We start from the raw sequence: 72089 nt of genomic DNA, 5'->3' as shown, positions 1-72089 counted from the left end.
GGCTTTTAATTCAAGATTTATTGATTGAGTTTAAATTCCACCAGCTGCTGTGGCGAGATTTGAATTCATGTTCCCGGAGCATTAGCCTAGGTTTCCAGATTACTAGTCCAGTGGCAACAACAATTATTTATGTTTACATAGTGTCTTTAACATAATAAAATGTCCCAAGGTGCTTCGCAGGAGCATTATAAAACAAAATGTGACAATGAAGCATAAGAGATATCAAGTCAGATGACAACTTGGTCCAAGGTGTAGGTCTTAAGGAGTGTCTTAATAAAGGAAAGTGAGGGAGAAAGGCAGGGAGGTGTGGGTTGGGGGTGGGAGGGGGTGCATTGCAGGATTTAGGGCCTAGGCAGACGAAGGTGTGGCCTTGAATGGTGGAACAATTGGAAATTGGGGATCTTTAAAAAACCAAAATTAGAGGAGCACAGATATTTCAGAGGGTTGTGGGTCTGGAGAAGATTACAGAGATAGGGAGGGGTGAGGCCATGGAAGGATTGGAAAACAAAGATGAATGTTAAATTTAAGACACTTGCTTGACTGAATGCCAGTGTGGGTCAGCAAGCACAGGAGCAATAGCGGAATGGGACTTTGTGTAAGTCAGAAACAGCAGAGTTTAGGATGATCTCAAACATACGCAGGGTAGAATATGGGGGACCATCCAGGAGTGCATTGGAATAGCCAAGCCTAGAGGTTACAAAGATGTGAATGAGGGTTTCAGCAGTAGTTGAGCTGAGACAGAAGTGAGGTTGGGCAATATTGGGAGGTGATGGGCAGACTTAGTGATGGCGTGAATATGAAGTTGGAAGAATCATTGTGGGGTCAAATGTGACACCAAGGTTGTGAACTGACCAGCTTAATCTCAGACTGTTGCAAGGGAAACTCAGTAGCTAAGAAATGGAGTTTGGAGCAGAGACCCAAATGATGGCTTCAGTCTCCCCTGTGCTTAATTGGAGGAAATTTCTGTTCATCTAGTACTGATGTCAGTGTAATAATTTAGTAACAGTGGACATGTTGAGAGCTAAAAGCAAAATACTGCTGGAAATCTGAAACAAAAACAGAAAATGCTTGAAAAACTCAGCAGGTCTAACAGAATCTGTGGAGAGAAAAACAGAGTTAACATTTCGAGTCCATGTGACTCTTCTTCAGAGCTCTGAACCTTCAGAATCTTGCATGTTTCAACGATATCACCCCTCATTCTTCTAAAATCCAGCGAGTATAAGCCCAATTGATGCAGCTTCTCGGTACAAAAATCCATCATTCCAGGAACAATTCTAGCAAACTTTCACCATTCCACCTCCAAGGTAAATATATCCTTCCTCCCACTATGGATATGATTTGTACTCCACAGTTCCATTGTTGCTCCCCAGGGACAGTACCTCAGCAATCTAGCAGCTTGCTGGAGGACAGATCGCTGTACTGCAGTACATCCTGCAAGACTCTTTGAGCGCTGGTGTAGGCAACTGTGATGGCAGCAAGCTGAACTTGTATGTGAGCGACCTAAGCTTCTACTGCAGTGCCCAGACGTTGGGTGACTTGTACTACAAGGGAAGCTGAGGCATCAGTCATCAGCCCCTGCGTCATGATTGGGTTACGGGATGGATGAGGTTTCCAACATCAAATAAAAATAACATAAAAACTTCTTAAAGTTTATTTAATAACATGTACCTGTTCATGCGACAGAGTTGCATGAGGGGACATTTTTAATAACATTTTTAACACCTTTATTTTTTATTTTGTAGATTGTTCATCTCCCTGAGGCAGCTCTGTTCCTCAGGGAGATTTTCTAGCCCGCACCTGGGCACATGCGCTAGATTCGCACTTGCCCTCCTCCACCACCTCCCCACACAGGCGGTGCTGAGCGCTGAAGCTCGCGTTTCACACTGGGTGGGCCTTAACTGGCCTGCCAGTGTGAAACCGTGGTCCAGCCCCAATCGCAGGCGGCAGTCGGCTTCCCAAACACCCCCACTCGCCCCCGCTGAGCCCACCCAACAAGAGCAAAGTCCTGCCCCAGGTTGCAGTTTCTGAAAGGAGAAAGGCACTTGGGTAACGCTGTGTAGAGGAGAGGGAGAAAACAAGAAGTCAATGCTTATAGTACTTGCTGCCAGTAAATTAGAAGAGATTATGGGATAAGGGGAAAGTGGGAAGTGAGAAGGACTGACAGCCTACAATGGAGGTGGAAGCAGAGACGATGAATGATTTCAAAAGAAAAATGGGTGAGCAGTTTTGGTAAATAAACTTGCAGGCCTACAGGGATAGAGTGCAGACACAAGACTGATCGTGTTGCTGTACAGAGGGCTGACATTGACTTGGTGGGCCAGATAGCCACCTTCTGTGCCACAATGACTCTATGACTCTATAAGAATTAGGTTAAGAGCATATATCATCTTAATGGTTTCAGCCCAACCACTGACCACAGCCTCCTTCATGCTAAACTCCAATACTGCACTGATGAGCACAGTATCCTCCACTGGGGTAAGGACATGTAGCTGTGTCTGTTGCTTACCTTCCTCCCCATTTGTGAACCACTTTGTACTGCAAGAGAGAGGGAACTGTGTCAGTCAGTGTGATGTAAGGCCTTTGGGGAATTTGGCTGTCAAGGTTGAATAGCTAGCAATGCAAGCTATGCGATTGAGTATGAGGCGTGCAGCAGTACTAAATGTGTGAGGATGGGGTGAAGTTATGAATGTTAGGCATGAGTCCTTGTTGAAAGGGTTTGTTAGTAGGTCAGTGATGAGAGTGCAGCATATTAAGCAATGTTTGAGTCTAATAGTGTAGTTGACGGGATATGACATTCGAGACGCATCTACCGACCTTGGCCTCTTGTGGGAGATCATTGATTTCTTATGACACTACATCCAGGTCTTTGGGGCTCCTGAAATTGATTGACAAAGCTCATTATCAGGTCCCACCACCAACTGCGTAGTTTGGAGGACCTCCTGTGGATAGATGACACCTGTCCTCCACTCTTCCTCCTGCAGTGCAGTGCAGCATCGGAAAACCTTGGAATCTCTTTTCTGTTATGTTGCGCCATTCTTGTGTTTTTACAATGTCATAGTCACTTCTGGAATGACTTCCTCTCTCTCCTTCAGTCTCTCCCCATTTAAGAGATGTGAGTTTGCTTTAAATGGCACAGTAGCTGGAACCCAGGATAGCCTCTCATATCACACTCCCTGTTCAAGCATACAGCCATTCAACAGTTCACTTAGGGCTGTCCGTAACCTATAATCGTTTAGATGAGCAGACATGCATTCTATCTGCATTGGAAGCAACGGATGTGCATTAATCATGCATCACAATCCAGGCATTGTTTTCATGCGCAATCGAATTTTGCAGCAGGGTATCTAACTTAGAAATGTCTGTATTTCTTGATACCAGGCTGTGCATTTACCTACAAAAGGCTGTGTATGTCTATTAAGTGCGGAAGAGCTTACGCCCCCATACCTTTGAGTGCATTTTACACAAAGGGAGGAAATTAAGTATATTTGTATTAAATGCAGAAAATGCCCTATTCAAATATATCCTGTTGTCATCATATCTGGACAATGGTATCAACAGGTTGATGTGTTTGTTACCTAAGGAAAAACAGGTCTGAGTCACAAGGTGTTTACGTAAAATTCTGTGCAGTTTAGGTTTTTTTTGGATTGATGCATATTATATGTTGTGTTACAAAGAATCATAAACACTCTGCTATGAGTCATATGAGAATACATTCCTCAATATGCCTGTAAGTGATACCGGCAAAGAGACTTTTAAATACATGCTGTGTTCTGCACTCCTACAAAGTTATCAGTTGCCAGTGTCTTGCTGTTTGACACTAGTCTCAAACATTGATGAAACTAACGTTTTGCCCGCACCTGTAAAAAGCAAAGATTGAAGCAATTATCAAATTACCAGGCTCAAGGACCTTGAGGAAGCCAGAATTCAAATACTGGCCTCAGATTATGATCAGTATTTGGTTTCTCTGAATCCTTTATTATGTTCTTAAAGACAGCTCCAGGTGTTATCAGCTCTAACACCTGTCACCGCGGTTATCTGGAATGGGTGAAACCAATTGATCTGATCTGGACACAGTCAACATGAAATGGAATGTAATAGACCACAATTGAAACAGTTTGGATCTGAATATGGGTTTAAGATCCAACTTCACTCAATTCAAAATAATTTTGAGTCCCAAAAGTGAAACAAGGTGCTGCTTTATAGTGAGATGCAAATCAGAAAAAATACATCTGATTTTGATACTTTCAGCCAAGTGACTGGTGATTTTTGCATGGATTAACAAATAGGTAATAGCTCTCAGATGACTCAGTGATAAATGGACTGGTTCTGAGCCAGAGAGAGCACAAACTACTGGTTCATATGATTACTGCAAAATATCAGTAGCTAGTTCTACTACTGGCTACAAAATCCCCATCATGGAGGTGTGCCTTCAGAGCAAGGGGGAACAAATTTAACAAATATTACGTAAGGGTGCAACCTCTAAATGGTGATTCAAGTACCAAAACGTCATTCCTATAAGCAATGGCGGATGGACGGAATGTAAGCTAATAGTTATAATGACGGAGGGATGGAAAATAAAAGATGTGCAAACTGAAAAAAAAGGCGTTGATGCCATCAAATTTTGTCCCCTTAGCACTCCGACTCTCCCAGCTGTTGTAAGATGGTATGTTGTCTCATGAAGAGGTCTAGAGGCTTGTATGGTTGAATAATAGCTGTTTATTAATAACATGTAACTATATATATATATTACAGGATACAGTCCTGACTGGGTGCTATCTTCACGCCGACCTCTCCTAGGCTCACTACTACACTCTACTACTCCCTTGTGACTCTCTACATCATAATGTGGGCGGTACTGTTTCCCCGGTCCCATATTAACCCTTACAGTCCCGAACACCTTAATACTACACTCGCCAAGATCAGAAATGGATTTAGAATGTCTGTAATACTATTTTGCTCGACAGATTATTTTTCCTGTTTGACATTCTTTCCAATTTTTGTATTAAATTTGGCGTTACGCTTATTATAAATGTATTTTTTTATTCTTTCACAGGACGTGGATGTCGCTGGCTAGGCCAACATTTTTATTGCCCATCCCCAATTGCCCTTGGGAAGGTGGTGGTGAGCTGCCTCCTTGAACGGCTGCAGTCCACGTGGTGTAGGTACACCCACAGTGCTGTTAGGGAGGGAGTTCCAGGATTTTGACCCAGCGGCAGTGAAGGAACAATGATATATTTCCAAATCAGGGTGGCGTATGGCTTGGAGAGGAACTTGCAGATGGTGTTATTCCAATGTGCCTGCTGCCCTTGTCCTTCTAGGCAGTAGAGGTCACGGGTTTGAAAAGTGCTGTCGAAAGAATCTTTGTGAGTTGCTGCAGTGCAACTTGTGGATGGCACACACTGCTGCCACTGTGCATCAGTGGTGGAGGGAGTGGACGTTGGAGGTGGTGGATGGGGTGCCCATCAAGTGGGCTGCTTTGTCCTGGATGGTGTCAAGCTTCTTGAGTGTTGATGGAGCTGCACTCATCCAGGCAAGTGAAGAGTATTCCATCACACTCCTGACTTGTGCCCTGTATATGGTTGACAGGCTTTGGTGATTCAGTGATGGTAATGCCACTGAATGTCAAGGGGAGATGGTTAGTTTCTCTCTTGTTGGAGATCGTCATTGCCTGGCACTTGTGTGGCGTGAATGTTACTTGTCATTTATCAGCCCATGCTAAATGTTGTCCAGGTCTTTCTGCATATGGAGGTGGACTGCTTCAGTATCTGAGGAATCACAAATGGTGCTGAACATTGTGCAATCATTACCAAACATTCCCACTTCTGACCTTATGACGGAGGGAAGGTCATTGATGAAGCAGCTGAAGATGGTTGGGCCGAGGACACTACCCTGAGGAACTCCTGCAGTGATGTCCTGGAACTGAGATGATTGACCTCCAACAACCACAACCATCTTCCTTTGTGCTAGGCATGACTCCAACCAGTGGAGAGTTTTCCCCCTGATTCCTATTGATTCCAGTTTTGCTGGGGTTCCTTGATGTCACACTTGGTCAAATGATCCCTTAATGTCAAGGGCAGTCACTCTCACCTCTTGTGTTCAGCTCTTTTGTCCATGTTTGAGCTAGGGCTGTAATGAGGTCAGGAGCCGAGTGACTCTGGCGGAACCCAAACTGAGCGTTAGTGTGCAGGTCATTTATGAATAAGTGCAGCTTGATGGCATTGTCGATGACACCTTCCATCACTTTACTGATGATCGAGAGTAGACTGATGGGGCGGTAGTTGGCCAGGTTGTGTTTGTCCTGCTTCATGTGTACAGGACATACCTGGGCAGTTTTCTACATTGCTGTGTAGATGCCAGTGTTGTAGCTGTAGTGGAACAGCTGGGCTAAGGTACAGCTAGTTCTAGAGAACATGTCTTCAGTACTTTTTCTGGAATCTTGTCAAGCCCATGGCCTTTGAAGTATCCAGTGCGTTCAGCTGTTTCTTGATATCAAATGGAGTGAATTGAATTGGCTGAAGATCGGCAGCAATGATGCTGGGACCTCAGTAGGAGGTCGAGATAGATCATCCAGTCAGCACCTCTGGCAGAAGATTGTTGCAAATGCTTCAGCTTTATCTTAGTCTCCCCCATCATTGAGGATGGTGGTATTTGTGGAGCGTCCTCCTCCAGTGAGATGTTTAATTATCCACCACCATTCATGACAGGACTGCAGAGCTTAGATCTGATCTGTTGGTTATCTGATCAGTTAGCTCTATCTACCTTACATGCTGCTTTCGCTGTTTGACATGCAAGTAGTCCTGTGTTATAACTTCACCAGGTTGACACCTCATTTTTAGGTATGCCTGGTATTGCTCCTAACATGCCCTTCTGCACTCTTCATCGAAACAGGGTTGATCCCCCAGTTTGATGGTAATGGGACAGTGAGGGATATGCTGGGCCATGATGTTGAGACATTGTGGTTGAGACAATTCTGTTGCTGCTGATGGCCAACAGCGCCTCATGGATGCTTAGCTTTGAGTTGCTAGATCTGTTTGAAATCTATCCCATTGAACACAATGGCAGAGCCAGACAGCATGATGGAGGGTTTCCTCAATGTGTAGGTGGTACATCGTCTCCACAGGATTGTGCAGTGGTGATTCCAAACTATGCTGACATGGACAGATACACCTGTGACAGGTAGATTGGTGAGGATGAGGTCAAATAGGTTTTTCCTTTTTGTTGGTTCCCTCACCATGTGCTGTAGACCCAGTCTAGCAACTATGTTCTTTAGGTTTTCTGCTCCAAGGGGGTATGACTCACAATGAAGTAATATTCTAGGTTTATCTTATTTGTGTCCTTTAATATTTTACAGGGTTGATATGCCTCAGCTGTGAATTTACCATTGCATTCATCTGTCAAGAACAAAAGAATTAGTTGTCCCTGTAAGTCCATTAAGAACCAGATCAACTTTCCTCAATGCATATGAGGTATTATTAATACCCTCTTTTGGCAGTATACTTCGGGGCAAGGGGAAAGACAAACCAATGCTGCTGTGGAAGCTGAAAGAGGCAAAATAGTCATTTTTCCTGTATCGGTATAACTTAATGCCTGTAGAAGGAGATGGCCCTGTCAGTGACACCTCCAGCACTCCTGCAGAAGGGATACTCTATTTTGTAAGATGCGCCCTAGTGTGTCTAGGGCAGAAAAGATAATGGAAAGCAGTCATAGCAATTTGCTTTAATTAGTATATTTTCTGCTGTGTTTTATGCTTCGGAGATATGTAGAGATGACACACTCCAGGTTATATGTGTGCAACAGGAGGTTTATTCAATGTTTTTAAAATGTCTGCTTTCATGCTTACAGCTGCTTGCCTACAGCTTGGTTTCTTTTTTCGGTAACCACACCCTGGGTTAACTAATCGCATGCAAAGAACAGAGAACAGATACCAGACACATGTAATCAGACACTGAACAATTGAACACTACATCATTCAAATACAGCCATCTTTCCCACACTGCTTTTTACATCATCTGCGACTTCCCACTTACATGTAGCAAGCACAATGCCCATCACATTCTCCATACAAATATTCCTTTACGTGCCACTGAACACTGAGGTGAGCCACAAAAGATTCATCTCATTGGTATTTCATCACTAGCACTTGTTTTCATACTTTTTTAAGCAATGCCTTCTGAAACTTGGATTGCATTCCATATGATGGCATGCAGAGTCCCTTCACTCTCTCGACTGACTTTTTAAGTTGAAAGCGAATTTCCTGCCACTAAAGGAGAAATAAGAGACTAGGATTGAAGGAGCACACAATAGTAGCAAAGAGAGGCACAGTGGTGATAAACAGTCAGAAGATTGTTACATACTTGTAGAGCATTCAACTAGATTACTAAAACTGGAAGATGGAAAAGCTGGACAGTTTACAAAAACAGCAACAGCAACTTACATAGCACCTTTAACATCATAAAACACCCCAAGGTGCTTCACAGGAGCATGATAAAACAAAGTACGACACCGAGCCACATAAGAAGATATAGGTTCAGATGACCGAAGGCTTGGTCAGATAGCTAACTAGGTTTCAGGAGAGTTTTAAAGGAGGATAGAGAGATAGAGAGGCAGAATGGCTTAGGGAAGGTATCCCAGAGCTTAGGGCCTAGGCAACCAATAGTGGAGCACTTAAAATTGGGGACACTCAAGAGGCGAGAATTAGAGGACTGCAGAGATCTTGGACGGTTGTGGGGCTACAGAGATAGAGTTGGGCAAGGCATGGAAGGAATTGAAAATAAGGATGAAACTGTTAAAATCAAGATGTTGTTTGACCAGGAGCCAATGTAGGTCAGTGAGCACAGGGGTAAGAGGGGAACAGGACTTGATGCAAGTTAAGGCACAGGCAGCAGAGTTTTGTATGGATGGTAGAATGAAGCAGACCAGCCAGGACTGCATTGGAATAGTCAAGTCTAGGGTCAGGATTTTATGGCCCCTCCCACCAGGCGGGATATTACCGCCTCGCCGAACTGAATGGAGATTTAAATGGATTTTTTAAATGGCCGGGAGAGACACACCGCAGCAGGGCTGTCAAACGCTGGCCTCCATTTTCTGTTCTAGTGAATCCAGCTCTCTGACATAAATTTGGCTGGATTAGCAGCTGGGGGAAAAAAGTGACAATTTAATGATGTTTCACGAATGAAGGTTTCAGTAGCTGATATGAGCTGAGACAGGGGTGAAGTCAGGCAATGTTATGAAGGTGGGAATAGACTGTCTTAGTGATGGAGCGAACATGTGGTTGGAAGTTCATCTTGGGGTCAAATGTGACAATGAGTTGTGAACAAACTGGTTTGATTTCAGCCTGATGCCAGGCAGAGGGAGGGGGCTTAGGAAAGAAGTTTTTAAAGAAAAAAATCCCAGACACGTTATCACAACGAAGCCATGAATAGTACAGGCACCTGTCCACGATATTTAAATAGCACAGACACCAAGACACTGACCAAAGTTGGAGCGCAGTCATGGAATGGGAGGACTACGTTATGCCCAACGGTCCTTGCCAGGAATTTAGGGAGATTATATTTTCTTTCAGTCAGATTATTGCATATTGCCTGGAGTGAGTTCATGTTATTAACAGTGACTGAGGCTAACTCATCAGGATGAGTGAATACATTTAAATCCATTTTCATTTTTGGGGATCCCACCAATGCTTTTTCACATTATTTCCCATTCAGTATGTTTTCCTGTGAAAATTGAAAACCAGTAGCTTTATCTGTATTACACAAAGATGCTGCTACCATCTATAATTATTGGTTTATGGTGACTGAAGGAATCAACATATATTTCAATTACCTGAGATTCTAGTTTTTTTGATCGATTTTTTGGGATCACTCTCCCCAATTCTGTTTGCTTTTCCGAGATAATAGGGGAATGCAAACAGGAGTTATACCACTGCAAACTTCTAGCCCCACTGCCGACACCAAAAAAGAGACAATGAGAGTTGTTAACCTCATCTTCCGACTAGGCACTTTACAGCCTTCCGGACTGAATATTGAATTCAACAACTTTAGATCTTGAACTCCCTCCTCCATCCCCACCCCCTTTCTGTTCCTTCCCCCTCCCTTTTGGTTTTTCCAATAATTTATATAGATTTTTCTTTTCCCACCCATTTCCATTATTTTTAAATCTATACCTTTTATGCCCTGTTAGTCTTATTCCACCCCACCCCCACTAGAGCTGTACCTTGTGTGTCCTGCCATCCATTCTTAATTAGCACATTCGTTTAGATAATATCACCACCTTCAACACCTCTTTGTTCTTTTGTCTGTGACATCTTTTGATTATCTGCTCCTATCACTGCTTGCTTGTCCCTACAACCACACCATCCCCCCTCCACTTCTCTCCCCCCACCTTAAACCAGCTTATATTTCACCCCTCTCCTAATTTTACTCAGTTCTATGGAAGGGTCATGAGGACTCGAAACATCAACTTTTTTCTTCTCCCGCCGATGCTGCCAGACCTGCTGAGTTTTTCCAGGTAATTCTGTTTTTGTTTTGAGAGTTGTTAAACCCTTTTAGAAGCACCAAGAATGCCACAGGGGCTTTGGTCAACACTAACCTGGGAATGAAATGAAGTTTTACTCATCTCTTGATAGATTGAGGTCACTTGAGAGCCCAGATAAAGAATTGTGTCCCATCTCTGGGACATTTCGGAAACTTTGGGTCTGAAAATAGCACAGGAAGAGTGAGGAAGATGTGCATCAAACTTAAATGAAGGAAGCTCCCCAAAGTTACACTTTGTTAAGTTAGTTTTTGCTGTACAACATGAGATAGGTTTGGCTTCCATTTTCTGTTCCAGTGAATCCAGCTCTCTGACATAAATTTGGCTGGATTAGCAGCTGGGGGAAAAAAGTGACAATTTAACGTTCTTTAAAACAAAAATAGCAAAACTTGATAAAGCTTTTAAAGCTTAAGCCGTAAAATTTAAATGCCTCACTTGAGGCTGCTCTAGATCCCTCTTGACCTTCAACAATGGAGGACCACCGGAAGCATGCAGGCCCTGAGTACCTTATGCCCTGAGGCATCCTCTGTCACCGGTGGTAACCAAGGGAAATGTGGCCCTGCAATAAGCTCCACTCATGGTAAAGGTGTAGCGACACAAAATGTTTGCATCCAGTGGGGCCCAAGGAAACTTCACCAGTAAGTCTTAGGGGTGTCGACATGACAGTGGGACCACATGGCCCTCTCTGGTACTCATGGTTTAAATCCCTGAAAGGTAGATGCATTTGAGCTGGTGTCATAAGGATGTGAGTGGGTGATAATGTATACTGCAATATGTTGAGTATGTCCGGGGCACTAAGAATTGGCAAAGTTTCCTGGGAAAACTTCCACCTAAAGAAAGAGATGAAGTTGCGATATACCATCATGACAATCCATAACATATGGCTAATAGCAGAGTGACCCTCAGGCTACTGTGCTTCAGTGCATGTGCATACATCAGTGAGTGGAGTAGGGTGACAGGTAAGTTGTCAGAAAGGAAGTTACAAACCCAGTACCTTCTTGTCCAATGTAATTGCTGGGTCAAGATCCTGAAGTTAGGTCCCTTGTGCTGCTTGGGTTGATTCCCTCATGTCATCTACAAGGAAAGGAGCATTGATGAGGAGTTACAATTGTCAGGAAGATTATACAGCTCAGTCAACGCTATATAGTCATGTCAGAGTGGCACTGTGCAGCCAGTAGTGAATGTGATTATATGTGCATGCATCATGGTAGTGCATTGAGTTGGATGGATTTGGTTTTGAGTAGATCCTTTTAGTTACATAACTGACACATGTAGGCTGCTGGTGCAAAGTATACAATGCTCCATAAAGTCCATGCACAGTAATATTTCAAAGTACTATTAGATAGTGGGAAGGAGAGTGTAGTAATTATAGTTCTGATAAATATTAGGACTGTAGCTTTAAGAATAATCCTGTGTTCTAAGATCACATGATCTGTTTAAACCAATGAGTTAGCAGCGTGGGGAACCTCGACAATTGAGTTGTTCTTTAGTTATAGAGTTAGATGCACACATGTAGTTGCTGTTGCTGTCTTGTAAATAAAGTTCAATGTTTCCACCAAGAAAAGTTGCCTGGCAAATCAACTCTATAACAAACTGGTGATGAGAATAAATCCGATCTGCTACTGTCCCTCAGCCAGCGATTGTGAGTATCTAAGATAATTAAAAAGAAAGGAAGATATACTCATCTGAGATGCCACAGTTTGGCAGAATAGATCCCTTTGAACCAGTCACATACAACTGGTTTCAATATATAGAACATCTTGTATTCCACTTTTAAGCCAACAAAATCATGGGGGAGGAAAAGAGGAGAGCCTTTCTCCTGAGTATTTGTGAGAGCAAGACCTACAGTTTAATTCAAAGCTTGACAGTCCCCAGTAGCCCAGATTCGAATTGGTAGACCTTGTTAAGGGACATTTCCAACCCAAGCCCTCAGTCACAAGGCAGAGATTCAGATTCAATTCACTGAATTGATCTCCGGGGGAGGTTATTGCTCCCTGCATGGCGAAATTAAAACAACTAACAGAATATTGTGATTTCAGTGAAGCCTGAATGACATGCTCAGGGATCGTTTGGTTTGTGGCGTGCAGGAGGATGCTACTCATTGAAGATTGCTGGCTGAAGTGGATCTTGATTTTAAGAAAGTGTTAGAAATAGCGCTTGCGATGGAAAGCACTGTAAGGGATTCACAAGCAATTCACGGTGCACAAAATGGTGCCGTTTTCCTAGCTGGGGAGGAACAGTCGGCCAAAAGTGGCACGAAAAGCCGGGTCTCCACCACGAATTGGGAGCCCCCGCTAACCGAAAATCTTGAGGAAATGGCTTAGCAGCCAATTTGGAAACTAAGTTTTATCGATGTGGAAACAATCATACTTCTAACAATCGGCAACTTAAAAAGGTGGAGTGTTATTTTTGTCACAAAAGTGGACACGTTGAAGACTTGCAAAACGAGGTTTAAACAGACTTCCAGGCAACAAATGATGTCCAATGAAGTATATAGTGTGGAAGAGCCAGAAACAACATTTTCGGACATTTATTCCTTATTCAACATGAAAGTTGGGGAGACAGAGCCAATTATTGTCACGTTGCAAGTGAATTGCAAGTAAACCCTTAAAAATAGAAGTGGGCACTGGTGCTTCTACCACTGTAGTAGGAGAACACACTTTCGGATATTTAAGTAAAGGTGCTCAACAATTACGTTTGGAATAAACCTCTGCTAAGTTGAAAACGTACACAGGTGAAGAAATCCAGGTAAAAGGTATCACCAGAGTACCTGTTTATTATAGACACCAAACATCACAACTACTAGTGATGGTGGTAGAAGGTGAGGGACTAAGCCTTCTAGGTCATGATTGGTTGAAGGAGATTAAATTAAACAAAATCTTGCAGTTATGAGCAGGAGAATTGTCAGAGCTGCTAAAAAAAAAGACACCATCTTCAAGGATGAACTGGGAAAAATCAAAGGCCTACAGGCCAAGATTTAAGTAGACACAGAAGCAAACCCTCGCTCCTTGAAAGCAAGACTGGTACCAAATGCTCTGAGAGATAAAGCTGACACTGAGTTGAACCAGCCAGAGAGGATGGGTGTCATAAAAGCAGTGCAGTTCTCACAGTAGGCAGCATCCATGTCCCTGTCCGTAAACCAGATCAGACCATCCGGATCTATGGGGATTATAAACCAACAAAGCAGCCAAACTGGACAGTTACCCTATTCCCAAGACTGAAGACCTCTGTGCCAAATATGAGTCACACGTATCAGCACCTGGAACTGGATGATGCCTCCCGAGAATTTGTGGCCATAAACACCCACAAAGGGTTATATCAATATAGAGGCCTGCCCTTTGGTGTTTCTTCGGCCTGTTCCATTTTTCAGAGGATGATGGAGAGCTTGCTACAAGTTGTGGCCTACCTGGGCGATGCACTAATAACTGGATTCACAGAAAAGGAAGTTGGCTAATCTAAAGGAAGTCCTGAAATGATTTTTAGAAGCAGGAGTGTGCCTAAAGAAGGAAAAATGCACTTTTCAGGCAAATTCAGTCATTTATTTGAGCCACTGGGTAGATGCCCAAGGGTTACTTACACCCTGTTAAAGAGGAGGTTAAAGCAATCAGAGAGGCACCAGAACCTAAGCAGGTCTCTGAATTTAAAAATCTTTTAGGGATGGTAAGTTATTATGGCTGATTTCTATCAAATTTATCAACGGTTCGAGCCCCTCTACATTCAGTGCTAAAGAAAAGCCAGCGTTGGGTTCGGAAGTCACCCCAAGAAGAAGCCTTCATGAAAGTAAAGAAGCTCTTGCACTCTTCAAATTTGTTAGTGCACTGCGACCCAACAAAGGAATTGGTGCTAACCTGCAATGTGTCCCCCTATGGAGTGGGAGCATTACTATCTCATAGGATGGATGATGGTACAGAAAGGCTGATAGACTACGTATCCAGGACAGTTACCACAGCTGGGAAAGGATATTCTCAGATTGAAAAGGAAGGCCTTTTGATTATTTTTTTGTGTAAAAAAATTCCACCAATATGTGCAAGGGCAACATTTCACGATAGTATCAGAACACAAATCGCTTTTGGGTCTATTTAGTGAGGAAAAGACTATCCCTCCCATGGTTTCTGCACGAATTCAAAGATGGGCTCTAATTTTAGTGGAATATGAACACACCTTTGTGCATAGACCAGGGATTCATATAGCCAATCTAATGCCCTAAGTATGCTTCCTTTGCAAAAGAGCAATGGCCATATCCTAATGCCACGAGAGCTTGTATTGGTGATGAATTTCCTGGATCCCTCACCAGTCTGCACCAGGCAGACAAGAAAGAACGAATTGTGATCCAGTCCTGTCTCGAGTGAGAGACCAAGTGTTACATAGATGGCCCCAGGAACCAGGCTCTGGTGAATTGAAGCCATTTTTCATCCAAAGACAGGAGGTGAGCAGTCAGGATGATATTCTATTATGAGGTGCATGAGTATTGTTTCCTTCACAAGGAAGGGAACCACTCTTGGTACAGATACACAGTGCCCATCCAGGAATCTCACACGCGAAGATCATAGCGCAAAGTTATCTTTGATCTCCGGGGAAGATGGCGATATTGAAAAGGTGGTAAAGCATTGTGTGCAATGTCAGCAGCTGCAAAAGTTGCCAGTGGCAGCTCCTTTACACCCACAGGAGTGGCCTGGTAGACCCTGGGTGAGATTGCACATGGATTACATCGGTCCTTTTCTTGGAACCATGTTTCTACTGATTATAGATGTTCATTCCAAGTGGTTAGATGTTAATGAGGTTAAGTCGCCAACTTCAGGTGCTACTATAGAAAAACTATAGTTTTGCTATCCATGGATTGCCAGAAGTAATCGTATCAGATAATGGTACTGTATTTACTAGTGCTGAATTTCAAAGAATTGTCTACCTCTATGGTATCAACCACATGAAGAATGCACCATACCATCCATCATCTAACAGACTGGCAGAAAGAGCAGTACCAACTTTTAAGGCAGGAATGAAAAATTTAATGGGTGAATCGTTAGAAACGAGACTTGTTCATTTCTTATTTAACTACAGAATAACCCCCCCCCCCAACTAAAACAGGAGCAACACCTGCAGAATTACTGGTGAGGTGCTGTCTTCAAACAAGACTAAGCCTGATTCTACCCAATTTGGAGGGGAAGGTGGAGAAAAGTCAAGGGAATCAAAAGGTGACTCAAGATTTGCATATTCATGAGTGACAATTTACTGTTGGAGAAGCAGTATATGTAAGGAATTTCGGTGGAGGAACCAAAGTGGTTACCTGGTAAAGTAATCTCTGAGATCGGACCATTGTCGTATTATGTGGAAGTGGAGGGGTGGATCACCAGTAAGCAAGTGGATCATTTAAGGAGAAGGGAGATAGCGCAACAAAATGATGTTCCACCTGTAACCATTGCTGAACCTGTGGTTCCTGTTGAAGTTGCTCAACCAAAGACAGACATGCCCGATGTCTCTGTCAGAGTGGACGACACTGAACTGCCTGTGCTTCATGGGGTACCAGATGTAAATGCGGTTGGGGCAGACTGTAGTTCCCGCAAAAGAACCTGAAGCGATGGAGCTGTGACATTCCACACAATCAGAAAACCACCTGAAAGACTGAACTTGTAATTTCATGACCTGTGTAAATATTGCAATGTCATGAGATAAATATCCTCGTAAATATAAAATGTACAGAAAAGTTAAAGGGGAAGGAATGTAGCAACTATAGCTTTGATAAATACTAGGTCTGTAGTTTTAAGAATAATTCTGTGTTGTAAGATCACATGATCTGTGTAAACCAATGAGATGGCAGCCTGGGGAACCTCTAGGAGTGATAAAAACAAAAAACTGCGGATGCTGGAAATCCAAAACAAAAACAGAATTACCTGGAAAAACTCAGCAGGTCTGGCAGCATCAGCAGAGAAGAGCAAAGTTGACATTTCAAGTCCTCATGACCCTTCAACAGAACTAAGTAGAAATAGGAAAGGGGTGAAATATAAGCTGGTTTAAGTTGGGGGGGTGGGGGGGGAGAAGTGGGCGGGGGTTTTGGGACAAGCAAGCAGTGATAGGAGGAGATAACCAAAAGATGTCACAGACAAAAGAACAAAAAGGTGTTGAAGCTAGTGAAATTATCTAAAAGAATGTGCCAATTAAGAGTGGAGAGCAGGACAAGCAAGGTAGCTCTAGTGGGGGTGGGGTGGAATAAGCGATGGGTGGAATACATTTAAAAATAATGGAAATAGGTGGGAAAAGAAAAATCTATATAAATTATTGGAAAAAACAAAAGGGAGGGGGAAGAAACGGAAAAGGGGTGGGGATGGAGGAGGGAGTTCAAGATCTAAAGTTGCTGAATTCAATATTCAGTCCGGAAAGCTATAAAGTGCCTAGTCGGAAGATGAGGTGCTGTTCCTCCAGTTTGCGTTGAGCTTCACTGGAACAATGCAGCAGGCCAAGGACAAACATGTGGGCATGAGAGCAGGGTGGAGTGTTGAAAGGGCAAGCGACAGGGAGGTCTGGGTAATGTTTGCGGACAGACTGAAGGTGTTCTGCAAAGAGGTCATCCGTCTGCGTTTGGTCTCTCCAATGTAGAGGAAACCGCATTGGGAGCAACGAATGCAGTAGACTAAATTGGGGGAAATGCAAGTGAAATGCTGCTTCACTTGAGAGCAGTGTTTGGGCCCTTGGATGGTGTGGAGAGAGGAAGTGAAGGGGCAGGTGTTGCGTATTTTGCATTTGCATGAAGAGGTGCCATAGGTGGGGATTGAGGAGTAGGGGGTGATGGAGGAGTGGACCAGGGTGTCACAGAGGGAATGATCTCTATGGAATGCCGCCGGGGGGGGTGAAGGGAAGATGTGTTTGGTGGTGGCATCATGCTGGAGTTGGCAGAAATGGCAGAGGAGTGAGTTCTTCTTTGATAATAGAGTTAGATGCACACATGTAGTTGCTGCTGCTGTCTTGTAACTAAAGTTCAATGTTTCCACCAAGAAAAGTTGCCTGGGAAATCAACTCTATAACAGAGGGGAAACGTATGTGCCATGCATACTTTAGAGAGTTGATTAATATCAGACCATGGTGAGTCAGCCTACCTTGACTAACCTGTGAAGTTAAAACACTTCATAGAAAGTGCCAACTCTTCTGAATATTCAGTTTAGCTTTTAGTTGAAACTGCTTTTCCAAGTACTTTGTGCTGTTGATCTATGCAGAATATACCCTGAGGTGCAAAATGTTCCTCCCTCCTCTAGTACAGTTGCTGCAATAGCACTTGAGCTGTACCATCAGAAAATCAATGCTCTGGATCATGTACAAATTCTCCCTACATTATTTCACACCATCTTCAATCGTGGTCCTACAACCCATGTTAACACTTCACTTTGCCTAAAGCCTGTTTCATCCAGGAGCCCTGCACTCTGAAGTATTGCCTGCTTTGAATTTAGCAACTGCACACTTCCAAGGGAGATAAGACACTGATAATCATGACTAAAAGCATTCAACTTTCACCTGGAAAATGGCTGAACTAATGTTAAGTTTCTTCTCCAAGCTGCCCACAATGCAATCAGGCTGAACGACACAGGAACACATGAAATAGGAGCAGAAGTAGACCATGCAGCACATTGAGCCTGCTCTGCAATTCAATATGACCAAGACTGACCTTGGGCTTCAACTCCCCCTTTCCGCCCTCCCCCCATATCTCTTCATTCCCTAACAGACCAAAAATCTGTCTATCCCAACCTTAAATGTATTCATCAATGGAGCATCCACAATCCTCTGGGTAGAGAATTTCAAAGATTCACAACCTTTTGAGTGAAGTAATTTATCCTCATCTTTAGATTCCCTGACCAGCAGAAATTATTTCTCATGCACCTACCCTATCAAACCCCTTCAGAATTTTACATGTTTCAATGAGATTGCCTCTCATTCTTTTAAACTCCAGAGAACATAGGCCCAATTTACTTCCAGCACAACTTCTGCAGAGACACAATGAGACACATGGGGCTTAAAATTGATTTGACCCATTTTTTGCAGGAGGAAGGTCATGATTCGTGACCTGCCCATACTGGATACTGGAGGTGGGCACCATGCAAGCTTGATGCCCCCATCTCATTACCGTGATTGTAGCATCCTCTGTATTGTTGTACTGGGACCATGTGGTGCAGCCAGCTCTCTGTTCTTAAAGGCAGGGCTGTGCCTCTCAAAGGGAAACTGCACTGAATAATATTTACTGGCATTTGGGAGCTGGGAAAATGGTACACCTGAGCATAGAGAGGGTTCCAGGGTGATAAAAACAGAAAGTGTTTGAAAAATGCTGCAGCTCGGGGAGCATCTGTGGAGAGGGAAACAGAGTTAACTTTTTGAGTCCAATATGACTCTTCTTCAGAATCTTTTATTTGCAGGTTCCGGGGCGATGGGTGCAGAGCTGGAGGCATTACGCGGTGGAGGTGAGCAGGAAGAGTGATGCCATAGGTTCAGGAGAGCGGGAACATATGGCCAGGCAAGTCCAATCCCAGGATGGGACCGAGGACTTGGCAGCAGTGCCACGAGAAGTCCATGAAACTCAGGGTAGTCATGATTAGTAAATGCAGCTTCTTATGACACCTCCTACCAGTGGCTGGCCTCACACTGTTCAATCTACTACACACTTATCACTCAACCAGCATCACCCCCTGGCACTCAGGACTCACGCTTAACACCCAGAGATTCTACCCCACCCTCACACACCCACCAGTGTTACCAGCCTCACACCTACCTCTCACTGCCTCCACATACCTCCAACTATTCAGCTTTGTTAGGCATTTCACCCAAACTGTGCAACACAGCCACTGGCATTCTGCCCTCTCTCTTGAAGGACAATGTGGTACACAATATAAGGGAGCACAGCAAAGCCAGTGTTGGAGTGGAGGGGTGGGGTGGAGGAGTGTAGGCAGGGGCTGGTGGGACGGGAGTTGGTGGGTGGTGTGGTTTGATCAAGGATGACTGCCCTACAGGGTAGATGGCTCTCTGCATCATGGGGCCAGCTGGAATAGCACCCTGTAGCTGAGAGCATTAAGGTTGATTATATGTTCCTGCCTTACGCCTCTTCTCAACTCCCAGCTCACCCTCACCCTGATATCTGGCATGATGAGCAAGGTGCTGATGGTGTGATCATGGGCCACCTGCTTCCCACCCAAATCCCCTTCCCTCACACCAGTCCTACCCCTTCTGATTTCCTGCTTTCAGACACCCAAGAACTGCTGCCTGCCCAGCCCCAACTGCCTAAGTGGGGAGGGAGCAACAGCACGGTGCCATTAAAGAGGCCCTGTCATTCGCTCCGATGCTTGCACCCACCAGCTCAAATGCTGGCACCGCACCTACCTTGGAGCTTAGTAGGGTGCTGGGACCAGCATTTGGTGAGCCTTCTGAGCGCAAGTGAGCTGCCGGCAGGCCGGTTGTAAAGAATGGTTTGCGTGCCAGCTCACTTGTGAGCGAGATCGCAGATGAACTCAGCAGCCGAGGATTCAGATGAGGACATCAACGGGGCAGCATAGGGGAGAACGCTGATGGGCATGCACACCGAGATGCTGGGTACGTTAGCTGGCCTGCCAGGCAGTCTTCTGCCACTGCCCAGGAGCATGGAGGAGTCCGGCTGCAACTTGGCCAAGGACATCAGGCAGTGGTTGCCTCTCCACAGCATCTCCCTGCCACCGCTGTCCCAAACCTTTGCAGACTTTATGTAGGCAGAACACCTCTGCCATCCCTGTGAGGATGCAGTAACATTCTCTGGCACACCCAGAAACTCATCACAGGCCCTCCAAAAGCACTCCAACATACATCCAGACAATTTGCAATAGCAAGAGTTATTCAAAGTTATCTTACCTGCAATTTTGGCCCTTGAAGGAATGCTAATGTTGGGCCCACTTAATGCTGGTTGCTCACAGGGCGATGTACATATATGTTGCCTGGATCTGTGTGGTCCAGATTTAGCATCTGGCATTGCACCAGCCGATTGGGTCATGTACGTCAGGTTAGTGTTCCTTCACAGAATTCCAGCACACACTGGAGACAGCATAGGCATCCTTCTGAGAAGGAAGGTCACATAAGAACTGCACCTCGAGTGGTGAATTTCTTGTCATGGGTTGGAGAGCGTGCAATGAAACACATGGAGAGGACACAGTAAGTTGAAAAGAAAGGTACAGGGCACAGTGATGCTTATTTTTCCATATTTTGTGACCCATGCTTTGTCTATTTTTGAAGTGCTCTAACATTCTTGCACCTCGTGCACATTCTCAGTTGGCTCAGAACAGCATGCACATGACCGGACTTGCAATGAGGATGGGTGAGGTTTTCTATTTATTATTCATTCATGTGGGCGTCGCTGGCTAGGCCAGCATTTACTGCCCATCCCTTGTTCAGAGGGCATTTTACCACATTACTGTGGATCTGGGGACACATGTAGGTCAGATCAGGTAAGGATAGTATAAGGATTTCTTCCTCTAAAGGGCCATTGAACCAGATTAGGTTTTTACAACAATCATTTCATGGTCATCATTAGACTTTTAATTCCAGATTTTTTTTATTGAATTCAAATTTCACCATCTGCTGTGGTGGGATTACCCTGGGCCTCTGGAACACCAGTCTAGTAATAATACCACTACACTACCACTATACCAAAGATGCAAATGGAGCATCAAGAATAAAGAACGGGCACCAGAAACATAGAGTTAATGGTGGAAAAGATAGAAAAAATAGGGATAAATGCTATGTGCTAACCTCCAGTGTTTGGGGAAAATTAAAGCCACAATGGAAACAAAAGTAAGGCAGGAGGAATATCAAGGGCACTGTGAAAACATGAACTGAAATATATACAGTACAAACAAAAATGGGATATTTTACAACTCCTGCTTTTTTTAATCCATTGGAGAGAAACACTTCTACATTTAAAAGGGCTGGATATGTAAATGAACCAGTCCACCAGCTGTTGTACTTGTACTAGAACCTTCAGGGCTTTTAGGATGAAATCTTTGAGTCACCAATAACTTATTATTTAATGTTCTCTAAAGAGAGAAGATGCTGTGAGAAAAATTAAAGTGTGTTGCTGTGATTGACCTTGGGCATTTGGTTTTCGCAATATCTTCTGAGTTGACCAGTGTCGCATTCTGTACATTTCTCAGTGCAGAGTGTACATGCATTGCATACAGCAACCTTTTCCTTGCTTAATATTAATAACATGAATACCAATGACAAAATTTTTTGGAGCACTTTTCAGCATGGCAACATTTTCAGCCCGCTGACCTTTAAATACTGTGCATTTTAGAATCTCTGTAATTCAAGAAGTAAGATAAAGGTTAGAGCGTGTAGCGCATCATTTTGTATAGCCTCCCTCAGACATTAATTGACTGCCTGCTGGCTGTTTATCAGCTAATTATTGTGCTTTTTGAAATTAGTCCCATATCTCACATACAAAATCTGGATTTCTTTCATCTGTACACCTACTCAAAAGAGGAATTGTGCCAACTGGATGAACTATTGCATCTTTAAAGTGACAGATTTTTATTCCCCGTTCGTTTCACTTTCTGCATAAAGCACTGCCTGTGTGCTCACTTCTATAATCTGGAAGGCAAAGGAATGAATCTCAGTGACAGAAGAGCCTGGTGAGATGCTTGCTTTTTCAGGTTTCTTAATGTCTAGTAGCACCACTGAGAGTTGAGGAAGTTCACCACAGGAGTGGTTGCTAGGTTTCTAAGTACTTTCACACTGATTATTTAATACAATTATATAGCGTAGAACACACCATGTCGTTTTGATGGCCATCCTGTCCCATGTTTATTGCGATAGAGGCCAACAGTGCTATGAGAGCACAGGGCCACTACACCTGCAGAGTACGTGTAACATTACAATAGTGACTACACTTCAGAAGTACTTTATTGGCTGTAAAGCAATTTGAGGCATCCTGCTGCCATGAGAAATGCTATATAAATATATGTCCTTTTTTCCTTTTCTCTCTTTAATGTAAAGAGGGAAGCGCAGAGAGGTCAAGAGGATTTATTTTAGCTCCACTTGCGACACCAAAGATTAGGATCCATCCCCATCAGTGAAATGCTCTGAAGAGAAAAATAGGGAAGGGCAAGCCTCAAGGGCAGGACCCCCACCAGATGTTGGCCAGGGCATGAGTTCTGCCCACCAGCCCAGTCCTGCCAGGACCCAAACTCATTTGTTCTGGCTGGGGAATGATCACATTTATAGGACAGTTTCTTTGTGGTACCTCTGCTCTTAGTGGGAATCTAACAGTGCAGGGCAGGACAATGTCATAGCGCTGTAGTTGGTGACACTGGAAGAGGGAGGATTGGCTATATCACCCGTCTTTGCATTCTGCATCCTGTTGCCCAAGTCCTCCTAACATCTTGTTCATTTGACCTTCCCCCTCATTGGTGGGGCAGAGGGAGGAGCAGAGGATGATCTATCAAGTCCTAATCCTCACTCTTCATCGACAGGCAAGCAGCCAATATCAGTAACAGTAAAGAGCAGAGGAAGATCTTGGTGGCCAAGTTTAGAGGAAGAGAATCAATGAAAGGCCTTCCTTCCTCATCTTCTTCAATTCTCTGACCGCCAATTTAGAGTTGAAGTGGTGTTGGTAATTCTGAGGGAAGTCCTCAGAGGTATGAATTGCTGGCTGCTCTGGACTATAGCACAATGGATAGGCAGTAATGCATTACATAGTACAGTACTGGAAGTCCAGTGTTGAGGTCGCTGACCTCTGGAAAGTAGCAGCTGGGAGTGGGTACAAGTTGGCAACAGCGACCCCTGAACTAGGAAGAGAAAGATATCAGCCAGGCATCCCATTCCTGAACACCATTGTTCAGTGAAGAGCAGGGTTGCTTTTGGAAGCTGTAGTTTAAGGTCAGCATCTGGCTTCAGGAACAGATGCATAAAGAGTGAAAGTGAGAAGAAAAAGATGAAAAGAGCTTTAAAAAAGTGTAGGAGAAATATTTTAATGTACTCCAAGGAGGTTACATTATTTGGAAAATACTGCCCCCTGCAGGAACCTACTCCATTAAACAGAACACATAAAATCATCGAGGGTGGGGGAGGGAACTCCCAGGACAAAACTGTTGATATATCTGTGACATCTTGCACTCAGTGCTCTGCATTAAACCAATGCCTCACTTCTGTAGTTACCACACCCCAAAACACCACCTGCTATTTCTTACTAATAAATAGGGATGGAGTGTGGGAATCATTTAACTATAATGAACAAAAGGGAATAGATTCTAAACGTCAGTGGATTCCTGCAACACGTGCACAGACTGGCCCATAGAGCAACTTAGTGCCACCTACACTGGATCATCCATTGTTCTATTACGTAAGACAAAACGCTCTTGTTTTGTACACTGCCTGTTGTGATTATGTTGGAGTTGATAATTGCATGTTGCTTTAGTGGATAAGAAATTAACAATATTAGATTAACCCACTCAACCACCCCATTACGAATGGGATATTAGAGTTCAGCAACAAGCTAACACCTTACAATTAACAGAGAGGAGATTGTCCAGTTAGGCAGAAAACAAAAGAAAAGACAATAGAGTAGAAAATAATAAAGCTGAGAGCAGTGACGAGGCCGTGTTAGAAAAGGACATCTTCAAGTTTATGCAGCTAGCTTGTAATCAACATCATCTGAATTCAATAGCCAGAAAGCAACTCTTGGATTCTAATATATTTCCATAATCTATATTTCTAAGTGGATGAATTTTCTCAGCACATCTCCCTGTAGTAACTCTTGCAAAAATTATGTTTATGTTGATTACCGTATTTTCCACCAAAATTATGGCGGTGCAGTAAGAGAACTGTCAAGGAAATTCAACCCAGCCTTTCTCTCTTCTCCCTCTCTCTCTCTCTCTCTCTTTCTCTCTGCCTCTCTCAATCACTATCTTGTTTTCCCTCTTTCTCTCCCACTCTCTTTCCCCCTAAATCATACATACTAACAGATCTTGCTGGTGCAGTGCCTTACAATGACAAGCGTGTAATACCACATGATGCACAATATATTATTCTGCTGCTAAGGTGAGGATGTGATTCTGTAGCATTTTTACAGGAGCAGAGAAGGTTAAGAGGGGATCTACCAGGTCCTCCAGATTTTGAAAGTTCAAGCGGGCAAATAGTGAAAGATTGTTTCCATTGTTTGATGAATTGCAAATAAAATGTATCATGAATGAGGTGGAGCAGAAAAAGTGTTCACAGTTTTTAGAAGATAGAATGCATTATTACAAATAGCTGTTGAGGCAGAGGCTAGAATATATAATAGGGAAGTAGATAATTACTTGGAAAGAAAGACTGTAGAATGATGCACATAGACTTACTCAAACAACACGTAGACACACACACATGTAAACGCTTGCACACAACCATACACACACACACACACACACACACACACACACACACATACTGAACTTGCCAAACAGAAGCGATAATCTTTTTCTATTCAGGGATCAGGTTTTACTCTGGGACAAAAGGATAACTCAGGTCTCAGATTCCAGGGAGAAATACATTGGTGAAGGGAAACTCCTGGCAGATATTTCTAACATTGAATGACAAAGTTAATTGATAAGCTACAGTATTCTTTTTCCAGCGATATGTATCATTTTTCTATGTGTTTGTTATAAATGTTGGACTGGAGTTTCTGACTCCCATCGCTGGTAGGGATCTGGGGCAAATGGTACTGGAACAACAAACCCCTTCATGTCTCTACATTGCCCAACTTCCCTGTCTGAAAGGCCTGGAGGGAATAGAATGTGTCTCCCTATATGTGGGTGTGTGCATGTTAGAGAAATTAAAATGAGGGAACATGGCTCCAATCGAGCAGAAGAGTAAACTTTTCTGAGAGAAATACTTAATGTAAACTTTGAGTACTGGGTTCAAAGTGCTGATTGGTAAGCCTGACACTTTTCTGCAATTTCATTGGTTGAGTGCTATGGCCCAATTAAATATGACAAGCTTGGAATAATAAGTCATAGAGGACATGCAATGAGAAAACAGGGTAAATAGAGATTGAAAGCAGTTAGGAAAGGAAGATATTCTACTGCAAATGTTATGTTGGATACTCTAAAATATATTTTTAATGGAAGTATAATGACTTAGCACCTGTCTGGTAACATGCCAACTTCCTGCCAAATTAAATGATACGACTCAAAGCTTGGGAGTGTCTGCGAATTTGATGTAACTAGATGACACCCAACATCTGAGTCAGTGTCTGTGTGCACATTGTTAATTTATCAGACAGCAATGATAAATCATTGGTTGTAATCATTACTGGCACAGTTAAATATGTATTAATGCCCACACAAAGCTGGCAAAGAAACCACCTATTTCACAAGGTGCGCTCAAGAATGGTGTTTAAAAGGATAATTGCTGACATGTACGTTCTTCCTCCCATTGGATACCTTATCCAGACGGCTGTTTTGTTAACGTGCCATGGCCTATTTTTCATGGCTAGTATCCACTGGCCTGATTTAAATATAAAGCTAGAGACTACCACCTACAAGACACAAGCCAGGAGTGTTAAGAAATATTTTCCTCACTTGTCTGAATGGGCACAGCTAAAATAACACTCAAGAAATATGACATCACCCAGGCCAAAGCAGTTTGCCTGATCAGCAGCCAATATGCCTCCTCATAGATACTCTCCCTCCACTACCAGCACACGGTTGTAAAGTGCACTGAGGGATGAAGGGATGAACTGCACAACTCCCCAATACTTCTTCAACAGCTCCTCCGAAAAGCATAAAAAATACACCATCAAAGCCTATGGGTGGGCTGGAGAAAGTTACCCATATAAGGGCTATATACACAAATGCACTCAGCATAAGAAATGAAAGGTATGAGATAGGAGTCCAAATTCAGCTGCCATTACAGGGATCCGGTTATGAGCTGGGCATGATTGGGAGCTAAATATTCTGGGCTACAGGATCTTTAGAAAGGACAGGGATATTGGAAATGGAGGTGTAGCAAGTTTGTTAAAAGACAGGAGGACAGAACGACTTCAGTAAGGGTGAGTAGGCAATGGAAGCAGTAAGTGTAACCAGAGAAAGAGAATGATAAGAAGCACTGGAGGTTCAGTACCTGCAAATGCAGGTGATAAGGATTTGAAGATAAGGGCAAGGTTTCCATATAATGTGTCTGGGTACAGGAAACCAGTGGCGGTTAATAAGGGTGGAAATAGTGGGTGAATGCATGTGTGATGGGATTGGAAGTGGTGTTTTGGTTGAGCTCAAAATTATGGAAAGTGGTGGGGAGGGGTAGGGAGGAGAGTTGAGGTGAGAGGTTAGCAAGCAGAGAGCATTCGATCGTCAGGTCTGGGGGTGACAAGGACATAGATGAGTCTTTTAGTGGCAGATGAGCTAAGAGAAAAATGGGGAGGCAGGTTATGTAACAGAGGTGGAAAGAGGTGCACTTTGCAATGAAGAGGATATGGGATTGTAACACTTAACTCGGGATTGAATAGAACAGATTGTCCATAGTCTGGTTCAGCCTGAGACAATGAAAGCGGAATGAGATTTAATTGTTGGGGAGGATACGTAGTTCATGATGAGAGCCAAAGACCAATGGTTTCATTGTCCCCCTTGTAACTGGAGGAATTTGCAGCTCATCCAAGACTGGATGTCAGATGAGTAGTCTCACAACACAGCGACAGGAGAGAGGTCACGAGAGGTGGTAGAAAGGTAGAGCCGGGTGTCATCAGCGTACACATGCAGGCTGACCCTCTGCCAAAATCACCAAAAAGCAGCATGTAGATGACGAACAGGAGGGGACAAAGGACAAATCTTTGAGGGACTCGGGAAGTAACAGTTCTGGAGCTTGCTGATGGAAGTTGCAATTTGCGGTTGATATAAATAAGGTGTAGTGAGAATGAGAATGTGAATAATAACATAAGGCTTCTTCAGCCAGTTCAATACGTGAAACACTAAGAGCTGCACAGACTAATATGATCCCAAGTTTGAGCTCCTTGCCTATACGGAATTGGCTGACACATTCTGTGGCTTGGCAAAGTTTGAATGCAGGTGTCAGCACCTCCAGAAGAGGAAGACGGCAAAATTCTGATGGAAGTTCACAGATCTGAAACATAAACTCCATTTCTCTCTCTCTCACTGTAGATGCTGTCAGACTTTCTGAGGGTTCCAGCATTTTCTGTTTAACAATAGCCTGCATGACACCCCTCCTCAACCACCCACAACCCAGACAAAAGCCTCCGATCTACCAGTAGCCATGACAGCTTCCTGTTAAATTTAAATGTCCTGACTCAGAATTTGGGAGTGGCTGTGATTGTGAAGCAATTTCAGGACACCTGAGTCACTGGTATATATAAGCATGACTCATTTATTTAGCAGCCATGGTATATTTTTCAATGTAACCATTATCACTCTGGCTTGATATGCACCTGCCACCCACATGGAACTGGCAAAAGAGATGCCTGTTTTATGTATTGCAGCTGATTTTCAGCAATTCATTTAAACGACCTTTGTTCACATTTGAGGATTGGCACATTCCACTGTGTAGGATGTTGCAGCCAAAGTTATGCTCGCCTACTCTCACCACAGACACAGTCATTGGTTCCCTGGCCAGTTTTGTCATTGTTAAGCAAGGAAAACTGCAACCAACTGTTGCATCCTTTCTGGCTGGAAGCATGCGACTCAAACCAGGGCCCAAATTGAACCAGATGTGTACAGCTGAGCAGATATATAGATTTAAAATAGAAATGGGAAAAAGATTGGAAATTAGGTCTGTTGCCTCTTTGCCTACTTTACATCTGATGAGCATTTCTGTTCTCTCTCCACTCCTGGATAAGCAGTTTTACACCACTTAAAGGTAATCTCTTTCCTCTCTATTCTCAGCAACAACAATGACTTGCTTCACAGGCACATAGTTGGACAAAATTAACCAGTTGATAACCAGCCAAAGAAAGAAACTTTGGTCAAAATTTTACTGTGAAAATAAGATTGATTTTAATGGTAAAAACGAAAAAACTGCGGATGCTGGAAATCCAAAACAAAAACAGAATTACCTGGAAAAACTCAGCAGGTCTGGCAGCATCGGCGGAGAAGAAAAGAGTTGATGTTTCGAGTCCTCATGACCCTTCGACAGAACTTGCGTTCGAGTCCAAGAAAGAGTTGAAATATAAGCTGGTTTAAGGTGTGTGTGTGGGGGGCGGAGAGATAGAGAGACAGAGAGGTGGAGGGGGGGGGGTGTGGTTGTAGGGACAAACAAGCAGTGATAGAAGCAGATCATCAAAAGATGTCAACGACAATAGTACAATAGAACACATAGGTGTTAAAATTAAAGTTGGTGATATTATCTAAACGAATGTGCTAATTAAGAATGGATGGTAGGGCACTCAAGGTATAGCTCTAGTGGGTTTTTTTTTATATATATAATGGAAGTAGGTGGGAAAAGGAAAATCTTTATAATTGGAAAAAAAAGGGAAGGGGGAAACAGAAAGGGGGTGGGGATGGGGGAGGGAGCTTACGACCTAAAGTTGTTGAATTCAATATTCAGTCCAGAAGGCTGTAAAGTCCCTAGTCGGAAGATGAGGTGTTGTTCCTCCAGTTTGCGTTGGGCTTCACTGGAACAATGCAGCAAGCCAAGGACAGACATGTGGGCAAGAGAGCAGGGTGGAGTGTTGAAATGGCAAGCGACAGGGAGGTTTGGGTCATTCTTGCGGACAGACCGCAGGTGTTCTGCAAAGCGGTCGCCCAGTTTACGTTTGGTCTCTCCAATGTAGAGGAGACCACATTGGGAGCAACGGATGCAGTAGACTAAGTTGGGGGAAATGCAAGTGAAATGCTGCTTCACTGGAAAGGAGTGTTTGGGTCCTTGGACGGTGAGGAGAGAGGAAGTGAAGGGGCAGGTATTGCATTTTTTGTGTGGGAATGGGGTGGTGCCATAGGAGGGGGTTGAGGAGTAGGGGGTGATGGAGGAGTGGACCAGGGTGTCCCGGAGGGAGCGATCCCTACGGAATGCCGATAAGGGGGGTGAAGGGAAGATGTGTTTGGTGGTGGCATCATGATGGAGTTGGCGGAAATGGCGGAGGATGATCCTTTGAATGCGGAGGCTGGTGGGGTGATAAGTGAGGACAAGGGGGACCCTATCATGTTTCTGGGAGGGAGGAGAAGGCGTGAGGGCGGATGCGCGGGAGATGGACCGGACACGGTTGAGGGCCCTGTCAACGACCGTGGGTGGAAAACCTCGGTTAAGGAAGAAGGAGGACATGTCAGAGGAACTGTTTTTGAATGTAGCATCATCGGAACAGATGCGACGGAGGCGAAGGAATTGAGAGAATGGGATGGAGTCCTTACAGGAAGCAGGGTGTGAGGAGCTGTAGTCGAGATAGCTGTGGGAGTCGGTGGGTTTGTAATGGATATTGGTGGACAGTCTATCACCAGAGATTGAGACAGAGAGGTCAAGGAAGGGAAGGGAAGTGTCAGAGATGGACCACGTGAAAATGATGGAGGGGTGGAGATTGGAAGCAAAATTAATAAATTTTTCCAAGTCCTGACGAGAGCATGAAGCGGCACCGAAGTAATCATCGATGTACCGGAGAAAGAGTTGTGGAAGGGGGCCGGAGTAGGACTGCAACAAGGAATGTTCCACATACCCCATAAAGAGACAGGCATAGCTGGGGCCCATGCGGGTACCCATAGCCACACCTTTTATTTGGAGGAAGTGAGAGGAGTTGAAGGAGAAATTGTTCAGTGTGAGAACAAGTTCAGCCAGACGGAGGAGAGTAGTGGTGGATGGGGATTGTTCGGGCCTCTGTTCGAGGAAGAAGCTAAGGACCCTCAGACCATCCTGGTGGGGGATGGAGGTGTAGAGGGATTGGATGTCCATGGTGAAGAGTAAGCGGCTGGGGCCAGGGAACTGGAAATTGTTGATGTGACGTAAGGTGTCAGAGGAATCACGGATGTAGGTGGGAAGGGACTGGACAAGGGGAGAGAGAAGGGAGTCAAGATAACGAGAAATGTGTTCTGTGGGGCAGGAGCAAGCTGAGACGATCGGTCTACCGGGGCAGTTCTGTTTGTGGATTTTGGGTAGGAGATAGAAGCGGGCCGTCCGAGGTTGGGCGACTATCAGGTTGGAAGCTGTGGGAGGGAGATCCCCAGAGGAGATGAGGGCAGTGACAGTCCTGGAAACAATGGCTTGATGTTCAGTGGTAGGGTCATGGTCCAGGGAGAGGTAGGAGGAAGTGTCTGCGAGTTGACGCTCAGCCTCCGCGAGTTAGAGGTCAGTGCGCCAGACAACAACAGCACCACCCTTGTCAGCGGGTTTGATGACAATGTCAGGGTTGGACCTGAGAGAATGGAGTGCAGTAAGTTCAGAGAGAGACAGGTTAGAATGGGTGAGAGGAGCAGAGAAATTGAGACGACTAATGTCGCGCCGACAGTTCTCAATGAAAAAATCGAGAGAAGGTAAGAATCCAGAGGGAGGGGTCCAGGTGGAGGGAGAATATTGGAGATGGGTAAAAGGATCCGTTGGACTGGGAGAGGACTCCTGCCCAAAGAAGTGAGCCCAGAGACGAAGACGGCGGAAGAAGAGTTCAGTATCATGCCAAGCCCAAAATTCATTGAGGTGAGGGCGTAAGGGTATGAAACTAAGTCCTTTGCTGAGCACTGAACGTTCAGCATCAGAGAGGGGAAGGTCAGGGGGTATAGTGAATACACGGCTGGGGTTGGGATTGGAAGAAAGGGTGGGGACGGAGGAACAGGCAGGGGTGGGGGGTCCTAGATGGGTGTTGGTGTCGATGAGTTGTTGTAGCTTGCGTTCCTTAGCACTTGAGAAAAAGGAGATATGGCTTTCACAGCCATATCTCCTTTCTCAGTGACTGTCTCCGTCTCCGACTTACCCACGTGGATTTCAACTGAAATTCCACCCCTCATGTTTCGAACCCACCCAGGATTACAGGTATCTCCGGGACATAAAACGTTTCTCGGACTGCTGTTCCCATCACATTCTGAAATCCACACTCAGTGCCATGCGCCGCCATATGAACACACTCGACCTCTCCCTCCAGCAGCACCGCCATACCCTTTTTCAAAGCTGTGCGTGCCCCCAGTTTCATTTTATCCTTCGGCTCATCCGACGCCTCAACAAGAAACTTTTTCTCTTTCTCTCAAGTGCTAAGGAACGCAAGCTACAACAACTCATCGACACCAACACCCATCTAGGACCCCCCACCCCTGCCTGTTCCTCCGTCCCCACCCTTTCTTCCAATCCCAACCCCAGCCGTGTATTCACTATACCCCCTGACCTTCCCCTCTCCGATGCTGAACGTTCAGTGCTCAGCAAAGGACTTAGTTTCATACCCTTACGCCCTCACCTCAATGAATTTCGGGCTCGGCATGATACTGAACTCTTCTTCCGCCGTCTTCGTCTCCGGGCTCACTTCTTTGGGCAGGAGTCCTCTCCCAGTTCAACGGATCCTTTTACCCATCTCCAATATTCTCCCTCCACCTGGACCCCTCCCTCTGGATTCTTACCTTCTCTTGATCTTTTCATTGAGAACTGTCGGCGCGACATTAGTCGTCTCAATTTCTCTGCTCCTCTCACCCATTCTAACCTGTCTCTCTCTGAACTTACTGCACTCCATTCTCTCAGGTCCAACCCTGACATTGTCATCAAACCCGCTGACAAGGGTGGTGCTGTTGTTGTCTGGCGCACTGACCTCTACCTCACGGAGGCTGAGCGTCAACTCGCAGACACTTCCTCCTACCTCTCCCTGGACCATGACCCCACCACTGAACATCAAGCCATTGTTTCCAGGACTGTCACTGACCTCATCTCCTCTGGGGATCTCCCTCCCACAGCTTCCAACCTGATAGTCGCCCAACCTCGGATGGCCCGCTTCTATCTCCTACCCAAAATCCACAAACAGAACTGCCCCGGTAGACCGATCGTCTCAGCTTGCTCCTGCCCCACAGAACTCATTTCTCGTTATATTGACTCCCTTCTCTCTCCCCTTGTCCAGTCCCTTCCCACCTACATCCGTGATTCCTCTGACACCTTACGTCACATCAACAATTTCCAGTTCCCTGGCCCCAACCGCTTACTCTTCACCATGGACGTCCAATCCCTCTACACCTCCATCCCCCACCAGGATGGTCTGAGGGCCCTTAGCTTCTTCCTCGAACAGAGGCCCGAACAATCCCCATCCACCACTACTCTCCTCCGTCTGGCTGAACTTGTTCTCACGCTGAACAATTTCTCCTTCAATTCCTCTCACTTCCTCCAAATAAAAGGTGTGGCTATGGGTACCCGCATGGGCCCCAGCTATGCCTGTCTCTTTATGGGGTATGTGGAACATTCCTTGTTGCAGTCCTACTCCGGCCCCCTTCCACAACTCTTTCTCCGGTACATCGATGATTACTTCGGTGCCGCTTCATGCTCTCGTCGGGACTTGGAAAAATTTATTAATTTTGCTTCCAATCTCCACCCCTCCATCATTTTCACGTGGTCCATCTCTGACACTTCCCTTCCCTTCCTTGACCTCTCTGTCTCAATCTCTGGTGATAGACTGTCCACCAATATCCATTACAAACCCACCGACTCCCACAGCTATCTCGACTACAGCTCCTCACACCCTGCTTCCTGTAAGGACTCCATCCCATTCTCTCAATTCCTTCGCCTCCGTCGCATCTGTTCCGATGATGCTACATTCAAAAACAGTTCCTCTGACATGTCCTCCTTCTTCCTTAACCGAGGTTTTCCACCCACGGTCGTTGACAGGGCCCTCAACCGTGTCCGGTCCATCTCCCGCGCATCCGCCCTCACGCCTTCTCCTCCCTCCCAGAAACATGATAGGGTCCCCCTTGTCCTCACTTATCACCCCACCAGCCTCCGCATTCAAAGGATCATCCTCCGCCATTTCCGCCAACTCCATCATGATGCCACCACCAAACACATCTTCCCTTCACCCCCCTTATCGGCATTCCGTAGGGATCGCTCCCTCCGGGACACCCTGGTCCACTCCTCCATCACCCCCTACTCCTCAACCCCCTACTATGGCACCACCCCATTCCAACACAAAAAATGCAATACCTGCCCCTTCACTTCCTCTCTCCTCACCGTCCAAGGACCCAAACAATCCTTTCCAGTGTAGCAGCATTTCACTTGCATTTCCCCCAACTTAGTCTACTGCATCCGTTGCTCCCAATGTGGTCTCCTCTACATTGGAGAGACCAAACGTAAACTGGGCGACCGCTTTGCAGAACACCTGCGGTCTGTCCGCAAGAATGACCCAAACCTCCCTGTCGCTTGCCATTTCAACACTCCACCCTGCTCTCTTGCCCACATGTCTGTCCTTGGCTTGCTGCATTGTTCCAGTGAAGCCCAACGCAAACTGGAGGAACAACACCTCATCTTCCGACTAGGGACTTTACAGCCTTCTGGACTGAATATTGAATTCAACAACTTTAGGTCGTGAGCTCCCTCCCCCATCCCCACCCCCTTTCTGTTTCCCCCTTCCCTTTTTTTTTCCAATAAATTATAAAGATTTTCCTTTTCCCACCTATTTCCATTATATATTAAAAAAAAACCCACTAGAGCTATACCTTGAGTGCCCTACCATCCATTCTTAATTAGCACATTCGTTTAGATAATATCACCAACTTTAATTTTAACACCTATGTGTTCTATTGTACTATTGTCGTTGACATCTTTTGATGATCTGCTTCTATCACTGCTTGTTTGTCCCTACAACCACACCCCCCCCCCCACCTCTTTGTCTCTCTATCTCTCCGCCCCCCACACACACACCTTAAACCAGCTTATATTTCAACTCTTTCTTGGACTCGAACGCAAGTTCTGTCGAAGGGTCATGAGGACTCGAAACGTCAACTCTTTTCTTCTCCGCCGATGCTGCCAGACCTGCTGAGTTTTTCCAGGTAATTTGGTTTTAATAGTGTTTGCTCATACTAACGTGTAAAGTTTCTGGCGAGGAAGAGATGCCTCTGGAATTGTGATTCACCACAAGTTGTTGGATGATTTATGTCACTCTGTGATTAGCCCTGCGAAGGGAGAAGCTCATCCTCAAACTCCCCGTGAGTTTCAAGAAATTGCTGCATTTTCACATTAATTACCTACATCAGAAATTTGGGACTGGTACTTAACAGTGTAAATACAATTTTAATGACAATATTTATATTCCTGCAGTACCACTCAACCTCTTCAGCCCAGAGAGGGAGCGCTTGAAACTGTGGAATTTCGCTCCTACAGGTAGTGGTGTTGTTAGAGATTTTCAAAACTTAAACTTTGAATTTTAACTTCTGTTCATACTTCTCCTTCCGCCTCTTTTTTATTTCTCTTTCTTAATCCAGTCCCTCTTATTTGACTCTACTTCACGCTATTTACTTTTCTTTCATCCTTGGTTATTTCTGAACCCTTAAATTTCATTGGTTATGGAGATACGTTGTTGGCTTTGCCCTGTTACCCCTTATTATGTAAACTTGCACTTCTGACAGTGTGGATTTTTGTTTTGAGCCAAAGGATAAGGAAAAATGTCTAACAGAGCAAGCCCCCACTCCAGCAAATTATAATCAAAGAGGGCAAGTTACCCAAAACTTTGTCAAAGTGGCAGGTTTTAAGGAGGGTCTCAAAAGAGAGGCAGAGAGGTTTAGGGTGGGAGGGTGGGTGCAGAATTACATAGGGGAAGGTACAGCTGTGAATGGTGAGGTGTAGCAAGTGGAAGATGTATAAGAGGCCAGAACTGGAGGAATGGAGAGATCTTAGAGGGCTGTAAGGCTCCAGGAATCATTTCAATAGGGAAGCAGGAAGCCCATTGATAATTATTCTCCATTTCTCCAAAACATTTCTAATGATTAACAGAAAGTTCTGTCACAATTAATTAGCCTTTTTGAAGTTGCATCTTTGAGATCGTCTGTGAATGAAAGGCTCCAAATAAAAAGATTTGCACAAACAACACTTCCAAGCCCATTATGAATACTTATTTTGTGCCAGAAAGCTCTATTAGTACTGTCAAATTACACTGAATTAATGATATGCCTCATTTACTACTGGAATGGATATCAAATTCAACAGATGTGTTGCATAGGCCTAGGCTTGATTTTAACTTTGGCGGCATGGGTGAAATTTATGGGAGGGACAGTCCCCCACTGGGGTCTCTTGGGAACAAAGCAAGTGAGGACGTGGGTAAAGTTTGCAGTCGGGTGAGAAGAGACAAGCAGCACAGTGGAAGCTGAATGTACCGTTGTGGGTGAACAATGGCTTCCTGTGGCTGCAGTGGCCCACAAGGAACTTTCTAAAAGTTAAAAAGAAAGATGCAGCCTGCCACTGGCTTTCACTCGTGGGCCCCAAGACTGTGTGAGCATTAGTCACCTCCTATTGAAACGGCACCCACTTCCCAGGGATGTTACCGGGATTCATTTCATATTTTAGACTCCCACTTCTTTTCCCAGAGAGTGGCCAGAGTGTGGAACTCGCTATTCCAAGGAGTGGTTAAGGTGAATAGCGTAGATGCATTTGAGGAAGCGAGATAAGTCCATGAGCAAGAAAGGAATAAAAGCGTCCGGTGGTAAAGATAGTTAAAGAAGGTCGAGAGGAGGCTCGTGGGGAGCAAAAAGGCCAGATTAGGCCAGTTGGACTGAAGGGGCCTATGCTGGCATTCTAAGCAAATCTATGTACAATGGCTCAGAGCTTCCATTTTCCATGGGGTCGTATCCCAGGGGGGTACCCCAGAGAATACACGGGGGGGGGGGGTGGTGGATCCACACACCAGACGTCCCCAGGCAAGGACTGCACCAGAATTGCCTGGGAAACTTAAATTTCTGATGGACAGTTACCCTGCACCTGGAACCATCCCATACTCCGATTTAAATCAGAGACGTCGGACGGTTCTGACTCTCTTAACACTTCTAACTCCAAAGGTACTGACCACTGCCCACCACCCCACCTCCCCTGACATCCGCTGAACCCCCGCTGATCGCACCCTCCTGACCAGCCCCCCACTTCCACTAACCTCCTGACCACCCGACACCCCTCCTACTAGCCTCCCACCCTGACTACCCTCCCGAACACCAACTATCCCTCAACACGCCAACTATGCCACCACCCATCCAACTACCCTCCTGACCCCCACCCCATCCCCCCAAACACCCTGACTACTCCCACCCCACCAATTACCCCCCTGACTCCTGACCACCCTCCCTCCACCCGAGCACAATCCCCATCCCCCGGCTACACTCCAACCTGCCCGACTACACATCCGACCATGGCCCGACTATGCCTCCACACCACCCGACTACTGATCCCATCCTCCTGACTGTTGTAATATGCCTTTAAGGGATAGCAGCATGACATCAAGAGAAGGGAAATGTGTCATGTGAACCAGTCTTAGTTTCATTTTACCTTGAGCAGAGAACACACACAATTTTGATGTCTTCAAGCTTTATATGTATGTAAAACTGTTCTCATGTGCCTTGTCTTAACAAATGAACCCACAACTTGTTTACCCAACCCCTTATAAGTGATTGGTAACCTGTGCCTTATGCAGCAGTTAAGCTCAAGAACTTATATCATTAAAAGAACATCGCATGGTGGTCAGTGTGGTCAAACAGACTGGCAGCAAGGTTCAGTACAGGTACGATAAGCTGAACAGCCTTAGATCATGCTACATGGCATGAGATGACCCTCGATGTCTAGGTTAAACTGCAGTGTGGCTGCAGTGTTGGAGAGTGTTGAAAATGCAGCGGGTGATGGCGAAGAAAAGCTTTGAAGACACAGAGCCATGATTGGACTCAAGTAAAGAGCTGGTAAGCCGACGGATCCCAAGTGGTGAGATTGCAGTGCCTAGCCTGTCAGTTCAGTGAGCAGGACAGTGCATTGAGAAGACCAGCACCGGGTTAACTCAAATAAAGACAAAATACTGCGGATGTTGGAAACCTGAAACAAAAACAAAAAGTGCTGGAAAAACACAGCAGGTCTGACAGCATCTGTGGAGAGAAAGACAGAGTTAATGTTTCGAGTCCGTATGACTCTCCTTCAGACTGAAGAAGAGTCATATGGACCCAAAACGTTAACTCTGTTTCTCTCTCCACAGATACTGTCAGACCTGCTGAGTTTTTCCAGCATTTTGTTTTTGTACTGGGTTAACTGAGTCTGGAAAGGTGAGTGTTCAGGGTATATATAGACTGAAGCAATAGCGAGCAAGGTAGAGTCAAACAAAAGAAGAGGTCATAAAAATCAGGCCAGAGAAGCTTGCTATTATAAAAACAGAATTACCTGGAAAAACTCAGCAGGTCTGGCAGCATCGGCGGAGAAGAAAAGAGTTGACGTTTCGAGTCCTCATGACCCTTCGACAGAACTTGAGTTCGAGTCCAGGAAAGAGCTGAAATATAAGCTGGTTTAAGGTGTGTGTGTGGGGGGCGGAGAGATAGAGAGACAGAGAGGTGGAGGGGGTTGGTGTGGTTGTAGCGACAAACAAGCAGTGATAGAAGCAGATCATCAAAAGATGTCAACAACAATAGTACAATAGAACACATAGGTGTTAAAGTTAAAGTTGGTGATATTATCTAAACGAATGTGCTAATTAAGAATGGATGGTAGGGCACTCAAGGTATAGCTCTAGTGGGTTTTTTTTTTTATTTTTTTTTATATAATGGAAATAGGTGGGAAAAGGAAAATCTTTATAATTTATTGGGAAAAAAAAAAGAAGGGGGAAACAGAAAGGGGGTGGGGATGGGGGAGGGGACTCACGACCTAAAGTTGTTGAATTCAATATTCAGTCCGGAAGGCTGTAAAGTCCCTAGTCGGAAGATGAGGTGTTGTTCCTCCAGTTTGCGTTGGGCTTCACTGGAACAATGCAGCAAGCCAAGGACAGACATGTGGGCAAGAGAGCAGGGTGGAGTGTTAAAATGGCAAGCGACAGGGAGGTTTGGGTCATTCTTGCGGACAGACCGCAGGTGTTCTGCAAAGCGGTCGCCCAGTTTACGTTTGGTCTCTCCAATGTAGAGGAGACCACATTGGGAGCAACGAATGCAGTAGACTAAGTTGGGGGAAATGCAAGTGAAATGCTGCTTCACTTGAAAGGAGTGTTTGGGTCCTTGGACGGTGAGGAGAGAGGAAGTGAAGGGGCAGGTGTTGCATCTTTTGCGTGGGCAAGGGGTTGTGCCATAGGAGGGGGTTGAGGAGTAGGGGGTGATGGAGGAGTGGACCAGGGTGTCCCGGAGGGAGCGATCCCTACGGAATGCCGATAAGGGGGGTGAAGGGAAGATGTGTTTGGTAGTGGCATCATGCTGGAGTTGGCGGAAATGGCGGAGGATGATCCTTTGAATGCGGAGGCTGGTGGGGTGATAAGTGAGGACAAGGGGGACCCTATCATGTTTCTGGGAGGGAGGAGAAGGAGTGAGGGCGGATGCGCGGGAGATGGGCCGGACACGGTTGAGGGCCCTGTCAACGACCGTGGGTGGAAAACCTCGGTTAAGGAAGAAGGAGGACATGTCAGAGGAACTGTTTTTGAATGTAGCATCATCGGAACAGATGCGACGGAGGCGAAGGAACTGAGAGAATGGGATGGAGTCCTTACAGGACTTTTACCCATCTTCAATATTCTCCCTCCACCTGGACCCCTCCCTCTGGATTCTTACCTTCTCTCGATCTTTTCATTGAGAACTGTCGGCGCGACATTAGTCGTCTCAATTTCTCTGCTCCTCTCACCCATTCTAACCTGTCTCTCTCTGAACTTACTGCACTCCATTCTCTCAGGTCCAACCCTGACATTGTCATCAAACCCGCTGACAAGGGTGGTGCTGTTGTTGTCTGGCGCACTGACCTCTACCACGCGGAGGCTGAGCGTCAACTCGCAGACACTTCCTCCTACCTCTCCCTGGACCATGACCCCACCACTGAACATCAAGCCATTGTTTCCAGGACTGTCACTGACCTCATCTCCTCTGGGGATCTCCCTCCCACAGCTTCCAACCTGATAGTTGCCCAACCTCGGACGGCCCGCTTCTATCTCCTACCCAAAATCCACAAACAGAACTGCCCCGGTAGACCGATCGTCTCAGCTTGCTCCTGCCCCACAGAACTCATTTCTCGTTATCTTGACTCCCTTCTCTCTCCCCTTGTCCAGTCCCTTCCCACCTACATCCGTGATTCCTCTGACACCTTACGTCACATCAACAATTTCCAGTTCCCTGGCCCCTACCGCTTCCTCTTCACCATGGACGTCCAATCCCTCTACACCTCCATCCCCCACCAGGATGGTCTGAGGGCCCTTAGCTTCTTCCTCGAACAGAGGCCCGAACAATCCCCATCCACCACTACTCTCCTCCGTCTGGCTGAACTTGTTCTCACGCTGAACAATTTCTCCTTCAACTCCTCTCACTTCCTCCAAATAAAAGGTGTGGCTATGGGTACCCGCATGGGCCCCAGCTATGCCTGTCTCTTTATGGGGTATGTGGAACATTCCTTGTTGCAGTCCTACTCCGGCCCCCTTCCACAACTCTTTCTCCGGTACATCGATGATTATTTCGGTGCTGCTTCATGCTCTCGTCAGGACTTGGAAAAATTTATTAATTTTGCTTCCAATCTCCACCCCTCCATCATTTTCACGTGGTCCATCTCTGACACTTCCCTTCCCTTCCTTGACCTCTCTGTCTCAATCTCTGGTGATAGACTGTCCACCAATATCCATTACAAACCCACCGACACCCACAGCTATCTCGACTACAGCTCCTCACACCCCACTTCCTGTAAGGACTCCATCCCATTCTCTCAGTTCCTTCGCCTCCGTCGCATCTGTTCCGATGATGCTACATTCAAAAACAGTTCCTCTGACATGTCCTCCTTCTTCCTTAACCGAGGTTTTCCACCCACGGTCGTTGACAGGGCCCTCAACCGTGTCCGGCCCATCTCCCGCGCATCCGCCCTCACTCCTTCTCCTCCCTCCCAGAAACATGATAGGGTCCCCCTTGTCCTCACTTATCACCCCACCAGCCTCCGCATTCAAAGGATCATCCTCCGCCATTTCCGCCAACTCCAGCATGATGCCACTACCAAACACATCTTCCCTTCACCCCCCTTATCGGCATTCCGTAGGGATCGCTCCCTCCGGGACACCCTGGTCCACTCCTCCATCACCCCCTACTCCTCAACCCCCTCCTATGGCACAACCCCTTGCCCACGCAAAAGATGCAACACCTGCCCCTTCACTTCCTCTCTCCTCACCGTCCAAGGACCCAAACACTCCTTTCAAGTGAAGCAGCATTTCACTTGCATTTCCCCCAACTTAGTCTACTGCATTCGTTGCTCCCAATGTGGTCTCCTCTACATTGGAGAGACCAAACGTAAACTGGGCGACCGCTTTGCAGAACACCTGCGGTCTGTCCGCAAGAATGACCCAAACCTCCCTGTCGCTTGCCATTTTAACACTCCACCCTGCTCTCTTGCCCACATGTCTGTCCTTGGCTTGCTGCATTGTTCCAGTGAAGCCCAACGCAAACTGGAGGAACAACACCTCATCTTCCGACTAGGGACTTTACAGCCTTCCGGACTGAATATTGAATTCAACAACTTTAGGTCGTGAGTCCCCTCCCCCATCCCCACCCCCTTTCTGTTTCCCCCTTCTTTTTTTTTTCCCAATAAATTATAAAGATTTTCCTTTTCCCACCTATTTCCATTATATAAAAATAAAAAAAAAAAACCCACTAGAGCTATACCTTGAGTGCCCTACCATCCATTCTTAATTAGCACATTCGTTTAGATAATATCACCAACTTTAACTTTAACACCTATGTGTTCTATTGTACTATTGTTGTTGACATCTTTTGATGATCTGCTTCTATCACTGCTTGTTTGTCGCTACAACCACACCAACCCCCTCCACCTCTCTGTCTCTCTATCTCTCCGCCCCCCACACACACACCTTAAACCAGCTTATATTTCAGCTCTTTCCTGGACTCGAACTCAAGTTCTGTCGAAGGGTCATGAGGACTCGAAACGTCAACTCTTTTCTTCTCCGCCGATGCTGCCAGACCTGCTGAGTTTTTCCAGGTAATTCTGTTTTTGTTTTGGATTTCCAGCATCCGCAGTTTTTTTGTTTTTATTTAAGCTTGCTATTATAATGGGTGTCTTCGGGAGTTGCTGAACAATAAATTGAATAAAAAGCAAAGATGCCATTACTCTGTGGTGCGTTCCTGACACAACTCCTCTCCATGGGCGGAGCTTCAGAAAAGCGTGTAAAAGTGGCGACAGTGACACTCATCCCAGGCACTACAGAGGAAGGAAGATGAAAGAAATATTGTCAGCATGTCCACAAAATTCCCCATTTTGAATTGAGATGCAACTGACCAACTGTCTAAATTCAAAACGTTTAAACAGCTTACAGAGCTCCGGTTTCGTGCTTCAGGTGTATTTGAACCAGACAAGCAAGCCTTAAAAATTCACCTAACAATTGGGAATGAAGGTTCACAAAAGCTGAAAGCATCAGGATTAACAGCAAAAGAACGAAAGGATCCCCAAAAGAAAGTGAAGGTTGAACTAGACAAAATAGAGAAAGGCAGGATCATTGGGAGAGTACAAGAGTGCACAGATTGGTGCAGCGCAATCACATTTTTCATAAAGATGGATGGATCATTGAGGGTATACCTAGATCCATGACATTTAAACGCAGCTTTGAAGCATTGTCCTAACAAAATACCCATATTAGAAGAATTAAATCCAAGATTTGCAGGTGCAAAATTCTTCTTGAAGCTTGATGCCAAACGTGGTTATTTGTCAGCACATCTCATGGAGAAGTCCCAAGCAGCACCCATTCAAATGACACTGTTTTCAATTACTTCCTTTCAGGCTTTCTGTTAGTCAGGATCTCTTTCAAACTCACATGGACCTCATTATATGCATTGGATGCATCTCTATCACAGATGGGGTGCTGTTGTGGGAAGAACAAGGCAAGAACATGACCATAACCTGCATTAATTGATGCTAGTAGCACAGAATGAAGGATTGGTGTTCAACAGTCTGAAATATGACATCAACGTGTGGCAGATCAATTTTTTCAGTTCTATTTGTTCCAGTGCTGGTATATGTCCCGATCCAAGTAAAATACGGGATGTTAAGCCCTGCCAGTTCCTCAAGATAAGAATGATCTTTGAAAATGTATAGGTGTCTAATTTATGATCTCCATTCATTCCTAATTTCGCTTAAAGGTCTTCATCACTTGGAGAATTGTTGAGATAGGATGTGACTTTCCTGTGGCACAAAGACAAGCAATATCTCTTTGCAGCCCTGAAACAGTCATTATCAGAAGCATTGACATTACAATTTTACAATCTGAGGGAGACAAGTAGTCTGGAGATAGATGCCTCACAGGAAGGTCTGGGAGCATGCATACTACAAAAAGGCATTTACTTCAAAATCTCAGTCTGTAGTGCAATCCAGCCACTCCAACATCAAGCAGGAAACATTAACTTTAGCGTTTGGAATCATGGGTTTCATACCTATCTGTTTGGCAAAAGATTTGTGATAGGGACGAACCACAAGTCACTGGAGATGATTTGGCAAAAACTATTGACCATTGCACCATTAAGTTTGCAACATCTCTTGATAAAGTTTCAAGGTTATGACTGTGAGATTAGATACAGGCCACGTAACTTGATCGCATCAGAGACACTTAGCAGGTTGCCTAACCCAGTGAAAACAGAAGACATATTCTTGGATCTTCAAGTTGACTTCATTGACATGGGAATTGAAGATGTTTCCCAAATTGATCTGGTACATTTTGCACAATGCAAATGCTAGCAGCTACAAGAAGGAACAATGTAAGATTCCACACTACAGAAACTGTGGAAAACAGTCATTGAAGGATGGCTTGATTCAATTCAGCAATCCCACAAAGACGTGACGCCATTTTGACCTTCTCAGCATGAGATAGGCTTCTCCAGAGGAGCCATTTTTAAAGGCAGGCAGGCATCAGACCGGAAACTGTATGACCTGATATTCTACAACAACTTCATCACTCACTAATGGACATAGATTGGATGAGTGGACTTGTAAGAGAGACCATCTATTCGCCAGGTACGAACAATGACATTAAAGTCATCATCTGGAAGTGCGAGGCATGTCGAGAGCATATGCCAAGTCAGCGCAAAGCATCATTGATTCCATATGAAGTTCCTACCCATCCCTGGTCCAAAATCGTATCTGACCTCTTTCATGTCCATGGCATTGACTTCATTGTCATCACCGACTACTTTACAAAGTATCCTGTTATTCAACAATTGTACAATATATCAAGCTCAACTGTTGTGCACACTCTAGATGCTACTTTCAGTTTATTTGGTATGCGAAAAGTGGAATATTGATGATAATACTTACCTTAGATCTAACGGTCTAGCTGAATGAATGATTCACATGGTGAAATCCCTAATCGTGAAATGTCAACAGGCATGCAAGATCCACACATTGCAATGTTACATCTAAGAGCAACACCTTTAAGTGCAACTACTTCATCAACAGCAGAGCTCATGTTTAACAGGCCATTGCATTACCAATCTATCTACTCTTACCTATTCTACTCTGTCAGAAACTAGAAAGCAACTGTTAAAACTACAAGAGATGACCAATGTGCACAATAAAAATGCAGGTAGAGAATTGCCATGGGACAGTAAGTTCACATCCAGGCTTCTGCAGAAGGTATGTGGCAACCAGCCAAGGTGACAAGGATTTGTTCAGAACCGAGGTCCTATGAAGCCATTACACACAAAGGCGCAATGGTCAGATGTAACTGAGGACAAATCAGATCCATTCCAGCTCATTAACCACTGTGCAGTCCTATTTCACGAGCGCAAGATCCCAAATGCAACCAGGAACAACATCCAAGAATGACAATCCCACGGATTACTGTGAGCAATTAAAGACATCTCCAGACAAGTTTACCATCACAAGATCTGGGTGTACCAGCAGATTACATTTACACGTTAGAGACTCATAGATTCATCAGTTCTATACACTTAAACAACGATAAATAAACATGAACAAGTATTGTAAATAGTTATACTTCTTTGGGTTGGGGAAAGTATCTTTAAAAAAAAAGAAGCATGTTGTAATATGCCTTTAATGGATAGCAGCATGACATCGCTAAAAGGGAAATGTGTCAGGTGATCCAGTCTTAATTTCACTTTTGCTTTGAGCAGAGCGCACACACAGCTCTATCTTCAAGCTTTATACTTGTGTAGAACTGTTCTCACGTGCCTAGTCTTAATAAATGAACCCACAACGTGTTTACCCAATCTGTTATGAGAGATTAAATATTATGTTGTTATAATAATACGACACCGACTATGCCCCGACACCCCAACTATTCCCTCACCCCCTGACTAAGTCCCAACCCCCAACTATCCTTCTAACCTGCGCCGACAACCAGACCCCTTTTCCCCATTTCCACCCGACCCCCCCTGACCACACCCCGACCATCCTAACCCCCATGTCCCACCTCCCAATCACCCTAACCCCTCACCCACTTATTCCACACAACTACCTTCTCCCCGGCTTCTCAAAGTGGCTGGGATCTTTAAACTTACCCAGCTTATAGCAGCTAATGCTGTAAAAAGGGAGGAAGGCTTCAATGTCCCCAATGCTGCTGTCCTGCACTGGAAGGACTTGGGAACGAGCCACACCGCACATTTCTCACCAGGCCTGAGAAGGAGATCAGGTGAGAAATGTGCAGCTCCACGAACTGGGTAAGTAAAAAAGAGTGGACTGGCAGTCTGATGGTGATTGCCTACTCTTTAGAAGCTCTGGGCCATCATTTTTCCAGAGGATTTGGCTTGGATACAGGGCACAGTAATTACTCCTGTTAAAAATACACACCTATTCAAAAATAAAATACACTATCTAACATGCCACCCATGTTGATGAGGCGCTCCTTTCTGACAAGGGGCCCCTTTACACTGGGACTTGCCTACTTTGGATTCTGTAGCCCAGTAGCTATTGGGCGGCTCCCTGTGTTGACACTGCTAAATCCGTCCTCCACACCCCAGCAGCACAATCGTACACCTACATTTTGTGGGTCTATGATTATGCTGTTCAAACAACAAACCAGCATTAGCAGTGTAAACTTTGGTAATCAGGTCATAGAGTCCAGTGACCTGAATAAACGAGAACCAAGTTAAAAACCATCTGACGAAACTTTAAACACTGAATGTTGCTAAACTGCCATCTTATTACTTCCTGTCATCTTCCCACTCATGGCCTGACCAGTTTTTCCACCTCTGAGGCTAATCTCTTTCTACTTTATTCTCTCTTCCAGCTCCTCTGTCTGCGTCACACCTACAGCCACCTCCCGTAGTTGCTCAACCCCATTATCAACTGTTCTATTTTATCCTCTTTACGTAACTTACTGTTCATCCTATTTGCAGAATTTACATCCTGGTATGTTGTTCCACCTCTAAATGTTCTGCTCCTGATCTTAAAAAAAGACTTGCATTTATCTTATTTATGCCTTTCAAAGCCTCAGGACACTGCAAAACACCTTGCAGACTCCCCGCCAATTTGCACACAGCAAGATCCCACAAACAGCAAGAGATAAATGCATTTGGGTTTTGGTTGAGAGGCCATGAGAACACCCCTGCTTGCTGTCAAACAGCATCATGGGATCTTTTATGTCCACCTTTTGAAAAATTCATTCATAGGATGTGGATGTCACTGGCTAGGCCAGCATTTATTGTCCATCCCTAATTGCCCTTGAGAAGGTGGTGGTGAGCTACCTTCTTGAACCGTTACTGTCCTTGTGGTGTAGGTACACCCACAGTGCTGTTAGGGAGGGAGTTCCAGGATTTTGACCCAGTGACAGTGAAGGAACGGCGATATATTTCCAAGTCAGGATGGTGAGTGACTTGGAGGGGAACTTCCGGGTGGTGGTGTTGCCATGTGTCTGCTGCTCTTGTGGTTCTAGATGGTAATGGTTCTGAGTTTGGAAGGTGCTGTCTAAGGAGGCTGGGTGAATGCCTGCAGTGCACCTGAGAGAGCAGCTAGGGTTTTGGTTTAACATCTCAACTGCAAAACAGCACCTTCAACAGTGTAGCATTCTCATAGTACTACACTGAAGTTCCAGTGAGAATATGCACTCAAATCCTTGGAATGAAACTTGAACCCATAACTGTTTTACTCAAAGGCAATTAAGAGTACTCCCACTGAGCCAAGGTTGGCACATATTAGGTGTCTTTGATATTTAGAAGAAGCTGTACTTAATGGGCAACATGTAATTTGTATGTTTAATAAGCATTTGAAAACATTAACTATTAGTGACATAAGGAAAATCAAAAAAGTTTATCCTGAATTCTCCCTTCCAATCTCTCCCCATCTTTTCTGAAGATGGCACTTGTGGTGCCATAGGCGACTGGCATTCTCTTGCTCAGCTGGTTCCCTGCACTCAGAAGCTGGTGATTATCAGCAGATTCTTGGACAGAAGGGGGTTATCACAGTTGAGTTCAAACTGGTCCTAATCCAGCATTCATGCACATTGGATAGTGATCAGGAACAAGAACTCTGGATGATTTTCTCCTCCCTAACTTAAGGTGCTGAGGCTGATTACCTTGATTGTACTTGGCAAAATCAGTCACGTCAAGAATTGATCCTGGGCCCTTCTGGTCTATATAACTCTGTTACACACTGCCCTCAGCAACTGACTTATTATGATGGAACCCTCAGAAGAAAGGAGCAAAGGGATACAAACTTTATTTGCTTCATATCAATGTGGCTGATGACCATTTATGTATAACTACTCCCATACACTTTATCAGGTCATAGACAATAAGGCTATTGTGGGTTTTCATTACAGAACCAATGTTCACTTGAGAGCATTATCAAACAATCTCAATTAAACATCACATGAGTAAGTAAGTCACCTTATCTGGGGAGATTGTGGAACGTAAGAAACATCGTATCGCGCTGATCCTGAAAGTATATTAACAATAGCAACTAATTTATATAGCGCCATTACCATAACAAAATGTCCCAACACGTTGCACAGGAACATTACCTGATTAATTTTGAAGCTAAGCTACATATGGAGAGGTGACTAAAAGCATGGTCAAAGAGGTAGATTTCACAAAAGAAAGAATAAATGAGCTTGTGTTTATGTAGCACTTTTCATTTCCTCAGGACAAACTAAACTGCTTCAGTGCCAATGAATTATTTTTGATGTGCAGTAAGTGTTGTTATGTAGACAAACACATCACATTGATTGACATAAAGCAAGATCTCAGAAAGAGAAAATGAATGAATAAAATATAACTTGTTTTTATGTCATTGCATTTCACAGTCAAGGAAGGATAGATGTTCAGAGTTGTAATGTAGGAAAAAAAACAACAGCCAATTTGATCAAAAGCAGCAAAGAGATTAATGACGAGATTCTTTGTTTTTGGTGGTGTTGGTTCCCCCTGACCCTGAACTACTCCGGCGAGCCTGTAAATCGAGGCTGGATGGGAAACGGCCTTTAAGTGGGGTCATTAACTTAAGGACCTCAATTAGTGCAAGGGCTGGCGGGCTAGCCAAGACCTCGCCCTTCCCACTGCAAAACTGTGAAGAGGTCGGAGTGGGTGGGAGCCTCGTGGGAAGAGCCATCTGAGGAGTTTTACTGGCCTCCCCTGCCTGCAAACCCACTGGCAGGGGAACATAGTGCCCAGGACCTCGACTTGACATGTGATCTGATGAGAGAACTTTTGCTAATGGTTCCCTCAGTGCTGCACTGCACTGGCAAGGGTATATACTTAATTGCTGGCGTGGGGCTCGAAGCTATAACTTTCTGTTAAGAAGTGAAAGTGCTTCCTCTGAACCACGCTGCCGCCTGATGCTATCTATTAAAGATATCAGTTAGAGTGATGCATTTTTGTGATTTGACTGGATGAAGCAGTTTGAAGTGTTTAAAGTATGAGGAAGGAGAGAACTTTGTCAGTCTTGTACTGGTACCAGATGCCAAGCATTGCATTCACAGCTTTTGAAAACCAGAATTCTGGATTAAAAGTTGAAAGCCTTGGGTTGGAGGGGTGGGGGGGGGGGGGGGGGGTGGGGGGGGTGGGGGGTGGCTGGCAGGGAGGGGAACAAGACAAATAAGCAAACAGTGACTCTGTAATTCCAAGTTTAGAATATTGAAAGGCTGAAGAGGATGAATTTAGAAAGATGGAAACATTACGGTTGATAAAGAGTTCAATGGAGTTGAGGTTCTGGGAAAGAACAAGGGCGACCTTTTCAGCTCCCACCGAGGCCAGAATTGGAGGCAGGCGGAACGGAAAAATTACCCCTCCTGGTGGGCCTGATGGTTCCCTGGCTCCCGCCTGCCGCTGAGCCATTTTGGTGGAGGATGGATTGAGGCTGGCGGGGGCTCTCTGCCTGCATGTGGCAGGTAGTCAATCAGACTCAGAAGTTTCCTGTTGACCTTTGGTTTGCTGCACTGGCAGGGGCCAGGTTAAGTGCCTGGAGTAGACATCTGGCAGTGGACTGGGGTTTGGGGTGAAGGGGGAATCAATCCTCTAGGCAGACCCTCCCTGTTCTGCCTGAGCGCAGAAATAGTCACAGGACATCCTATGGAGGCATTCTCCTATACCCCTACACCACCCCCTACCATAGTTACGGCCTATAACTGCTGAATCTATCTTTTAATTAAAAATTCAAGGATGTTGGAGAGAGTGCATCTCCATGTTGAAGTACCCCCTCTCTTACTTACCTTACAATACAAGCTGCTTCTGTCAAGATGGACGGCCTCTGATTGGCCCTCCAGTTTTGAGCGCCCATGCATCATCCTTAATTGGAGGGAGAACCTGTCTCCATGCCAGTGAAGGGGGTGTCCCCTTGTAAACCCCGAGCTTCCTCCCACCTTGCGCAGCTCGAGACCCGGAAACAACCCCGACCTCTGGTCTCCTACCCCCTAGAGGGAAAACCTAACCCTGGTTTAGAATAGGAGGTTTGTAATGACGCCACTTCCTGACTAGAAAGGCAGGCACTTGGAAATATGTCCACAACTTCACACTAGGGATGAATCACATGTTATCCCAGATATCAATTTGCCAGGCCTTGATGTACATTCCTTGCATCTGCTGGACTACCAGGAAGTTGGATAGTTGAAAGGTCATTTGAGAAGCTAAAGGTTCCTATCCGCCCCCTGTTTGGATGGAAGCAGAAGCAGAGCATACACAACTGACTTGGAAGAAAATCAAAGTACAAGAAAAGCAAAAGAAATTGGAGGGGTAAGTTGCAGATAATCTTTTGTTTGTCTCTGAAGGTTATACAAATTGACTTACTGGAAGTCTATAATCCAATTCCAATGGCCACGAATCAGCAGCAGTTCAGATTTCTGAAAGACTGGGCCATGTCCAGAATGTGGTTCGCATTTTTCAGGAACCGTATAAGCAATTGGTGAAGGACCTACTGGAAGAATGGAGCCTTGTACGAAGACAAATAACACTGAGAGCAGTTCAAGGACATTAAGTGCTGGAGGTCCTTGAAGCATTGCTGGCCTGATTTTTGTTTTTGTATAAACAAAAGCAACTACATCCCAACCTGTTTCAAAATTCAGCACTGAACAAAATAATCTCTGTGTTCTCCCTACTCTCCTTCTACTGAGGAATAAAAGTAAGAAGTATAATAAAGTACCCTTACATGGGAGAGTCATGCCCCATCCCTCAGTGAGTACAAACTGCAGTGTATGAGCCATACCAACTAGGGAGATGTCACATTGAATCCTTGGTTTATGCTGAATAAGCTGATCTCAGCTGAGGCAACATTGGGGACATTACTATTCATGTGATTTCTTCAAAAGCATCTCCCTAACCAGTGACCTCTATCATATAGAAGGACCAGGGCAACAGCCCCCTGCTAGTTCCCCTACAAGTCACACACAATCCTGACTTGGAAATATATCACCATTCCTTTACTGTCCCGGCGTCAAAATCCAAGGACTCTCTATTGAACAGCACCACGTGGCATACCTACACCACATGTACTGTAGAATTCAAGAAGGTGGCTCACCACCACCTTCTGATTGGCAATTAGAGATAAACAATAAAGAACATGGTGGTGAGCCACCTTCTCTGTTACTTAATGAATGAGGACCGGTCACCACCTATCACTTACAATACAATAACTACACCCGACAGGTATGGAACTATTTATTGTTGGTGGTGGGGGGTGGGGGATGGGGGAGAAGTTTTAACTCATTTAAAAATAGCTTGAACAAGTCCAGGGTCATTGTTTACAAATGTTGGGATTAAAGGTTACAAAAGCTGGTAGGGAACAGTACTCTTTAAGAACAAATTATCAGCCTAATGCTCTGCTTATCTTAAAACCTCATCCACAGGCTTAAACAACCACTCCCTCAGTCATGCTTACATCCTTACATCTATAGGATGCTCTACGCCAACCTGCCACAACTTCTCCATGAACACCTCCCAAACCTGCAACCTTCACCAACTGGCAGTACAGGGCAGCAGTTGCAAATGATAACCATGGCCTCCAGCTTGTCTTCCTAACTCAGACATGTACCATACGTTCCTCCATTATGGCCGGCTCAACATCCTGACATACCCTACATTTTGGGAATACCTTTACCACACGGACTGCAGTGATTCAAGAAGGAGCGAGTCGTACTATGACTTCTCAAGGGGCGGCTAAGGATGGACAATAAATGCCAGCCTTACCAACTGTTCCAAATCCTGAGAGGATGGAGAAAGAACTTGATGACCTGCAATCAGTTTGAACTTCAACGCAACACTGAAGTATTCTTTTAAAATGTTCCTCCTAGCTTCTGAGAAGAGATAAAAGCAGAAACGAGTAACAAATGGTTATCATACCATAACACGAAAATTCACACCACATTCCAGGGAACAATGAAAAAGGTGTTTCACTTAAATGATAATAGGTTACTGAAGGAGTTTGGCAGCTTGAAATTTATTTGTTTTAAGTAAAAATGAGATGTGTACCAATTCTCTATTCAGTGTTGTGACTAAGAACCACCCCAATCTCAGTGAGAGCTATGCAATGTAAATGAAGTGCCAGATATTAGAGGGTTGCTGATGCTAGGGTAACCATATCCAAACATGAATCATGATTTTTAGGAGAGGAACAGTAAAGAACTGGAAATCATAAGATGAAAATAGTGGAAATACTGGACAGCATGAGAGGCAGAAAAAAATCAGGATGAGAAAAAAAGCGAATCAGCCCATCGCATCCACTCTTTCTACAGGCCTTGTACAAATCATTCAATCATGGGTTCCACCCAACCTGCTTAACCTCCTGAGAGAACGTTTTATGAACTTTTGGCCTTGCTTGTCCCTTAAGGCAATTAAGCAAAACACCAGAATATCTACCTGAAACAAAAACAGAAAATGCTGGAAAAACTCAGCAGGTCCGACAGCATCTGTGGAGAGAGAAGCAGAGTTAACGCTTCGAGTCCGTATCACCCTTCTTCAGTGCTCCAAGTCCTGAGAGGATTGAGAAAGAACTTGATGACCTCTGATCTGTTTGAACTTCAATGCAATGCTGAAGCATTCTTTTAAAATGTTCCTCCCAGCTTCTGAGAAGAGAAAAAAGCAGAAATTTCAGATTTCCAGCATCCGGCATATATTGCTTTTATCTTAGAATATCTGCCTGGCCTGTTGTGCATTTTCTATTAATATTTCAGATTTCAGGCATTCACAGTATTTCGCTTCTAGAAAATCTATGAGGTATGGTCTAAGATGTAAGAGTTATGGTTCCATTATCTCAGGAACCACAATTATTTAATTATTTCTATCTGTATTTAGCCTTTAGGCTACCAGGTATAATTATGTAATTGTGTAAGCTGTATGAGACCATGTCAGTCTGGATGAGTGGTTGATGAGTCACAAGAATGTAAAATGGTGAAGATTTCCTCCTGTCAATCAATTTAGCACTTTGCTTTATTCCCTTTTGTAGGTGCATAGCTCAATGTTGCACTGGTTTATACGAGAATCATTTCATCATTAAACTGGTGTGGGCAGAAGCATAATATGTTTGTTTCTGCGGAAGGGAATGAACTTCTGTAAGAACAACAGATGTATCGGTGTGGGGGTTGATGCGGTTTCTATTTTCCACTCCTGATGTCTGAAATGAGCACTTGCCAGTCAGGTATAGCATGCACCTTATGAAAGATAAGCATCTGTCCCATTTTGATGCCAAGGTGATTCTGTTTCTCATGGTTTGACCATTAGGCTAGAAGGATGTGAGCTTGAGCCCCACACCAAAATATAAGGGCACATTAATCTGGGCTGGTCTTTCATTTTTAGTACTGAGGGAGTCATGCAATGGTAGATGTACTGTCCTGGAAGATGAGACATTAAACCAAGGTTTGAACCACCTATTTAAGAAACAGGGTTCTCCCTCAGTAACATGACAAATGTTCTTCCCTCTACCAACATTACAAGCTGGTTAGTCATCTCACGGCTGTTTGAAAGATGTTGCTAGTTCTTTCATAAAGAGTAACCACTCTGGTTGACACTGAACTGCGCTCTGAAATGGCCCAGCAAACCATTCAATTCAAGGGCAGTTAGGGATGGGCAACAAATGCTGGCCTTGCCAGTGACACCCACATCCCATGAAGGAGTGTGTAAAAAAAAAGCTTTAACAATAACAGCCAGACGGTCAACATCAGATCATAATAGTTGAACCTATAAACCTGTCAAGCTGCTCTCAGTGCCCATGTTTCTCAGATCCCCAAGTTACAAGGGCAAACGATAACACTCCTGGAAATTAGAGTGTTGGGGTTCACCTCAGAGAATCTGAAATACTGAAGCCAAAATATTAACATAAAATAAGCAAAAGAAGCCTAAAAACCTAAGAGGATCTTTAACAATTTAATAGGAACCCGGAGTACAGGAAGCCTATTGAATGTGCTGTATTTAATGGCAAAAAGTAACTTTGGACCAGGAACTAGTCAATTGAAAATGTAAAAATTGAGATGGATAGATTTTTTTGTTAGTATTTGAGAGTATTAAGGGTGGGTAGCTGAAATTAAGGTACAGATCAACTATTATCTAATTGAAAGATCTCGATGGTTGAATGGCCTAACCATGTTCCTAGTTATAAAGGGTGGCATTTTAAATTACCTATCTGGTTTAACATGTGTAGAAGTCACCATTCTTATTGCGTGTTCCATTTTATCTAGTCATAGCCAGAAAATCTCCTGTAATGGTTTCTTTTCCACACCCACACCATTACCTCTGGCATCCCCAAAAGGATGTACCTTGATCCCCTCCTATTTCTCACCTACAGGCCCCTCGGTGACAGGATCTGAAAACAAGTCAGGCTTTGCATGTACAGTGACAACATTCAGATCTACCACACCATCATCTCCCTTGACTCCTCCACTGTTTCTAAATTAGAACATGCTTGTCCCAAATCCAGCACTGGATGAGCAGAAATTTCCTCCAATTAAGTATTGGAAAGAACTCCACCCCTAGCAACCGACTCCATTGCTCTCCCTGGCAACTGCCTAAGGCTGAACAACATCTTTGATGTTGTATTTGACCACAAAGTGAGTTCCAACTACATATTTGCTCCATCACTCAGACTTACCCCTCCATAACATTACCCAACTCCACTCCTACTACAGTTAATTCTGCTGCGGAAAGACTCATCCATGTCTTCGCTACCTCTAGTCTTGGCTACTCCAATGTCCTCCTGCTCAGCCTTCCATTTTTCATTGTACATAGACTTGAGCTCATCCAAACTGAACTTAAAAACGGAGGATTAGAGAGCAAAAGCAGCTTTTAAAAGCAGTAAGGGAGCAGCAATAAAAGACTCTTTCTTGTCAAGGTGACACTTCTGAGAACAAAATAATCATGCCTTGTATTCATTTGTATTGTTGGTGTCAACTATGTCTCGGTGATAGTACTTCACTTTTGAATCAGAACATCATGGGTTCAGAAACTTGAGCACAAAATCTAGGTTGACACTTATTTGCAGTACCGAGGGAATATCTGTTTTTTCAGAAAAGATGTTAAACTGAGAACCAATTTGCTTGCTCAATTTAATGTAAAAAGCAAAACCCATGGCACTATTTGTTGAAGAACAAGGGCATTTATGGGATGTCTTGAGAATGTGAAAACATTATATATATATATATATATATATATGCAAGTTCTTTCTTCTATTTGAATAGTGAACTTCAAACTATTTCAATAATAAATATGACTGAGACCTTTCATTTTTATCTTTATTTGGACTACAAAATTAATTGATTTGCCTCGACGAAATATCCCGTAAACAGCAAGATATTTGGAACACGGTGGAACAGAATGATGGGGCCAGAATAGTTGAATATTTTTTGAAGAAGAGTATGAGGCCATAAATCAAGGTCTACATCCATGAATTTTTTTATTATGAGGAAATAGCTCCGACGAATATGTGTATTTTATTGAAAAGAACAATGTAAAGAGATATTTGCTATTTGTTGAATTATTAATACTACATTGGGAAAAGAGCATATTATTTTTCAGTCTACATCAGAAATTGGTCTCCTGTTGTTGCGAACCCCAGAACAGCATAGGCACTCCTGCATCGGAGTGTAAAAGCAATGGAACTAGCTCTTTGTTGTCTGTTGTATTGAGTTGTGTTAAAATCAAATCTGTAACTAGATAACTCACTGCTGCAATCTGTCTATTGTGGCTTTTACATTGTTGGTCTTCAGCTGCCAGCCCAGTGTAGGGCAGAACTTTTCCAACGTAGAAAATAATTGAGGGTCGGGAACATTTCCAGACCCTGAAGCCCCCTGGTGCCTGCCCAGTGTTGCGATCTTATGGGAGGTGGACAATTAACAAGCCTCCACCGCATTCGCTGTCCAATTAAGTGTGACAGATGGAGTCCTGAGGCAGGTAGCCCAATAGGGGGGGGGTGGACAGCAACACTGGATGAATGGCAGCCCCACTAGGAGAGGTGGGCTCTGCTGAGGCAGGTAGGGGAGGGCAGGAGTGCCTCCAAATGGAGGCGCTCTTGGAAGCCTGCAGAAAATTTGAAAATAAAGAAGGGTAACCCCCTCCACTGGCATGGTTATAGCTGATGCTGCTGTCTTTTCATTCTTTCTGCTTACTCATTGGACCAGCGTGAGGAAGCATCGATGTCAGGAGGATGCCTCCAAGTTGTTGCCATCTCCGGAATTAGCAGAGAGGGAGCGGGTGGGGCGGGGGAGGGGTGGGGGTGCTGTGGCAGCAGCGAGACTCCAGGAAGATACCAATAGCATTTGAAACTTGCCCCTAAGTGTGGCCTTAATTGGTCATATTGGCTATTCACCACTGCCATAAGGCTGCTTTGAGCCTGCCTCTGGCAAAAATGCGTGGAGCTTAGGGTTGCCAACTGTGATTAAATGTATTATTAGCAGCTTCATCACATGACTGGCCCCCCTCCTCCAGCCATTAGTTGGCCAACACGTCCATCCTTGTGACTCAGTGCCTTCCTACACCAGTTAGAAAGCAAAAAGCCTCATTACCCAATTGGATGATGCTTGACTGTCAGCCAAACAGTCATTTTTTACACCAACCCCCCCCACCCCCCCGAACAATTTTCAATATTTTTCTATCTGGTAAAGAGAAATGTTCAAAGAAAATTTTAAAAAACCATCTTTTTTAATTTTGCTATGATTTTTTTCCAATTCCTGGAGACTCCAGTCCAATCCTGAAGTGTTGACAACACTAGCAGAGGTGTGAATGCATCAGGGAGTTAACCTGATGCGTAACTTGCAATATTTCCCTGTGCCGCCACTCTAAAAATTGCCTCTGATGGGCTGGTATGATTCCATCCATAGTATCGAACTTCTTTAAAATTCGTTCATGGGATGTGGGCATCACTGGCAAGGCCAGCATTTATTGCCCATCCCCAATTGCCCTTCTTCAAAGGGTGTTTAAGAGTCAACCACATTGCTGTGGGTCTGGAGTCATATGTAGGCCAGACCAGGTAAGGATGGCAGATTTCCTTCCCTAATGGACATTAGTGAACCAGATGGGTTTTTATGACAATTGGCAATGGTTTCACAGTCATCATTGGACTTTTAGTTCCAGATTTCTATTGGATTCAAATTCCACCATTTGAACTCAGGTGCCCAGAGCATTACTCCTGGGTCTCTAGATTACCAGTCCAGTGACAATACCACTATGCCACTGCCTCCCCATAGGGCAGTAGCAACTAAATAAACAGACCAGCTTTCTTAAGGCATGACCATTCTTTGGTGTGTGGTGATGGGTGGAATCGTCCCAGAATTGCACTGTGTGGTAACGGTGTTTTACCCCCGGCTGCAATGGCAGGTTCTCGCACCTTATTGTCCGCTTCCCACTTCATTAATTACGCAGCCACAGGAAACACGCTGTCTGGTTGGCAGGTGGCCTCTGAATCACCCTCCAGCTTCCTCAATCTGGTGCCAGGTCTAAACTACAGCCGCCCACACAGTTCTCAGTGCTTGCAGCCCAGGACTGCTCCAGTGAACACATGGCCCTGAAAGCCAAGAATGGTTCAGTGACCCGACACTGAAATGTCTTTTGGAGGCCCACTGTGACGCCCTCCACCCTTCGCCTTGCTGCAGGAGGTGCAGAAATCTCACCATTTCGGCTTGGGGGGAGGTGGCAGTGGCTGGAGGTCAGTGCCAATGCGACAGAGAAGCGTTTGGTCATCCAGTGCAGAAGGAGGATAAATGATCCCATCCATGCTGCCAGGGTAAGGCAACCATCTCCTCACTCTAAACTCACACACTCACATAGCCATCACACATTCACTGGCATCTCACTCACTGCCAGATCAAGGAACATCACCACGCCCTCTCTCACACAAACCCTCACATCTCCATCTGCCTCATATAATCTGGAGACTGCCTCCTCAGACCTTGACATTTTGAGGCCACTTGCACAGGACAACTTGTGCTCCCCTCAACACACACATACCCTGGGATACCTACCCCTCCCCTGCCCCCTGCGCCCCCCCACCCCACCCCTGCCTTCCCCAGTACAGCCGTCACCTTGCAGCCCCTTCCCTTGCCTGAGGCTACTTCTCCCCCTTCCCCAAGCAAGACCCCGCCCTACAGCCATTGAAAAACCAGCCCCTGTCTTACGGCTGGTCTGGTAGGTAGAGGCCTGCCCGTGAGACTCCCCTAAGTGTGATGTGGTGCTGTCTGCGAAGCCTGGCGCTGACGACCGCGAGTGCTGACTGAATAAAGATAGGCAAACAAACCTCGGAGCTCCAAGCAAAGTGCAGCTCGTCAGGTACATGTCGCTTGCATACAACTGTGAAGCTCATCGCAATGCATTCACATCACATGTGCCCGGATGATCCAGAGTGGGGGGAATGATTCCGGCGAGCAGGGCTTACGGTGAGACGCTAAAGTGTTGAAATTAGGTTCCTGACTTGCAGTGGGGGGGAACACAATCTGTCATTGATGGGTGGAGAGGACGGTCACAAACTGGTTTCACAACGGTGTGAAACTGATTTTTGTCCTTCTTGCCACATTGTCCACTTGCGCCCGCCTGACCACCGCTGCCAACTTGAGCGGAAAATTCCGGCTGATGTCTTCTTGCTATTATTTCTGCACTGACACCCTGACACAAATTCCCGACACTTGTAGATTTAAGTAACTCCAGGGACCTGAGCACAAAATCTAGACTGTCACTCCAGTGCAATACCGAGGGATTGATAGACTGTTGGAGGTACTGCCTTTTACGAACATACAAACATATCAATTAGGAGCAGGAGTAGGTCACTCGGCCTCATGAACCTGCTCTGCCATTCACTAAGATCATGGCTGACCTTTTGCATGAGGTGGCATAACCAAAGCCCAATTTCAGTGGGTGTACAAGATTTGATGGTACTTATCAAAGAAAAGCGGAGGAGTTCTGGCCAATCCCTCAAGCAAGATCAATAAGATAAAACGATTGTTATCGCATTGCTGTTTGTGGGACTTGCTGTGCATTAATTAGCTGCTGTGTTTCTTACATCACAGCAGGTTAAACTTTAGAAGTTTAACTTTAACACCTATGTGTTCTATTGTACTATTGTCGTTGACATCTTTTGATGATCTGCTTCTATCACTGCTTGTTTGTCCCTACAACCACATCCCCCCCTCCACCTCTCTGTCTCTCTATCTCTCCGCCCCCCACACACACACCTTAAACCAGCTTCTATTTCAACTCTTTCTTGGACTCGAACTCAAGTTCTGTTGAAGGGTCATGAGGACTCGAAACGTCAACTCTTTTCATCTCTGCCGATGCTGCCAGACCTGCTGAGTTTTTCCAGGTAATTCTGTTTTTGTTTTAAACTTTAGAAGTGTTTATTGGCTGTAAATTGTGGTTTGGGACATCCTGAGGTCATGAAAAGCACTGTAGTTATGCCAGTTCTTTCTTTCTTACGATTGCTACTTCGTGTATGCACATCACATTTGCATTAGAAAGTTAAATGAAGGAACAAAGTATAGCCTGACACAGACTGCAATACAAAAGCAGCTTCTCCGGTACAATGCAAATTACAATCTCTCTCTCTCTTTCTCTCTGCATTTCATTCTCACTTCATTCTCTCACTTACCCCAAGTTAGTAGAATCCAGGCCCTGGGGAAAATTCCTTTTCACTTCAGAACTAATATTACTTCATAGGCTTGTGTTGATCTTGCTGACATCTCTTCCCTTTGTTGTGACTTGAACGAGCACAGACAAGGGCTTTGGAATTAATACCATGAATAACTAATCATGTGCAACATCAAAGCAGCAATCAGATTCTCAATTCCAGTCATTGCAGAGAAAGAGCCAGCTACCCAAAGGGAAATACTTTGATGCCAAATAATAAATGTGATTATCTCCCAAGTGACTAAAATAATTTGTCAAAAGGTCAAAACTGGTACTTCCTTGACACTGCCATTGAATACTGCCAGCTAATGGGAAGATCTACACCTTGAGATGAATGAATATGACCACGTGCAGAAACTCTGCCAGTGCACTTAATGAGTTGTCTGCTGATGTTGAGTGTAATAAATAACTTTGGCTATTTGTCTCACTGGCGTACGTCAATTATTTTTGCTTTTTTACTTTGTGACTGGACATGATAAAAATTAGAAGTGACAAATATTTTTTCATGTTGCTTGGGTGTTTGAACTTCCCTGAGTAAGGGATGTCTGTAATGAGGTAAAAAAAATTCTCTGCTTTTTTAAATCCAGTGTCACTATCAAGCAGTCCCACATGGGTTAATGCAGGATGAAGATCCCCCAATCCCTGCTCAACTCCAAAAATGGGGAAAGATTTAAGGGGTTAAATTGGATGGACGATGAAAATAGGCACAGGGACCTCTGTTACCCTGCGCCCATTCAGTGTATGAAACCAGCAAACTAACTTCTTGCTATCTGCTTATTCTGATGATTTCTGTGTGCAGCCAGCACTAACCGCACTGTTCATTGGCTACAGTCATCAGTAGCACCAATCTGATTACATCCAGCACTGTTTTAAGCTAGCCTACAATGCTTAAATTTAGCCTGCACCTCTTTAAGGGAGGAGCACTGTGCCTGCTGGAGGTGCTGAGATCATTTGGAATAGAGCCATGCAATCACCAATAATTGCGGACCGTGGAAGAGAACTTTCGTCAAGGTTTTCTGATGCAATCCTGGAGGTCTTGGTGGAGGAGTTGGGAAGGAGGAGAGACTTCTGTAATCACACTGGGGCAGGAAGACCTATAGACAGAAGGTGAGAAGGCAGTGGGGACAGTGTGGTAAAGTGGTGTGCTTTGTACCTTGAAGAAAATGTGGTCAATTAACCATGTAACTGTATTGACTAATTTCTATACAGCACAGTCTACTTGGGTAACCCGGAAGTCCAGAGCTGGAGGTGATTGAAGAAGCACACATGGCGTTAGTGCTCTGTTCTCAGTTCCAATAAACCACCAGTGTTTGTTCAATTAATCAGTGTCCCTCTGCCTATATTGTTTCAAGCACCAACTAATGTGTTGGTATCAAGGATGCAGCTAGCATTCGCTGGACAAAGCAAACATGATAACCAAAAACAAAAAAAGAGAGATAGCCACAGAGTTCAATGCCAGGAGTTTAGGTCCTGGATGTATCTCCAAAGAAGTTTAATGAGTGGGTGAAGTCAGTGACTGTATCTTCAAATGCCTTATCCTACCAAGTGCACCACAGGCCTCACACACTGCTCAAATCAACACATCCCTATCACTCACCTAGCAAGAATCTCTAGCAATCAGGATTCCTGCCTAACATTTATATGCGTCAGCTCACTCTCACACACTTCACACTGATGAAAGTCTCATGCCTGCATCTCACAGCTTGCACAGACTGTCATTTATTCAACCATGACAGCTACATCACTCCTGCACATTGCACAACACCCACTGTCATATTTCCCTCTCTCTTGCAGGAAAAGGTGGCACAGAACTGGAGGCAGCAGGAACTAACAGGAGGGGGAGAGACACGCTAGCATGTTTTAATCCCCACAGGGGAGAGGATGCTCTCCATTGTGGAAGGACTATTGGTGGGAGTGTAGTCAATGGGACTGAAGCCATTGAGGTTGAGGGTAACTACATAGCTAATCCTCTCACTCACATTTCACCTTTCCTTTATCCCACAATCTCTTCTGATAGAGAAGGTGTTGATGATGTAAGCATGAATGGTTACATTTTCCTTTGATCCCCTCACAACAACCTTGACCTTTTTTTCCTTGCAGATATCCAAGAACTGCAACTGCCCAGGCATGGAGGAATAGCAAGGAGACAGTGAGGATGAAGTCACACTGTTGCAGCTACCAGTTCAGACACCGACACTGCATGTAATAGGACAGAGGCGGAATCTGCCCCTGGTGAGACACTGGGTATAAGTGTGCTGGAGCCAGGCTAGAGAGACAGAAGAGTGCAGGTGCCAACTTGCATGAGGGCAAGATCGCACAATAGTTCTGCTGCGGAGGACTCAGCTGATGATATTGATGGGCTAGCCTGCAGGAGAAGACTGATGAGGCTACACACCCAAATTTTTGGTGCATGCGAAACCCTGTCAGAGAGCCTGCATCCTTTGTCAGGGAGCATGGAGGAAGCTGACACCAATGTAGCACAGGGCTTGTTGCAGAGCTTGCAGTTGGTCCTTTCCAATGGGTGGCTATCTCCACAGCACACCACTAGGACAAACCATGTGTGCCAAGCTGCTTTTAGGGCATCCTGCACTCCTGCAATTTGTTGCTCCCCAGGTACTGAGAGCTCTCACTTTACGAAAGGTCAATTTTATCCAGCAGGGAAAGGAAATTGTCATCATGCCTGGAATATGAAACATGAGTTCCAGAGAAGACAGTGTTCTAACTTAACACATCTTGTGCCTTCTAAAAATACATTGCAACTGGAAATAAAACAGAGGAAACTGTGTACCACCTGCATGCACGCTGTCAACCGGACTCAGGAAATTTAATTCTCCTGTTCTAAATTACTTAAAACATGCACATTTCCTTCTTTAACTCTGCCTCCACTTTGTTTTGACGATACCTCTGTGCAGTGCCTGAGGATGTTTTTCTGCATTCAAGGCATTTCCTATAAAGGCAATGTGTTGCTGTTTTATTAATTGTTTTCCCATCCCTCTCTGAGTGCACTGGCTCAACACTGAAATAAGAATGTACAGCACCTGGTAGCTTTTGCTGTATCACCCACCTTGAGAGTGGGAGACTAGCCATTGAATATCAGGAGGTTATTCAACTGCAGTCCACTCACAACTGAGATTAATCCAGTCATTGTCTGACATCCAAATCCATTAGGGGGACTAGATCATGGTCAGTACTTATCGGGGTGAAACTGGTCTACGCCAGCAGTGTAAAACAGGCTTGTAGCCAATCAGCAGCCTATTCAACACTGCACCATCTTTTATTTTCCATTGACTTGGAAAATATTGCCCAGATTTTTTTAAATTTCAGACCAAGTCAAGGTGACAGTGAGACGAGGAAGCAAGCTTCTTAGGGGGGACATAGTGGTGTAGTGGTGTTACCACTGTTCTAAAGACCTAGACTGATGCCTTAGGAGCATAGATTCAAATTCCTCTGCAGCAGTTGGTGGAATTAAAATTCAGTTAATCTGGAATATAAAGCCAGACTTGCAGATGATGATCATAACCATCATTGATTGTTGTAAACTCCCATCTGGTTCATTAGGCTTTAGGGAAGGAAATCTGCCATCCTTACCTGGTCTGGCCTACATGTGATTCCAAACCCACAACAACTTCCCCCTGGCCCACAGCCATTCAGTTCAAAGGCAGTTAGGGATGGGCAACACCCACATCCCATGAAAGAATAAGGAAACAAAGGAGTTTGCACTATCATCCTGTGGAAAGATCAGATGTGGTTAAAATTGGCCAATTTCCTACCAGTGCTTTTGCTTTGCTGGTTTAGACCAATTTTACCTTCCCGTTTCTTCCTCCTCCCAGTATGGGACGCTTAGCTCATTTCCCTAGCTGAGAATATGTCTGATATTGTGCTAACTAAATGCAAGTACTCCCTCATCTGTTTGGATCGGTACCACACAGGCAGCACAGTCATCCACTGAGCCACAGGCCACTCGATGCCTTTTGTTTCAACAAAACTGCCTTTGTCCGTGCAATAATGGTTGTGATTTCACCTAAATTTAATAATAAAGTAAGAGATATGCTGGGCATCATATGATGGAAGCCCCCTCTAGAACTGCTTTGAATCCTTGTTCTGCTTAGATGCTCCTTGTGTATGACCAGCGAAGTAAAATGTACAGAACATTGAGTTATATGATAGTGATTCAGTTGGTGACAGATAATCTCTGATCCAATGTCAGAGGATTGTAATCATGTTATAAGGAAAATTGAAATATTTCCTCTTATTCCTGCACTTTTATTAGTCCGAGTTTCCTCATCAAATTATTTTGTTTTATTCCCTTCTCTCCTGAAGACGTGGATGCCTTGTTGGGTACAATTCCAATGCCCACAATCGGCCTCTAATACCTCAACCAAACAATCATTAATCACATGTGAACTTTGGCAATGAATATACTTGACCATGGGGAAAATCGCTGATGAGCCCAGCCTTCCCTTTGCTGACTGATGACAACTGACTAATTTCCAACATGGGTCATTGAACAGCAATCACGAGCATGAACATTACTCAACTTTTTCCTTCTTAACCCATGGGTGATGAGGCCAATTGCGGTGTGCCAACTTCTGTACCAACTTCTGCAATGGCTGAGAGCCATTAACGCAGTGCCTAAGCTTCTCCTCCTGAAGGTATTGACTCATGCTAAACTGCAGCAGCAGATCCACTGTTACCTCGAGCGCCTCATCCATATTGATGTTCTTCATGTTCGGCCCTCATACCAAAATCCACCCACCCCACCCCCCCCCCCCAACCCCCCTACTAAATTTCCCCACTTCCCCTGTCTGTGAACACAGAAGTTACACAGACTGTGTCTGGTCTTGGCCAAGGGAAATGTGGGACATCACAGGCGGAATTTTCTGTGCCCACTGGTGTCAGGTGTACTTGACAACGTGAGTGGACAATATGGCGGGAAGGCCAAAAATTTGTTTCACAGCGTCGTGAAAACAGTTTGCAATCGTTCACTCAGCCTGTCGATGGTGAGCTGCATTTCCCACCATCGGACATCAGGAACCTCACTATAATACGTCTACATATCATTATAAGGCCAGGCCACTGGAATCATCCCCTCACCTTGCTGGATCGTCCGCCCACGCTGGTGTGAGTGCACACCAACGTACTCCACACCAGCATATATAAAGTGTGCGCTTGGTGAGCTGCACTTTGACGGTAACTCGGAGGTGAGGGCACAGTAATGTTGCACAGCACTCGCCCGGGTTGCCTGTTGGACTTCAAGGCTGAGGCATGTTGGCAGGTGGGGGTGGGGGTGGGGGGGGCGGGGTGGTGGGGTTGAAGCAACTTGTGGGTTGGGGTGGTGGCAAGGGCTGCCCTTGGTGAGTAGGAGAGTAGTGCAGGCTACCTCAGCAGGCAGTGTAGGGATACAGTTGGATTTGAAAGCACACCTGTAATTGCTGCTGAGTATATTGTAAATAAACTTAATGTTTCCATCTAAAAAGTGTCTGCAGATCAACTCTATCATTAATAGTACAACCGGGCCACCCTACAACAAACTGGTGACGAGGGCAAAACAGGATTGAACCAAAGAAATCAACTTAAAAAGAAATTGACAGTGTACCTCGCCCAGTGATTGTAAGTAGAAAGCTCTGTTAGAATTGAAGAAGCTATCCTCTTCAAAATGCCACAATTTGGGAGGATTGATCCTTTTGAACCAGCCACAGAAGATTGGCCTCAATACATTGAACGCCTCATGTTCTATGTTGAAGCAAACAAGATTCCGGGGGAAGAGAAGAGGTGAGTGACACTCTTGAGTACTTGTGGGAGAAAAGCCTACAGCCTGATTCAAAGCTTGATGGCACCCAGTGCCCCGTTTTTGAAGAATTTGTTGAGTTGGTGGACCTTGTGAAGGGTCACTTTCAACCCAATCCCTCAGCCACGATGCAGATGTTCTGCTTTAATTCATGAAATAGAGTCCCGGGTAAGGCAATTGCATGCTACGTGGCAAATTTGAAACAGTTAATGGAACAATGTGAGTTTGGTAAGACTCTGAACAACATGCTCAGAGACTGCTTAGTGTGTAGAGTGAATGAGGACTCTATTCAGAAGGGATTATTGTCCGAAGTGAATCTGGATTTCAAGAAGGTGCTAGAGATAGCGCTGGCCATGGAAAGTGCAGTAAGAGATTCAAAAGCGATACAGGGCATGCCAAATGGCGCCATCCTGCATATCGAGCAGGAAACCTCATCCGAAAGCCGTGAGAAAGCAAGACTCTGCTGAGAAGCGGGAAATAGTCCCCGCTTGCCGAACAATAAAGAAAAATAACTTAGCAGCGAAATAGAAAAATAATTTTAGTAGAGGTGGAAACAATCAGCTTTCTAGTGATTGGCAATTTGAAAAAATTGAATGTTACTATTGTCACAGAAATGGACATATGATGAGACAGTGCAAGGAAAGATTGAAGCAGCCTTGTAAACAAAAGAAGAAGCCCAATGAAATCTACAATGTAGATGAGCCTGAAACAACAAATTCAGACATTTACTCATTGTCTAATCTGAAATTTGGAAAGACAGAACCAATATTTGTCACAGTGAAAGGAAATGGTGAACATGTTAGAATGGAATTGGGCACTGGAGTTTCCACTACAGTGACTGGGGAACATACCTTTAGATATCTGAATAATGGTGAACATCAATTAAGTTTAGAAGAAACAGCCACCAAGCTAGAAACATATACGGGTGAAGACCTTCAAGTAAAAGGCATAAGCAAAGTAACTGTCCATTATAAAAGCCAATCAGCTAAGCTACCAGTGTTGGTATTGATTGGCAGAAGACCAAGCCTTCTAGGGCGAAATTGGCCAAGAGAAATCAACTTTGATTGGCCATTGGGATTCCAAAAGGAAGCTGGGAGCATTTCAGTTTTGAAAAGGGGAGTGTGTAAGGACTCAACAACCTGAAGAAATGCAGGCTGTCTTAAGCCAAAACCTGGAGGAACAGCAGAAGGAACTCGAAGAGACCCTGCTTGATGACAGAGTTCAAGATGAGGTGAGCAACCTTCGAAGGGAGAAAGAAAACCTGTTGAAAGATCTTCACACGCTACAAGATTCCCTCAGGTCAAAGTTTGTACCTCTGGAAAAGTATGAAGAGAAACAGAAAGAATTCAGCACTTCTCTGGACAAAGTGAAGAATCAGTTGGCAGAGAAGACACAACAATGTTCAATTTTCAAGGAGGCAGCAAACAAATACAAAAAAGAGATGGAAGAGCTAAAGAATCAGCGTAATGAAACCAAAGAGGCTTTGGAAGCAAAAGTCGCAGAATTTTCCACGAAGCAGACAGATAATGAAATTTTGGGAGACTCGGCCACTGAGCTTGCATCTGAGAGAAGTCAGGCCAATAGTGAAGTCAAAAAGAAGGCAGAGCTTAAAGTGTGTGCTAGAAAGAAAAGTGCACGTTCCAAGTGAGGGAGGTAATCTATTTGGGGTATTGGGTAGATTCACAGGGCCTCCACCAGGTTGAAGAGAAAGTGAGAGCTATAAGAGAAGCACCTGCACCAAAGAACACCTTACAGTTCAAATCATTCCATGGAATGATCAACTATTATGGGCGGTTCTTACCAAATTTGTCCACAGTGCTGGCCCCCCTGCATTCTCTACTCAAAAAAAACCCACATTGGTCTTGGGAGGTGCCCCAGAAAGAAGTTTTCATAAAGGTGAAACAATTGTTCCACTTATCCAATCTGTTAGTGCATTGTGACCAGACGCAACAATTGGTGCTGACCTGTGATGCATCTCCCTACGGAGTGGGAGCAGTGCCCTCCCATCGGATGGTCAACAGCATGGAATGGCCAATAGGTTATGTATCAAGGACGCTCACCACAGCAGAAAAGGGATACTCGCAGGTAGAAAAAGAAGGCCTGTTCATCACCTTTGGTGTCAAGGAATTTCACCAGTGCGTACACGGCCGCCATTTTACAATCGTTTCAGACCATAACCTATTGCACAGATTGTTTAGTGAAGATAAAGCTATATCGCCCATAGCCTCAGCAAGAATACAACAATGGGTTTTAATTCTGGCAGCACATGAATACACTTTTGTACCTGGGCCTGGCAATCACATCACAAATGCCAATGTCATTAATCATTTGCCTTTACAAGAAAACGATGAGCACATCTCAATTCCACAGGAACTTGTTTTACTGTTAAATTTCTTAGATTCCTCGTGGGTATGTGCTCAATAGATTGGAGACTGGACAAGGTGGAACCCAGTCCTACCTCAAGTACGAGAACAAGTGCTACAGGGTTGGTCACAGGGGCCTATATCTGATTAAACGAAACCTGTACATCAAGAGAAGGCATCAAATGACCAGCCAAGATGGCATCTTATTGTGGGGAGCATGAGTGATAGCTCCTCCAAAGGGAAGGGAGTCACTTTTAATTGAACTACACGGTGCCCATCCAAGAATTTCCCGAATGAAGGCCACAGCACGCAGCTATCTACAGTGGCCTGGGATGGATGGCGAAATAGACAGTATGGTAAAGCACTGTGTGCAATGTCAGCAACTGCAAAAGTTGCCAGTGACAGCTCTGTTACACCCATGGGACTGGCCAAGTAGACCCTGTGTGTGGTTACATATTGACTACGTTGGGCCGTTCCTGGAAATAATGTTTCTGCTCATTCTTGATGCCCATTCAAGATGGTTGGATGTATATGAGGTCAAGTCACCAACTTCGGGTGCTACAATTGAGAAACGACGCCAGAGTTTTGCCATTCACAGACTAAGAGTTGTTTCCAGTAATGGCACGGCATTTATGAGAGCTGAGTTTCAACAGTTTATCATCCTCAGCCATATCACTCATGTGAAAACTGCACCTTACCACCCTTCCTCAAACGGACTGGCTGAAAGGGTGGTTCAAACTTTCAAAGCAGGCATAAAAAAGCTAACTGGCGATTCCTTGACAACCAAGCTAGCACACTTTCTTTTTCTTTACAGGACTATCCCTCACAACCTGTGGAGTTATTGCTAAAACGCCATCTCAGAACGAGATTGAGCTTAATGATGCCGGATTTAGAGGGGAAGGTGGAAAGGAGTCAGGGAAGCCAGAAAACTAGACATGACTGGCATAGTCGCAAGAGGAAATTTACCATGGCAGAGCCGGTATACGTGAAAAACTTCGGGGACCAAAGTGTGAAATAAATGCGGTGACTGGACCTCTGTCTTACCACGTAGAGATGGAAGGCTGGATCATCCATAAACATGTGGACCATTTAAGAAGAGAGAGACAAATCAACAAGATTTGGTTCTACCAGTGACCATGACCGGGTCTGCGTTTCCTGTTGAGGATATTCAACCCAGGACAGACATGTCTGATATTCCTGTAAGAATTGAGGATACAGAACTGCAAGTGCCCATCGAAGCAGCTGATATTCAGGTAACTCCAGAAAAGGAGGTTCCTGGCAAAGAATCTGAAGTTGTGGAGCTGCAACATTCCACACTTACAGGAAACCACCTGGAAGACTGAACTTGTAAATTCCTTATCCAGTGTAAATATTATGTTGTCTTGAAAAATAGATACTTATAAATATAATATGTATAGATGAGTTAAAAGGGGAGGAGTGTAATAATTATGGTTTTATTTAGTGTGTAATTTACCTTTATAAGAATAATACTTGTTAAGGAAGATCACATGATCTGTAGTAACCAGTAGGAGAGTAGCATGGGCTATCTCAGGAGGCAGTATAGAGATAGAGTTGGGGCTGAATTTTCCCCATTCGGGGGTGGGAGGGTTGTGCGGGGTTTGAGTGGGAGCAAGCGCAAACCCTATCAGGTGCGTGCCGCCATTTTACGGTGGACGGGCCCATTAAGCTCACTGTGCAGGCAAGGGGGGATTACCTGAGTCGGGGCCTGCACCCGAAAGAGCTCAGAAATCTCCCTGAGGCACAGAAGCGCCTCAGGGAGATTAGTTCAAATTCTGAAAAATTTAATGAAGGGAAAAAATTTTTTAAAGGACCCTGTCCCCTCATGTGAAGCTGTCACACAAGCTGGGACATGCCCATTAATTTTTTCAAAAATTGTTATTTAATTAATAAACCCTTCATGAGACCTCATCCCGCCCGTGGATGAGGTTTCATGATAAATGCGAAGGCCACTTGTGATCTTCACCTGCCGCCCCCCCTCCCCACCCCCCCACTTAAGGTTGGACGGGCAACATTCTTAACAACTTTAATTACTTTCTTAACGGCTTTAATAGGCCTTTGACAGTTCGGCGGGCGTTCAACCGAAGCAGCTGTGCGCCCACCAAACTAACAATCTAAATAACGCCCGGTGACATCGGGACGCAGGCCTGACATCACCGCGCGTCATTGAAAGTGTCGGCAAGAGGGCCCCACCCCCGCTCGCCAACCCGAAAATCCTGCCCCCGGAGTTGAAAGCGCACGTGTGTTTGCTGCTGAGTACATGGTAAGTAAACTTGAAGTTTCTACCCAAGAAGTGTCTGCTAATTAGCTCTATCACCAATAGTGCAACTCGGCCACTCTACAACATCCCTCCCCCCCACCACCTGCCACCAGCGAGCGCATGGAAACCTGCCGGGCTGAGTGCTTTGGATGGGCCTCTCCTGCTGCTGGTTAAATCCCAGTGGCAGCAACAGGATGAGGCCCTTAAGTGGCCATTAATTGCCCTGCTGCGCTGGCAGGTGATCTGCCCAACACTGCCACCACTGCTGTTAAAATTTCCGGGACATGTAGGTGGACGCTGCCTGCTGGGTTTTATGTGCACCCCCTCCTTCAAACCCTCTGATTCGGGTGCATAAAACCCAGCCCTAAGACAATAGTCACATTTGAAGTGCTATCAGCAAAGCTTAAAGTAATAATTTATTGTGAAATTTGTTTTGCAATCCTGAGACACAGTGTTAAGAGAACATTCAGTCCTTTGGACTGTGACATTAGCAAGTGTCAAAACAACATGTTACATAACAAATATTTTTACACCATTCTTTCATGATTTCATGACCACACCTGATATCTATGTAAGCAACATATTCTAGCAATTATCATACAATACGTGATTAATTTCAGTAACTGCATAAGACTATCGAAAAAAATCCTGTAAAATGCTAAAGGATTAAATTTCCTCTGGGAGCGCATTATTTAATGTGCTCATGTAAGGTTCCTTTGAGCACCATTTTGGTGATGTTGCTAACCGATTTATCATTAATAGGTTAGTGACTGCATTAAATTAACACGCAAAGGAATGTTGCACAAACCTATCACCTAATGCATACTCGAAGAAATGGAACTCCCTTTAAAGTATTGCTGGATATGATGTCTGATTGAACAACCTACAGTTGATGTCTTGAGGTAAATACATTGCACCTTGTGAATGCGCATCCTTATAACCTTTCAACTGTAAATGTGTGTCTCTGTAAAAAATTAATTAAGTGGATCACCATGCAATGTCTTAAAATCCACACATGTCTTTGAAATTGTCTGCATTTAAAGTAACGTTCTCTCAGTGAAAGTTGAAAGTTTCTGGTGGTAAAATTGGTCTACACAAATAGACTGTTGGCAAATAGGCAGCTGATTTGTCATTGCACCTGATTTTCTTACCACTGAAGTTCACAGAATCAACACTCAAATTATATTATAAAAACAAAAAACTGCGGATGCTGTAAATCCAAAACAAAAACAGAAATACCTGGAAAAACTCAGCAGGTCTGGCAGCATCGGTGGAGAAGAAAAGAGTTGACGTTTCGAGTCCTCATGATCCTTCCACTTGGTCATGAGGACTTGAAATGTCAACTCTTTTCTTCTCCACCGATGCTGCCAGACCTGCTGAGTTTTTCCAGGTAATTCTGTTTTTGACTCAAATTATATTTTTATTCTTTCATGGGTTGTGGGCATCACTGGCAAGGCCAGCATTTTTTTGCCCATCCCTCATTGACTTGCTAGGCTATTTCAGATAGCAATTAAGAGTCAATCACATTACTGTGGACCTGGAGTCACATGTAGGCCAGACCAGGTAAGGATGGCAAATTTCCTTCTCTAAGGGATTTTTTAATGACAATCAAATGATAGCTTCATGGTCAACATTACTGAGAGTAACTTCCATTCCAGATTTTATTAATTGAATTTAAATTCCACCAGCTGCTATGGTGGGATTTGAACCTGAATCCCAAGAGCATGATCTTGGGGCATCCAAATTACTAGCCAAATGACATTCCTACAATGCCACCATCTCGCTCCTTTCCCTTAAGGGACTCTGACTTGAAATTGAATTGGGGACCTGAGAACGTACTTGCCAGCAGCAAGATGCTGCAATATTCACGGGTTCAGCCTCCTGATTGGCTGCCTCTGCACTCACCAGCCAATCAGCCCCAGCAGCTGACGCAGGTCAGAGAACCTGAAGGTGTCCCAACATGAAAGTGCCCTTGGACAGTGTAAAATTAAATTGACAATGAAGAGTGGAGAAGATGGAAGGCCCTGCAGAACAGAGGGGAAGGCCCTGTGGGGATTGGTTGGAGTCACGAGGGATGCAGTGGTCCTTCCTCCCTACAGCTCGGGGCATCAATGGCACATGGAACCTCTGGCTCTAATGGCCCCCAACCTTCTGCAGGGAGGCTGGCTCCGTTGAGCCGACTCCTCCAATTGCCTGCAAAGCTAAAAAAATTGGTGCTAATTGGGACCTTAAGTGTTTAAGTTGGCTGTCTGCTTCTGTAGAGCTGGCAACTGATCCAATCCCAGCCACCCAGAGAAAACTTCCCCGGTGGTGGGAATGCGTGGAGGATCTATCCCAAAGCAACATTTTCCTGTTGGCCCGGAACCACCAACCCTCGCCTCCAACTCAATTCCATGGGGCCAGGAAAGCTCTGCCTATTGTTTCTTCATCTCGCTGTCACTTTTAATTGGTTTGAAATTTAAAAATCTTGGCAATACCTTCAAAGCCAATGGGAAAGTAAAAGTCAGTGCGGTGTGGAGACAATTGTCCTGTGTTTGATTATGTGAGTCTGT

This window comes from Carcharodon carcharias, chromosome 14 (genome assembly GCF_017639515.1).
Source record: "Carcharodon carcharias isolate sCarCar2 chromosome 14, sCarCar2.pri, whole genome shotgun sequence".
Classification (NCBI taxonomy): Eukaryota; Metazoa; Chordata; class Chondrichthyes; order Lamniformes; family Lamnidae; genus Carcharodon; species Carcharodon carcharias.
The sequence above is the reverse complement of the archived record's forward strand: the minus strand, read 5'-3'. Positions refer to the sequence as shown.